This window comes from Hemitrygon akajei, unplaced genomic scaffold, assembly GCF_048418815.1.
Source record: "Hemitrygon akajei unplaced genomic scaffold, sHemAka1.3 Scf000162, whole genome shotgun sequence".
Taxonomy (NCBI): domain Eukaryota; kingdom Metazoa; phylum Chordata; class Chondrichthyes; order Myliobatiformes; family Dasyatidae; genus Hemitrygon; species Hemitrygon akajei.
In genome coordinates, this window is record NW_027332048.1 from 531510 (window position 1) to 601692 (window position 70183).

Here is a 70183-nt window from a genome sequence, read left to right on the forward strand (position 1 = left end):
AGGACTCCAAATCCAGACAAAGGGTTTAGTGAACTCTGGGAGGGCCTGTGTCTGGTAGTGGACTCGAGCTCCAGACTAAGGGTTTAGTGAACTCTGGGAGGGCCAGTGTCGGGTACAGGACTCGAGCTCCAGACAATGGGTTTTGTGAACTCTGGGAGGGCCTGTGTCGGGTAGTGGTCTCCAGCTCCAGACAATGGGTTTAGTGAACTCTGGGAGGGCCTGTGTCGGGTAGTGGACTCGAGCTCCAGACAATGGGTTTAGTGAACCCTGGAAGGGCCTGTGTCGTGTAGTGGACTCGAGCACAGGACCCATATTCCAGACAATGCGTTTAGTGAACTCTGGGAGGGCCTGTGTGTGGTAGTGGACTCAAGCACAGGACTCGAGCTCCAGACAATGGGTTTAGAGAACTCTGGGAGGGCCTGTGTCGTGTTGTGGACTCGAGCACAGGACTCCAGCTCCAGACAAAGGGTTTAGTAAACTCTGGGAGGACCTGTGTCGTGTAGTGGACTCGAGCACAGGACTCCAGCTCCAGACAATGGGTTTAGTGAACTCTGGGAGGGCCTGTGTCGGGTAGTGGACTCGAGCTCCAGACAATGGGTTTAGTGAACTCTGGGAGGGCCTGTGTGTGGTAGTGGACTCAAGCACAGGACTCGAGCTCCAGACAATGGGTTTAGTGAACCCTGGAAGGGCCTGTGTCGTGTAGTGGACTCGAGCACAGGACCCATATTCCAGACAATGCGTTTAGTGAACTCTGGGAGGGCCTGTGTGTGGTAGTGGACTCAAGCACAGGACTCGAGCTCCAGACAATGGGTTTAGAGAACTCTGGGAGGGCCTGTGTCGTGTTGTGGACTCGAGCACAGGACTCCAGCTCCAGACAAAGGGTTTAGTGAACTCTGGGAGGACCTGTGTCGTGTAGTGGACTCGAGCACAGGACTCCAGCTCCAGACAATGGGTTTAGTGAACTCTGGGAGGGCCTGTGTCGGGTAGTGGACTCGAGCTCCAGACAATGGGTTTAGTGAACTCTGGGAGGGCCTGTGTGTGGTAGTGGACTCGAGCACAGGACTCCAGCTCCAGACAAAGGGTTTAGTGAACTCTGGGAGGACCTGTGTCGTGTAGTGGACTCGAGCACAGGACTCCAGCTCCAGACAATGGGTTTAGTGAACTCTGGGAGGGCCTGTGTCGGGTAGTGGACTCGAGCTCCAGACAATGGGTTTAGTGAACTCTGGGAGGGCCTGTGTGTGGTAGTGGACTCAAGCACAGGACTCGAGCTCCAGACAATGGGTTTAGAGAACTCTGGGAGGGCCTGTGTCGTGTAGTGGACTCGAGCACAGGACTCCAGCTCCAGACAAAGGGTTTAGTGAACTCTGGGAGGACCTGTGTCGTGTAGTGGACTCGAGCACAGGACTCCAGCTCCAGACAATGGGTTTAGTGAACTCTGGGAGGGCCTGTGTCGGGTAGTGGACTCGAGCTCCAGACAATGGGTTTAGTGAACTCTGGGAGGGCCTGTGTCGGGTAGTGGACTCGAGCTCCAGACAATGGGTTTAGTGAACTCTGGGAGGGCCTGTGTGGGGTAGTGGACTCAAGCACAGGACTCCAGCTCCAGACATTGGGTTTAGGGAACTCTGGGAGGGCCTGTGTCGGGTAGTGGACTCGAGCGCAGGACTCCAGCTCCAGACAATGGGTTTAGTGAACTCAATGAGGGCCTGTGTCGTGTAGTGGCCTCGAGCATTGGACTCCAGCTCCAGACAATGGGTTTAGTGAACTCAATGAGGCCCTGTGTCGTGTAGTGGACTCGAGCACAGGACTCCAACTCGAGACAATGGGTTTAGTGAACTCTGGGAGGCCCTGTGTCGGGTAGTGGACTCCAGCTCCAGAGAATGGGTTTAGTGAACTCTGGGAGGGCCTGTGTTGGGTAGTGGACTCGAGCTCCAGACAATGGGTTTAGTGAACTCTGGGAGGGCCTGTGTCGGGTAGTGGACTCCAGCTCCAGACAATGGGTTTAGTAAACTCTGGGAGGGCCTGTGTGGGGTAGTGCACTCGAGCACAGGACTCGAGCTCCAGACAATGGGTTTAGTGAACTCTGGGAGGGCCTGTGTCGGGTAGTGGACTCCAGCTCCAGAGAATGGGTTTAGTGAACTCTGGGAGGGCCTGTGTTGGGTAGTGGACTCGAGCTCCAGACAATGGGTTTAGTGAACTCTGGGAGGGCCTGTGTCGGGTAGTGGACTCCAGCTCCAGACAATGGGTTTAGTAAACTCTGGGAGGGCCTGTGTGGGGTAGTGCACTCGAGCACAGGACTCCAGCTCCAGACAGTGGGTTTAGTGAACTCTCGGAGGGCCTGTGTGGGCTAGTGGCCTCGAGCACAGGACTCCTGCTCTAGACAATGGGTTTAGTGAACTCTGGGAGGGCCTGTGTCGGGTAGTGGACTCCAGCTCCAGACAGTGGGTTTAGTGAACTCTGGGAGGGCCTGTGTGGGGTAGTGGTCTCGAGCACAGGACTCCAGCTCTAGACAATGGGTTTAGTGAACTCTGGGAGGGCCTGTGTCGGGTAGTGGTCTCCAGCTCCAGACAATGGGTTTAGTGAACTCTGGGAGGGCCTGTGTCGGGTAGTGGACTCGAGCTCCAGACAATGGGTTTAGTGAACTCTGGAAGGGCCTGTGTCGGGTAGTGGACTCGAGCTCCAGACAATGGGTTTAGTGAACTCTGGGAGGGCCTGTGTGTGGTAGTGGACTCAAGCACAGGACTCGAGCTCCAGACAATGGGTTTAGAGAACTCTGGGAGGGCCTGTGTCGCGTAGTGGACTCGAGCACAGGACTCCAGCTCCAGACCAAGGGTTTAGTGAACTCTGGGAGGACCTGTGTCGTGTAGTGGACTCGAGCACAGGACTCCAGCTCCAGACAATGGGTTTAGTGAACTCTGGGAGGGCCTGTGTCGGGTAGTGGACTCGAGCTCCAGACAATGGGTTTAGTGAACTCTGGGAGGGCCTGTGTGTGGTAGTGGACTCAAGCACAGGACTCGAGCTCCAGACAATGGGTTTAGAGAACTCTGGGAGGGCCTGTGTCGTGTAGTGGACTCGAGCACAGGACTCCAGCTCCAGACAAAGGGGTTAGTGAACTCTGGGAGGACCTGTGTCGTGTAGTGGACTCGAGCACAGGACTCCAGCTCCAGACAATAGGTTTAGTGAACTCTGGGAGGGCCTGTGTCGGGTAGTGGACTCGAGCTCCAGACAATGGGTTTAGTGAACTCTGGGAGGGCCTGTGTCGGGCAATGGACTCGAGCACAGGACTCCAGCTCCAGACAATGGGTTTAGTGAACTCTGGGAGGACCTCTGTCGGGTAGTGGACTCGAGCACTGGACTCGAGCTCCAGACAATGGGTTTAGTGAACTCTGGGAGGGCCTGTGTCGTGTAGTGGACTCGAGCACAGGACTCGAGCTCCAGACAATGGGTTTGGTGAACTCTGGGAGGACCTGTTTCGGGTAGTGGACTCGAGCACTGGTCTTGAGCTCCAGACAATGGGTTTAGTGAACTCTGGGAGGGCCTGTGTCGTGTAGTGGACTCGAGCACAGGATTCGAGCTCCAGACTATGGGTTTAGTGAACTCTGGGAGGGCCTGTGTCGGGCAATGGACTCGAGCACAGGACTCCAGCTCCAGACAATGGGTTTAGTGAACTCTGGGAGGACCTCTGTCGTGTAGTGGACTCGAGCACAGGACCCGTATTCCAGACAATGGGTTTAGTGAACTCTGGGAGGGCCTGTGTGTGGTAGTGGACTCAAGCACAGGACTCGAGCTCCAGACAATGGGTTTAGAGAACTCTGGGAGGGCCTGTGTCGTGTTGTGGACTCGAGCACAGGACTCCAGCTCCAGACAAAGGGTTTAGTGAACTCTGGGAGGACCTGTGTCGTGTAGTGGACTCGAGCACAGGACTCCAGCTCCAGACAATGGGTTTAGTGAACTCTGGGAGGGCCTGTGTCGGGTAGTGGACTCGAGCTCCAGACAATGGGTTTAGTGAACTCTGGGAGGGCCTGTGTGTGGTAGTGGACTCAAGCACAGGACTCGAGCTCCAGACAATGGGTTTAGAGAACTCTGGGAGGGCCTGTGTCGTGTAGTGGACTCGAGCACAGGACTCCAGCTCCAGACAAAGGGTTTAGTGAACACTGGGAGGACCTGTGTCGTGTAGTGGACTCGAGCACAGGACTCCAGCTCCAGACAATGGGTTTAGTGAACTCTGGGAGGGCCTGTGTCGGGTAGTGGACTCGAGCTCCAGACAATGGGTTTAGTGAACTCTGGGAGGGCCTGTGTCGGGTAGTGGACTCGAGCTCCAGACAATGGGTTTAGTGAACTCTGGGAGGGCCTGTGTGGGGTAGTGGACTCAAGCACAGGACTCCAGCTCCAGACATTGGGTTTAGGGAACTCTGGGAGGGCCTGTGTCGGGTAGTGGACTCGAGCGCAGGACTCCAGCTCCAGACAATGGGTTTAGTGAACTCAATGAGGGCCTGTGTCGTGTAGTGGCCTCGAGCACAGGACTCCAGCTCCAGACAATGGGTTTAGTGAACTCAATGAGGCCCTGTGTCGTGTAGTGGACTCGAGCACAGGACTCCAGCTCGAGACAATGGGTTTAGTGAACTCTGGGAGGCCCTGTGTCGGGTAGTGGACTCCAGCTCCAGAGAATGGGTTTAGTGAACTCTGGGAGGGCCTGTGTTGGGTAGTGGACTCGAGCTCCAGACAATGGGTTTAGTGAACTCTGGGAGGGCCTGTGTCGTGTAGTGGACTCGAGCACAGGACTCCAGCTCCAGACAAAGGGTTTAGTGAACTCTGGGAGGACCTGTGTCGTGTAGTGGAATCGAGCACAGGACTCCAAATCCAGACAAAGGGTTTAGTGAACTCTGGGAGGGCCTGTGTCTGGTAGTGGACTCGAGCTCCAGACTAAGGGTTTAGTGAACTCTGGGAGGGCCAGTGTCGGGTACAGGACTCGAGCTCCAGACAATGGGTTTTGTGAACTCTGGGAGGGCCTGTGTCGGGTAGTGGTCTCCAGCTCCAGACAATGGGTTTAGTGAACTCTGGGAGGGCCTGTGTCGGGTAGTGGACTCGAGCTCCAGACAATGGGTTTAGTGAACTCTGGGAGGGCCTGTGTGTGGTAGTGGACTCAAGCACAGGACTCGAGCTCCAGACAATGGGTTTAGAGAACTCTGGGAGGGCCTGTGTCGTGTAGTGGACTCGAGCACAGGACTCCAGCTCCAGACAAAGGGTTTAGTGAACACTGGGAGGACCTGTGTCGTGTAGTGGACTCGAGCACAGGACTCCAGCTCCAGACAATGGGTTTAGTGAACTCTGGGAGGGCCTGTGTCGGGTAGTGGACTCGAGCTCCAGACAATGGGTTTAGTGAACTCTGGGAGGGCCTGTGTCGGGTAGTGGACTCGAGCTCCAGACAATGGGTTTAGTGAACTCTGGGAGGGCCTGTGTGGGGTAGTGGACTCAAGCACAGGACTCCAGCTCCAGACATTGGGTTTAGGGAACTCTGGGAGGGCCTGTGTCGGGTAGTGGACTCGAGCGCAGGACTCCAGCTCCAGACAATGGGTTTAGTGAACTCAATGAGGGCCTGTGTCGTGTAGTGGCCTCGAGCACAGGACTCCAGCTCCAGACAATGGGTTTAGTGAACTCAATGAGGCCCTGTGTCGTGTAGTGGACTCGAGCACAGGACTCCAGCTCGAGACAATGGGTTTAGTGAACTCTGGGAGGCCCTGTGTCGGGTAGTGGACTCCAGCTCCAGAGAATGGGTTTAGTGAACTCTGGGAGGGCCTGTGTTGGGTAGTGGACTCGAGCTCCAGACAATGGGTTTAGTGAACTCTGGGAGGGCCTGTGTCGGGTAGTGGACTCCAGCTCCAGACAATGGGTTTAGTAAACTCTGGGAGGGCCTGTGTGGGGTAGTGCACTCGAGCACAGGACTCGAGCTCCAGACAATGGGTTTAGTGAACTCTGGGAGGGCCTGTGTCGGGTAGTGGACTCCAGCTCCAGACAATGGGTTTAGTGAACTCTGGGAGGGCCTGTGTGGGGTAGTGGACTCCAGCTCCAGACAGTGGGTTTAGTGAACTCTCGGAGGGCCTGTGTGGGCTAGTGGCCTCGAGCACAGGACTCCTGCTCTAGACAATGGGTTTAGTGAACTCTGGGAGGGCCTGTGTCGGGTAGTGGACTCCAGCTCCAGACAGTGGGTTTAGTGAACTCTGGGAGGGCCTGTGTGGGGTAGTGGTCTCGAGCACAGGACTCCAGCTCTAGACAATGGGTTTAGTGAACTCTGGGAGGGCCTGTGTCGGGTAGTGGTCTCCAGCTCCAGACAATGGGTTTAGTGAACTCTGGAAGGGCCTGTGTCGGGTAGTGGACTCGAGCTCCAGACAATGGGTTTAGTGAACTCTGGGAGGGCCTGTGTGTGGTAGTGGACTCAAGCACAGGACTCGAGCTCCAGACAATGGGTTTAGAGAACTCTGGGAGGGCCTGTGTCGCGTAGTGGACTCGAGCACAGGACTCCAGCTCCAGACCAAGGGTTTAGTGAACTCTGGGAGGACCTGTGTCGTGTAGTGGACTCGAGCACAGGACTCCAGCTCCAGACAATGGGTTTAGTGAACTCTGGGAGGGCCTGTGTCGGGTAGTGGACTCGAGCTCCAGACAATGGGTTTAGTGAACTCTGGGAGGGCCTGTGTGTGGTAGTGGACTCAAGCACAGGACTCGAGCTCCAGACAATGGGTTTAGAGAACTCTGGGAGGGCCTGTGTCGTGTAGTGGACTCGAGCACAGGACTCCAGCTCCAGACAAAGGGGTTAGTGAACTCTGGGAGGACCTGTGTCGTGTAGTGGACTCGAGCACAGGACTCCAGCTCCAGACAATAGGTTTAGTGAACTCTGGGAGGGCCTGTGTCGGGTAGTGGACTCGAGCTCCAGACAATGGGTTTAGTGAACTCTGGGAGGGCCTGTGTCGGGCAATGGACTCGAGCACAGGACTCCAGCTCCAGACAATGGGTTTAGTGAACTCTGGGAGGACCTCTGTCGGGTAGTGGACTCGAGCACTGGACTCGAGCTCCAGACAATGGGTTTAGTGAACTCTGGGAGGGCCTGTGTCGTGTAGTGGACTCGAGCACAGGACTCGAGCTCCAGACAATGGGTTTGGTGAACTCTGGGAGGACCTGTTTCGGGTAGTGGACTCGAGCACTGGTCTTGAGCTCCAGACAATGGGTTTAGTGAACTCTGGGAGGGCCTGTGTCGTGTAGTGGACTCGAGCACAGGATTCGAGCTCCAGACTATGGGTTTAGTGAACTCTGGGAGGGCCAGTGTCGGGTAGTGGACTCGAGCTCGAGACAATGGGTTTAGTGAACTCTGGGAGGGCCTGTGTCGGGCAATGGACTCGAGCACAGGACTCCAGCTCCAGACAATGGGTTTAGTGAACTCTGGGAGGACCTGTGTCGGGTAGTGGACTCTAGCACTGGACTCGAGCTCCAGACAATGGGTTTAGTGAACTCTGGGAGGGCCTGTGTCGTGTAGTGGACTCGAGCACAGGAATCCATCTCCAGACAATCGGTTTAGTGAACTCTGGGAGGGCCTGTGTCGTGTAGTGCATTCGAGCACAGGACTCGAGCTCCAGACAATGGGTTTAGTGAACTCTGGGAGGGCCTGTGTCGGGTAGTGGACTCGAGCACAGGACTCCAGCTCCAGACAATGGGTTTAGTGAACTCTGGGAGGGCCTGTGTCGGGTAGTGGACTCGAGCACATGACTACAGCTCCAGACAATGGGTTTAGTGATCTCTGGGAGGACCTGTGTCGGGTAGTGGACTCGAGCTCCAGACAATGGGTTTAGTGAACTCTGGGAGGGCCTGTGTCGGGTAGTGCACTCGAGCACAGGACTCGAGCTCCAGACAATGGGTTTAGTGAACTCTGGGAGGGCCTGTGTCGTGTAGTGGACTCGAGCACAGGACTCCAGCTCCAGACAAAGGGTTTAGTGAACTCTGGGAGGACCTGTGTCGTGTAGTGGAATCGAGCACAGGACTCCAAATCCAGACAAAGGGTTTAGTGAACTCTGGGAGGGCCTGTGTCTGGTAGTGGACTCGAGCTCCAGACTAAGGGTTTAGTGAACTCTGGGAGGGCCAGTGTCGGGTACAGGACTCGAGCTCCAGACAATGGGTTTTGTGAACTCTGGGAGGGCCTGTGTCGGGTAGTGGTCTCCAGCTCCAGACAATGGGTTTAGTGAACTCTGGGAGGGCCTGTGTCGGGTAGTGGACTCGAGCTCCAGACAATGGGTTTAGTGAACCCTGGAAGGGCCTGTGTCGCGTAGTGGACTCGAGCACAGGACCCATATTCCAGACAATGCGTTTAGTGAACTCTGGGAGGGCCTGTGTGTGGTAGTGGACTCAAGCACAGGACTCGAGCTCCAGACAATGGGTTTAGAGAACTCTGGGAGGGCCTGTGTCGTGTTGTGGACTCGAGCACAGGACTCCAGCTCCAGACAAAGGGTTTAGTGAACTCTGGGAGGACCTGTGTCGTGTAGTGGACTCGAGCACAGGACTCCAGCTCCAGACAATGGGTTTAGTGAACTCTGGGAGGGCCTGTGTCGGGTAGTGGACTCGAGCTCCAGACAATGGGTTTAGTGAACTCTGGGAGGGCCTGTGTGTGGTAGTGGACTCAAGCACAGGACTCGAGCTCCAGACAATGGGTTTAGAGAACTCTGGGAGGGCCTGTGTCGTGTAGTGGACTCGAGCACAGGACTCCAGCTCCAGACAAAGGGTTTAGTGAACTCTGGGAGGACCTGTGTCGTGTAGTGGACTCGAGCACAGGACTCCAGCTCCAGACAATGGGTTTAGTGAACTCTGGGAGGGCCTGTGTCGGGTAGTGGACTCGAGCTCCAGACAATGGGTTTAGTGAACTCTGGGAGGGCCTGTGTCGGGTAGTGGACTCGAGCTCCAGACAATGGGTTTAGTGAACTCTGGGAGGGCCTGTGTGGGGTAGTGGACTCAAGCACAGGACTCCAGCTCCAGACATTGGGTTTAGGGAACTCTGGGAGGGCCTGTGTCGGGTAGTGGACTCGAGCGCAGGACTCCAGCTCCAGACAATGGGTTTAGTGAACTCAATGAGGGCCTGTGTCGTGTAGTGGCCTCGAGCACAGGACTCCAGCTCCAGACAATGGGTTTAGTGAACTCAATGAGGCCCTGTGTCGTGTAGTGGACTCGAGCACAGGACTCCAGCTCGAGACAATGGGTTTAGTGAACTCTGGGAGGCCCTGTGTCGGGTAGTGGACTCCAGCTCCAGAGAATGGGTTTAGTGAACTCTGGGAGGGCCTGTGTTGGGTAGTGGACTCGAGCTCCAGACAATGGGTTTAGTGAACTCTGGGAGGGCCTGTGTCGGGTAGTGGACTCCAGCTCCAGACAATGGGTTTAGTAAACTCTGGGAGGGCCTGTGTGGGGTAGTGCACTCGAGCACAGGACTCGAGCTCCAGACAATGGGTTTAGTGAACTCTGGGAGGGCCTGTGTCGGGTAGTGGACTCCAGCTCCAGACAATGGGTTTAGTGAACTCTGGGAGGGCCTGTGTGGGGTAGTGGCCTCGAGCACAGGACTCCTGCTCTAGACAATGGGTTTAGTGAACTCTGGGAGGGCCTGTGTCGGGTAGTGGACTCCAGCTCCAGACAGTGGGTTTAGTGAACTCTGGGAGGGCCTGTGTGGGGTAGTGGTCTCGAGCACAGGACTCCAGCTCTAGACAATGGGTTTAGTGAACTCTGGGAGGGCCTGTGTCGGGTAGTGGTCTCCAGCTCCAGACAATGGGTTTAGTGAACTCTGGGAGGGCCTGTGTCGGGTAGTGGACTCGAGCTCCAGACAATGGGTTTAGTGAACTCTGGAAGGGCCTGTGTCGGGTAGTGGACTCGAGCTCCAGACAATGGGTTTAGTGAACTCTGGGAGGGCCTGTGTGTGGTAGTGGACTCAAGCACAGGACTCGAGCTCCAGACAATGGGTTTAGAGAACTCTGGGAGGGCCTGTGTCGCGTAGTGGACTCGAGCACAGGACTCCAGCTCCAGACAAAGGGTTTAGTGAACTCTGGGAGGACCTGTGTCGTGTAGTGGACTCGAGCACAGGACTCCAGCTCCAGACAATGGGTTTAGTGAACTCTGGGAGGGCCTGTGTCGGGTAGTGGACTCGAGCTCCAGACAATGGGTTTAGTGAACTCTGGGAGGGCCTGTGTGTGGTAGTGGACTCAAGCACAGGACTCGAGCTCCAGACAATGGGTTTAGAGAACTCTGGGAGGGCCTGTGTCGTGTAGTGGACTCGAGCACAGGACTCCAGCTCCAGACAAAGGGGTTAGTGAACTCTGGGAGGACCTGTGTCGTGTAGTGGACTCGAGCACAGGACTCCAGCTCCAGACAATGGGTTTAGTGAACTCTGGGAGGGCCTGTGTCGGGTAGTGGACTCGAGCTCCAGACAATGGGTTTAGTGAACTCTGGGAGGGCCTGTGTCGGGCAATGGACTCGAGCACAGGACTCCAGCTCCAGACAATGGGTTTAGTGAACTCTGGGAGGACCTCTGTCGGGTAGTGGACTCGAGCACTGGACTCGAGCTCCAGACAATGGGTTTAGTGAACTCTGGGAGGGCCTGTGTCGTGTAGTGGATTCGAGCACAGGAATCCATCTCCAGACAATCGGTTTAGTGAACTCTGGGAGGGCCTGTGTCGTGTAGTGCATTCGAGCACAGGACTCGAGCTCCAGACAATGGGTTTAGTGAACTCTGGGAGGGCCTGTGTCGGGTAGTGGACTCGAGCACAGGACTCCAGCTCCAGACAATGGGTTTAGTGAACTCTGGGAGGGCCTGTGTCGGGTAGTGGACTCGAGCACATGACTACAGCTCCAGACAATGGGTTTAGTGATCTCTGGGAGGACCTGTGTCGGGTAGTGTACTCGAGCTCCAGACAATGGGTTTAGTGAACTCTGGGAGGGCCTGTGTCGGGTAGTGCACTCGAGCACAGGACTCGAGCTCCAGACAATGGGTTTAGTGAACTCTGGGAGGGCCTGTGTCGTGTAGTGGACTCGAGCACAGGACTCCAGCTCCAGACAAAGGGTTTAGTGAACTCTGGGAGGACCTGTATCGTGTAGTGGAATCGAGCACAGGACTCCAAATCCAGACAAAGGGTTTAGTGAACTCTGGGAGGGCCTGTGTCTGGTAGTGGACTCGAGCTCCAGACAAAGGGTTTAGTGAACTCTGGGAGGGCCAGTGTCGGGTACAGGACTCGAGCTCCAGACAATGGGTTTAGTGAACTCTGGGAGGGCCTGTGTCGGGCAATGGACTCGAGCACAGGACTCCAGCTCCAGACAATGGGTTTAGTGAACTCTGGGAGGACCTCTGTCGGGTAGTGGACTCGAGCACTGGACTCGAGCTCCAGACAATGGGTTTAGTAAACTCTGGGAGGGCCTGTGTCGTGTAGTGGACTCGAGCACAGGACTCGAGCTCCAGACAATGGGTTTAGTGAACTCTGGGAGGACCTGTGTCGGGTAGTGGACTCGAGCACTGGACTCGAGCTCCAGACAATGGGTTTACTGAACTCTGGTAGGGCCTGTGTCGTTTAGTGGACTCGAGCACAGGACTCGAGCTCCAGACAATGGGTTTAGTGAACTCTGTGAGGGCCAGTGTCGGGTAGTGGACTCGAGCTCCAGACAATGGGTTTAGTGAACTCTGGGAGGGCCTGTGTCGGGCAATGGACTCGAGCACAGGACTCCAGCTCCAGACAATGGGTTTAGTTAACTCTGGGAGGACCAGGGTCGGGTAGTGGACTCGAGCACTGGACTCGAGCTCCAGACAATGGGTTTAGTGAACTCTGGGAGGGCCTGTGTCGTGTTGTGGACTCGAGCACTGGACTCGAGCTCAAGACAATGGGTTTAGTGAACTCTGGGAGGGCCTGTGTCGTGTTGTGGACTCCAGCTCCAGACAATGGGTTTAGTGAACTCTGGGAGGGCCTGTGTCGGGTAGTGGACTCGAGCTCCAGACAATGGTTTTAGTGAACTCTGGGAGGGCCTGTGTGGGGTAGTGGACTCAAGCACAGGACTCCAGTTCCAGACATTGGGTTTAGGGAACTCTGGGAGGGCCTGTGTCGGGTAGTGGACTCGAGCACAGGACTCCAGCTCCAGACAATGGGTTTAGTGAACTCAATGAGGGCCTGTGTCGTGTAGTGGCCTCGAGCACAGGACTCCAGCTCCAGACAATGGGTTTAGTGAACTCAATGAGGCCCTGTGTCGTGTAGTGGACTCGAGCACAGGACTCCAGCTCGAGACAATGGGTTTAGTGAACTCTGGGAGGCCCTGTGTCGGGTAGTGGACTCCAGCTCCAGAGAATGGGTTTAGTGAACTCTGGGAGGGCCTGTGTTGGGTAGTGGACTCGAGCTCCAGACAATGGGTTTAGTGAACTCTGGGAGGGCCTGTGTCGGGTAGTGGACTCCAGCTCCAGACAATGGGTTTAGTAAACTCTGGGAGGGCCTGTGTGGGGTAGTGCACTCGAGCACAGGACTCGAGCTCCAGACAATGGGTTTAGTGAACTCTGGGAGGGCCTGTGTCGGGTAGTGGACTCCAGCTCCAGACAATGGGTTTAGTGAACTCTGGGAGGGCCTGTGTGGGGTAGTGGACTCCAGCTCCAGACAGTGGGTTTAGTGAACTCTCGGAGGGCCTGTGTGGGGTAGTGGCCTCGAGCACAGGACTCCTGCTCTAGACAATGGGTTTAGTGAACTCTGGGAGGGCCTGTGTCGGGTAGTGGACTCCAGCTCCAGACAGTGGGTTTAGTGAACTCTGGGAGGGCCTGTGTGGGGTAGTGGTCTCGAGCACAGGACTCCAGCTCTAGACAATGGGTTTAGTGAACTCTGGGAGGTCCTGTGTCGGGTAGTGGTCTCCAGCTCCAGACAATGGGTTTAGTGAACTCTGGGAGGGCCTGTGTCGGGTAGTGGACTCGAGCTCCAGACAATGGGTTTAGTGAACTCTGGAAGGGCCTGTGTCGGGTAGTGGACTCGAGCTCCAGACAATGGGTTTAGTGAACTCTGGGAGGGCCTGTGTGTGGTAGTGGACTCAAGCACAGGACTCGAGCTCCAGACAATGGGTTTAGAGAACTCTGGGAGGACCTGTGTCGTGTAGTGGACTCGAGCACAGGACTCCAGCTCCAGACAATGGGTTTAGTGAACTCTGGGAGGGCCTGTGTCGGGTAGTGGACTCGAGCTCCAGACAATGGGTTTAGTGAACTCTGGGAGGGCCTGTGTGTGGTAGTGGACTCAAGCACAGGACTCGAGCTCCAGACAATGGGTTTAGAGAACTCTGGGAGGGCCTGTGTCGTGTAGTGGACTCGAGCACAGGACTCCAGCTCCAGACAAAGGGTTTAGTGAACTCTGGGAGGACCTGTGTCGTGTAGTGGACTCGAGCACAGGACTCCAGCTCCAGACAATGGGTTTAGTGAACTCTGGGAGGGCCTGTGTCGGGTAGTGGACTCGAGCTCCAGACAATGGGTTTAGTGAACTCTGGGAGGGCCTGTGTCGGGCAATGGACTCGAGCACAGGACTCCAGCTCCAGACAATGGGTTTAGTGAACTCTGGGAGGACCTCTGTCGGGTAGTGGACTCGAGCACTGGACTCGAGCTCCAGACAATGGGTTTAGTGAACTCTGGGAGGGCCTGTGTCGTGTAGTGGACTCGAGCACAGGACTCGAGCTCCAGACAATGGGTTTGGTGAACTCTGGGAGGACCTGTTTCGGGTAGTGGACTCGAGCACTGGTCTTGAGCTCCAGACAATGGGTTTAGTGAACTCTGGGAGGGCCTGTGTCGTGTAGTGGACTCGAGCACAGGATTCGAGCTCCAGACTATGGGTTTAGTGAACTCTGGGAGGGCCAGTGTCGGGTAGTGGACTCGAGCTCGAGACAATGGGTTTAGTGAACTCTGGGAGGGCCTGTGTCGGGCAATGGACTCGAGCACAGGACTCCAGCTCCAGACAATGGGTTTAGTGAACTCTGGGAGGACCTGTGTCGGGTAGTGGACTCTAGCACTGGACTCGAGCTCCAGACAATGGGTTTAGTGAACTCTGGGAGGGCCTGTGTCGTGTAGTGGACTCGAGCACAGGAATCCATCTCCAGACAATCGGTTTAGTGAACTCTGGGAGGGCCTGTGTCGTGTAGTGCATTCGAGCACAGGACTCGAGCTCCAGACAATGGGTTTAGTGAACTCTGGGAGGGCCTGTGTCGGGTAGTGGACTCGAGCACAGGACTCCAGCTCCAGACAATGGGTTTAGTGAACTCTGGGAGGGCCTGTGTCGGGTAGTGGACTCGAGCACATGACTACAGCTCCAGACAATGGGTTTAGTGATCTCTGGGAGGACCTGTGTCGGGTAGTGGACTCGAGCTCCAGACAATGGGTTTAGTGAACTCTGGGAGGGCCTGTGTCGGGTAGTGCACTCGAGCACAGGACTCGAGCTCCAGATAATGGGTTTAGTGAACTCTGGGAGGGCCTGTGTCGTGTAGTGGACTCGAGCACAGGACTCCAGCTCCAGACAAAGGGTTTAGTGAACTCTGGGAGGACCTGTGTCGTGTAGTGGAATCGAGCACAGGACTCCAAATCCAGACAAAGGGTTTAGTGAACTCTGGGAGGGCCTGTGTCTGGTAGTGGACTCGAGCTCCAGACAAAGGGTTTAGTGAACTCTGGGAGGGCCAGTGTCGGGTACTGGACTCGAGCTCCAGACAATGGGTTTAGTGAACTCTGGGAGGGCCTGTGTCGGGCAATGGACTCGAGCACAGGACTCCAGCTCCAGACAATGGGTTTAGTGAACTCTGGGAGGACCTCTGTCGGGTAGTGGACTCGAGCACTGGACTCGAGCTCCAGACAATGGGTTTAGTGAACTCTGGGAGGGCCTGTGTCGTGTAGTGGACTCGAGCACAGGACTCGAGCTCCAGACAATGGGTTTAGTGAACTCTGGGAGGACCTGTGTCGGGTAGTGGACTCGAGCACTGGACTCGAGCTCCAGACAATGGGTTTACTGAACTCTGGTAGGGCCTGTGTCGTGTAGTGGACTCGAGCACAGGACTCGAGCTCCAGACAATGGGTTTAGTGAACTCTGGGAGGGCCAGTGTCGGGTAGTGGACTCGAGCTCCAGACAATGGGTTTAGTGAACTCTGGGAGGGCCTGTGTCGGGCAATGGACTCGAGCACAGGACTCCAGCTCCAGACAATGGGTTTAGTTAACTCTGGGAGGACCAGGGTCGGGTAGTGGACTCGAGCACTGGACTCGAGCTCCAGACAATGGGTTTAGTGAACTCTGGGAGGGCCTGTGTCGTGTTGTGGACTCGAGCACTGGACTCGAGCTCAAGACAATGGGTTTAGTGAACTCTGGGAGGGCCTGTGTCGTGTTGTGGACTCCAGCTCCAGACAATGGGTTTAGTGAACTCTTGGAGGGCCTGTGTCGGGGAGTGGACTCCAGCACAGGACTCCAGGTCCAGACAATGGGTTTAGTGAACTCTGGGAGGGCTTGTGTCGGGTAGTGGACTCCAGCTCCAGACAATGGGTTTAGTGAACTCTGGGAGGGCCTGTGTCGGGTAGTGGTCTCCAGCTCCAGACAATGGGTTTAGTGGGAGGGCCTGTGTCGGGTAGTGGACTCGAGCTCCAGACAATGGGTTTAGTGAACTCTGGGAGGGCCTGTGTCGGGTAGTGGACTCGAGCTCCAGACAATGGGTTTAGTGAACTCTGGGAGGGCCTGTGTGGGGTAGTGGACTCAAGCACAGGACTCCAGCTCCAGACATTGTGTTTAGGGAACTCTGGGAGGGCCTGTGTCGGGTAGTGGACTCGAGCACAGGACTCCAGCTCCAGACAATGGGTTTAGTGAACTCAATGAGGGCCTGTGTCGTGTAGTGGCCTCGAGCACAGGACTCCAGCTCCAGACAATGGGTTTAGTGAACTCAATGAGGCCCTGTGTCGTGTAGTGGACTCGAGCACAGGACTCCAGCTCGAGACAATGGGTTTAGTGAACTCTGGGAGGCCCTTTGTCGGGTAGTGGACTCCAGCTCCAGAGAATGGGTTTAGTGAACTCTGGGAGGGCCTGTGTTGGGTAGTGGACTCGAGCTCCAGACAATGGGTTTAGTGAACTCTGGGAGGGCCTGTGTCGGGTAGTGGACTCCAGCTCCAGACAATGGGTTTAGTAAACTCTCGGAGGGCCTGTGTGGGGTAGTGCACTCGAGCACAGGACTCGAGCTCCAGACAATGGGTTTAGTGAACTCTGGGAGGGCCAGTGTCGGGTACTGGACTCGAGCTCCAGACAATGGGTTTAGTGAACTCAGGGAGGGCCTGTGTCGGGCAATGGACTCGAGCACAGGACTCCAGCTCCAGACAATGGGTTTAGTGAACTCTGGGAGGACCTCTGTCGGGTAGTGGACTCGAGCACTGGACTCGAGCTCCAGACAATGGGTTTAGTGAACTCTGGGAGGGCCTGTGTCGTGTAGTGGACTCGAGCACAGGACTCGAGCTCCAGACAATGGGTTTAGTGAACTCTGGGAGGGCCAATGTCGGGTAGTGGACTCGAGCTCCAGACAATGGGTTTAGTGAACTCTGGGAGGGCCTGTGTCGGGCAATGGACTCGAGCACAGGACTCCAGCTCCAGACAATGGGTTTAGTGAAGTCTGGGAGGACCTGTGTCGGGTAGTGGACTCGAGCACTGGACCCGAGCTCCAGACAATGGGTTTAGTGAACTCTGGGAGGGCCTGTGTCGTGTTGTGGACTCCAGCTCCAGACAATGGGTTTAGTGAACTCTTGGAGGGCCTGTGTCGGGGAGTGGACTCCAGCACAGGACTCCAGGTCCAGACAATGGGTTTAGTGAACTCTGGGAGGGCTTGTGTCGGGTAGTGGACTCCAGCTCCAGACAATGGGTTTAGTGAACTCTGGGAGGGCCTGTGTCGGGTAGTGGACTCGAGCTCCAGACAATGGGTTTAGTGAACTCTGGGAGGGCCTGTGTCGGGTAGTGGACTCGAGCTCCAGACAATGGGTTTAGTGAACTCTGGGAGGGCCTGTGTGGGGTAGTGGACTCAAGCACAGGACTCCAGCTCCAGACATTGGGTTTTGGGAACTCTGGGAGGGCCTGTGTTGGGTAGTGGACTCGAGCACAGGACTCCAGCTCCAGACAATGGGTTTAGTGAACTCAATGAGGGCCTGTGTCGTGTAGTGGCCTCGAGCACAGGACTCCAGCTCCAGACAATGGGTTTAGTGAACTCAATGAGGCCCTGTGTCGTGTAGTGGACTCGAGCACAGGACTCCAGCTCCAGACAATGGGATTAGTGAACTCTGGGAGGCCCTGTGTCGGGTAGTGGACTCCAGCTCCAGAGAATGGGTTTAGTGAACTCTGGGAGGGCCTGTGTTGGATAGTGGACTCGAGCTCCAGACAATGGGTTTAGTGAACTCTGGGAGGGCCTGTGTCGGGTAGTGGACTCCAGCTCCAGACAATGGGTTTAGTAAACTCTGGGAGGGCCTGTGTGGGGTAGTGCACTCGAGCACAGGACTCGAGCTCCAGACAATGGGTTTAGTGAACTCTGGGAGGGCCTGTGTGGGGTAGTGGACTCCAGCTCCAGACAGTGGGTTTAGTGAACTCTGGGAGGGCCTGTGTGGGGTAGTGGCCTCGAGCACAGGACTCCTGCTCTTGACAATGGGTTTAGTGAACTCTGGGAGGGCCTGTGTCGGGTAGTGGACTCCAGCTCCAGACAGTGGGTTTAGTGAACTCTGGGAGGGCCTGTGTGGGGTAGTGGCCTCGAGCACAGGACTCCAGCTCTAGACAATGGGTTTAGTGAACTCTGGGAGGGCCTGTGTCGGGTAGTGGACTCCTGCTCCAGACAATGGTTTTAGGGAACTCTGGGAGGGCCTGAGTCGGGTAGTGGCCTCGAGCACAGGACTCCAGCTCCAGACAATGGGTTTAGTGAACTCAATGAGGGCCTGTGTCGTGTAGTGGACTCGAGCACAGGACTCCAGCTCCAGACAATGGGTTTAGTGAACTCTGTGAGGGCCTGTGTCGGGTAGTGGACTCCAGCTCCAGACAGTGGGTTTAGTGAACTCTGGGAGGGCCTGTGTGGGGTAGTGGCCTCGAGCACAGGACTCCAGCTCTAGACAATGGGTTTAGAGAACTCTGGGAGGGCCTGTGTCGGGTAGTGGACTCCAGCTCCAGACAATGGGTTTAGTGAACTCTGGGAGGGCCTGTGTCGGGTAGTGGACTCCAGCGCCAGACAATGGGTTTAGTAAACTCTGGGAGGGCCTGTGTGGGGTAGTGCACTCGAGCACAGGACTCGAGCTCCAGACAATGGGTTTAGTGAACTCTGGGAGGGCCTGTGTCGGGTAGTGGACTCCAGCTCCAGACAATGGGTTTAGTCAACTCTGGGAGGGCCTGTGTGGGGTAGTGGATTAGAGCTCCAGACAATGGGTTTAGTGAACTCTGGGAGGGCCTGTGTTGGGTAGTGGTCTCAAGCACAGGACTCGAGCTCCAGACAATGGGTTTAGTGAACTCTGGGAGGCCCTGTGTCGGGTAGTGGACTCGAGCACCAGAAAACAGGTTTAGTGAACTCTGGGAGGGCCTGTGTCGTGTAGTGCACTCGAGCACAGGACTCGAGCTCCAGACAATGGGTTTAGTAAACTCTGGGAGGTCCTGTGTCGGGTAGTGGACTCGAGCACAGGACTCCAGCTCCAGACAATGGGTTTAGTGAACTCTGGGAGGGCCTGTGTCGGGTAGTGGCCTCGAGCACAGGACTACAGCTCCAGACAATGGGTTTAGTGATCTCTGGGAGGACCTGTGTCGGGTAGTGGACTCAAGCTCCAGAAAATGGGTTTAGTGAACTCTGGGAGGGCCTGTGTCGGGTAGTGGACTCGAGCTCCAGACAATGGGTTTAGAGAACTCTGGGAGGGCCTGTGTCGTGTAGTGGACTCGAGCACAGGACTCCAGCTCCAGACAAAGGGTTTAGTGAACTCTGGGAGGACCTGTGTCGTGTAGTGGACTCGAGCACAGGACTCCAGCTCCAGACAATGGGTTTAGTGAACTCTGGGAGGGCCTGTGTCGGGTAGTGGACTCGAGCTCCAGACAATGGGTTTAGTGAACTCTGGGAGGGCCTGTGTGTGGTAGTGGACTCAAGCACAGGACTCGAGCTCCAGACAATGGGTTTAGAGAACTCTGGGAGGGCCTGTGTCGTGTAGTGGACTCGAGCACAGGACTCCAGCTCCAGACAAAGGGTTTAGTGAACTCTGGGAGGACCTGTGTCGTGTAGTGGACTCGAGCACAGGACTCCAGCTCCAGACAATGGGTTTAGTGAACTCTGGGAGGGCCTGTGTCGGGTAGTGGACTCGAGCTCCAGACAATGGGTTTAGTGAACTCTGGGAGGGCCTGTGTCGGGCAATGGACTCGAGCACAGGACTCCAGCTCCAGACAATGGGTTTAGTGAACTCTGGGAGGACCTCTGTCGGGTAGTGGACTCGAGTACTGGACTCAAGCTCCAGACAATGGGTTTAGTGAACTCTGGGAGGGCCTGTGTCGTGTAGTGGACTCGAGCACAGGACTCGAGCTCCAGACAATGGGTTTGGTGAACTCTGGGAGGACCTGTTTCGGGTAGTGGACTCGAGCACCGGTCTTGAGCTCCAGACAATGGGTTTAGTGAACTCTGGGAGGGCCTGTGTCGTGTAGTGGACTCGAGCACAGGATTCGAGCTCCAGACTATGGGTTTAGTGAACTCTGGGAGGGCCAGTGTCGGGTAGTGGACTCGAGCTCCAGACAATGGGTTTAGTGAACTCTGGGAGGGCCTGTGTCGGGCAATGGACTCGAGCACAGGACTCCAGCTCCAGACAATGGGTTTAGTGAACTCTGGGAGGACCTGTGTCGGGTAGTGGACTCTAGCACTGGACTCGAGCTCCAGACAATGGGTTTAGTGAACTCTGGGAGGGCCTGTGTCGTGTAGTGGACTCGAGCACAGGACTCGAGCTCCAGACAATGGGTTTAGTGAACTCTGGGATGTCCTGTGTGGGGTAGTGGACTCGATCACTGGACTCGAGCTCAAGACAATGGGTTTAGTGAACTCTTGGAGGGCCTGTGTCGGGGAGTGGACTCCAGCACAGGACTCCAGGTCCAGACAATGGGTTTAGTGAACTCTGGGAGGGCCTGTGTCGGGTAGTGGTCTCCAGCTCCAGACAATGGGTTTAGTGAACTCTGGGAGGGCCTGAGTCGGGTAGTGGACTCGAGCTCCAGACAATGGTTTTAGTGAACTCTGTGAGGGCCTGTGTGTGGTAGTGGACTCAAGCACAGGACTCCAGCTCCAGACATTGGGTTTAGGGAACTCTGGGAGGGCCTGTGTCGGGTAGTGGACTCGAGCACAGGACTCCAGCTCCAGACAATGGGTTTAGTGAACTCTGGGAGGGCCTGTGTCGGGTAGTGGACTCCAGCTCCAGACAGTGGGTTTAGTGAACTCTGGGATGCCCTGTCTCGGGTAGTGGACTCCAGCTCCAGAGAGTGGGTTTAGTGAACTCTGGGAGGGCCTGTGTCGGGTAGTGGACTCGATCTCCAGACAATGGGTTTAGTGAACTCTGGGAGGGCCTATGTCGAACAATGGACTCGAGCACAGGACTCCAGCTCCAGACAATGGGTTTAGTGAACTCTGGGAGGACCTCTGTCGGGTAGTGGACTCGAGCACTGGACTCCAGCTGCAGACAATGGGTTTAGTGAACTCTGGGAGGGCCTGTGTGGGGTAGTGGTCTCAAGCACAGGACTCGAGCTCCAGACAATGGGTTTAGTGAACTCTGGGAGGCCCTGTGTCGTGTAGTGGACTCGAGCACAGGACTCCAGCACCAGACAATGGGTTTAGTGAACTCTGGGAGGGCCTGTGTCGGGTAGTGGACTCGAGCACCAGAAAATGGGTTTAGTGAACTCTGGGAGGGCCTGTGTCGTGTAGTGCACTCGAGCACAGGACTCGAGCTCCAGACAATGGGTTTAGTAAACTCTGGGAGGTCCTGTGTAGGGTAGTGGACTCGAGCACAGGACTCCAGCTCCAGACAGTGGGTTTAGTGAACTCTGGGAGGGCCTTTGTCGGGTAGTGGACTCGAGCTCCAGACAATGGGTTTAGTGAACTCTAGGAGGGCCTGTGTGGGGTAGTGGCCTCGAGCACAGGACTCGAGCTCCAGACAATGGGTTTAGTGAACTCTGGGAGGGCCTGTGTCGGGTAGTGGACTCCAGCTCCAGACAATGGGTTCAGTGGTCTCTGGGAGGGCCTGTGTCGGGTAGTGGACTCCAGCTCCAGACAATGGGTTTTGTGAACTCTGGTAGGGCCTGTGTTGGGAGTGGACTCGAGCACAGGACTCCAGCTCCAGACAATGGGTTTAGTGAACTCTGGGAGGGCCTGTGTCGGGTAGTGGCCTCGAGCACAGGACTACAGCTCCAGACAATGGGTTTAGTGATCTCTGGGAGGACCTGTGTCGGGTAGTGGACTCGAGCTCCAGAAAATGGGTTTAGTGAACTCTGGGAGGGCCTGTGTCGGGTAGTGGACTCGAGCTCCAGACATGGGTTTAGTGAACTCTGGGAGGGCCTGTGTCGTGTAGTGGACTCGAGCACAGGACTCCAGCTCCAGACAAAGGGTTTAGTGAACTCTGGGAGGACCTGTGTCGTGTAGTGGACTCGAGCACAGGACTCCAGCTCCAGACAAAGGGTTTAGTGAACTCTGGGAGGTCCTGTGTCGGGTAGCGGACTCGAGCTCCAGACAATGGGTTTAGTGAACTCTGGGAGGGCCAGTGTCGGGTACTGGACTCGAGCTCCAGACAATGGGTTTAGTGAACTCTGGGAGGGCCTATGTCGGGCAATGGACTCGAGCACAGGACTCCAGCTCCAGACAATGAGTTTAGTGAACTCTGGGAGGGCCTGTGTCGTGTAGTGGACTCGAGCACAGGACTCCAGCTCCAGACAAAGGGTTTAGTGAACTCTGGGAGGACCTGTGTCGTGTAGTGGACTCGAGCACAGGACTCCAGCTCCAGACAATGGGTTTAGTGAACTCTGGGAGGGCCTGTGTCGGGTAGTGGACTCGAGCTCCAGACAATGGGTTTAGTGAACTCTGGGAGGGCCTGTGTGTGGTAGTGGACTCAAGCACAGGACTCGAGCTCCAGACAATGGGTTTAGAGAACTCTGGGAGGGCCTGTGTCATGTAGTGGACTCGAGCACAGGACTCCAGCTCCAGACAAAGGGTTTAGTGAACTCTGGGAGGACCTGTGTCGTGTAGTGGACTCGAGCACAGGACTCCAGCTCCAGACAATGGGTTTAGTGAACTCTGGGAGGGCCTGTGTCGGGTAGTGGACTCGAGCTCCAGACAATGGGTTTAGTGAACTCTGGGAGGGCCTATGTCGGGCAATGGACTCGAGCACAGGACTCCAGCTCCAGACAATGGGTTTAGTGAACTCTGGGAGGACCTCTGTCGGGTAGTGGACTCGAGCACTGGACTCCAGCTCCAGACAATGGGTTTAGTGAACTCTGGGAGGGCCTGTGTGGGGTAGTGGTCTCAAGCACAGGACTCGAGCTCCAGACAATGGGTTTAGTGAACTCTGGGAGGCCCTGTGTCGTGTAGTGGACTCGAGCACAGGACTCCAGCACCAGACAATGGGTTTAGTGATCTCTGGGAGGGCCTGTGCGGGTAGTGGACTCGAGCACCAGAAAATGGGTTTAGTGAACTCTGGGAGGGCCTGTGTCGTGTAGTGCACTCGAGCACAGAACTCGAGCTCCAGACAATGGGTTTAGTAAACTCTGGGAGGTCCTGTGTCGGGTAGTGGACTCGAGCACAGGACTCCAGCTCCAGGCAATGGTTTTAGTGAACTCCGGGAGGGCCTGTGTCGGGTAGTGGACTCGAGCACAGGACTGCAGCTCCAGACAGTGGGTTTAGTGAACTCTGGGAGGGCCTTTGTCGGGTAGTGGACTCGAGCTCCAGACAATGGGTTTAGTGAACTCTAGGAGGGCCTGTGTGGGGTAGTGGCCTCGAGCACAGGTCTCGAGCTCCAGACAATGGGTTTAGTGAACTCTGGGAGGGCATGTGTCGGGTAGTGGACTCTAGCTCCAGACAATGGGTTCAGTGGTCTCTGGGAGGGCCTGTGACGGATAGTGGACTCCAGCTCCAGACAATGGGTTTTGTGAACTCTGGTAGGGCCTGTGTCGGGAGTGGACTCGAGCACAGGACTCCAGCTCCATACAATGGGTTTAGTGAACTCTGGGAGGACCTGTGTCGTGTAGTGGACTCGAGCACAGGACTCCAGCTCCAGACAATGGGTTTAGTGAACTCTGGGAGGGCCTGTGTCGGGTAGTGGACTCGAGCTCCAGACAATGGTTTAGTGAACTCTGGGAGGGCCTGTGTGTGGTAGTGGACTCAAGCACAGGACTCGAGCTCCAGACAATGGGTTTAGAGAACTCTGGGAGGGCCTGTGACGTGTAGTGGACTCGAGCACAGGACTCCAGCTCCAGACAAAGGGTTTAGTGAACTCTGGGAGGACCTGTGTCGTGTAGTGGACTCGAGCACAGGACTCCAGCTCCAGACAATGGGTTTAGTGAACTCTGGGAGGGCCTGTGTCGGGTAGTGGACTCGAGCTCCAGACAATGGGTTTAGTGAACTCTGGGAGGGCCTGTGTCGGGCAATGGACTCGAGCACAGGACTCCAGCTCCAGACAATGGGTTTAGTGAACTCTGGGAGGACCTCTGTCGGGTAGTGGACTCGAGTACTGGACTCGAGCTCCAGACAATGGGTTTAGTGAACTCTGGGAGGGCCTGTGTCGTGTAGTGGACTCGAGCACAGGACTCGAGCTCCAGACAATGGGTTTGGTGAACTCTGGGAGGACCTGTTTCGGGTAGTGGACTCGAGCACCGGTCTTGAGCTCCAGACAATGGGTTTAGTGAACTCTGGGAGGGCCTGTGTCGTGTAGTGGACTCGAGCACAGGATTCGAGCTCCAGTCTATGGGTTTAGTGAACTCTGGGAGGGCCAGTGTCGGGTAGTGGACTCGAGCTCCAGACAATGGGTTTAGTGAACTCTGGGAGGGCCTGTGTCGGGCAATGGACTCGAGCACAGGACTCCAGCTCCAGACAATGGGTTTAGTGAACTCTGGGAGGACCTGTGTCGGGTAGTGGACTCTAGCACTGGACTCGAGCTCCAGACAATGGGTTTAGTGAACTCTGGGAGGGCCTGTGTCGTGTAGTGGACTCGAGCACAGGACTCGAGCTCAAGACAATGGGTTTAGTGAACTCTTGGAGGGCCTGTGTCGGGGAGTGGACTCCAGCACAGGACTCCAGGTCCAGACAATGGGTTTAGTGAACTCTGGGAGGGCCTGTGTCGGGTAGTGGTCTCCAGCTCCAGACAATGGGTTTAGTGAACTCTGGGAGGGCCTGAGTCGGGTAGTGGACTCGAGCTGCAGACAATGGTTTTAGTGAACTCTGTGAGGGCCTGTGTCTGGTAGTGGACTCAAGCACAGGACTCCAGCTCCAGACATTGGGTTTAGGGAACTCTGGGAGGGCCTGTGTCGGGTAGTGGACTCGAGCACAGGACTCCAGCTCCAGACAATGGGTTTAGTGAACTCTGGGAGGGCCTGTGTCGGGTAGTGGACTCCAGCTCCAGACAGTGGGTTTAGTGAACTCTGGGATGCCCTGTCTCGGGTAGTGGACTCCAGCTCCAGAGAGTGGGTTTAGTGAACTCTGGGAGGGCCTGTGTCGGGTAGTGGTCTCCAGCTCCAGACAATGGGTTTAGTGAACTCTGGGAGGGCCTGAGTCGGGTAGTGGACTCGAGCTCCAGACAATGGTTTTAGTGAACTCTGTGAGGGCCTGTGTCTGGTAGTGGACTCAAGCACAGGACTCCAGCTCCAGACATTGGGTTTAGGGAACTCTGGGAGGGCCTGTGTCGGGTAGTGGACTCGAGCACAGGATTCCAGCTCCAGACAATGGGTTTAGTGAACTCTGGGAGGGCCTGTGTCGGGTAGTGGACTCCAGCTCCAGACAGTGGGTTTAGTGAACTCTGGGAGGGCCTGTGTCGGGTAGTGGACTCGATCTCCAGACAATGGGTTTAGTGAACTCTGGGAGGGCCTATGTCGGGCAATGGACTCGAGCACAGGACTCCAGCTCCAGACAATGGGTTTAGTGAACTCTGGGAGGACCTCTGTCGGGTAGTGGACTCGAGCACTGGACTCCAGCTCCAGACAATGGGTTTAGTGAACTCTGGGAGGGCCTGTGTGGGGTAGTGGACTCAAGCACAGGACTCGAGCTCCAGACAATGGGTTTAGTGAACTCTGGGAGGCCCTGTGTCGTGTAGTGGACTCGAGCACAGGACTCCAGCACCAGACAATGGGTTTAGTGAACTCTGGGAGGGCCTGTGTCGGGTAGTGGACTCGAGCACCAGAAAATGGGTTTAGTGAACTCTGGGAGGGCCTGTGTCGTGTAGTGCACTCGAGCACAGGACTCGAGCTCCAGACAATGGGTTTTGTGAACTCTGGTAGGGCCTGTGTCGGGAGTGGACTCGAGCACAGGACTCCAGCTCCATACAATGGGTTTAGTGAACTCTGGGAGGACCTGTGTCGTGTAGTGGACTCGAGCACAGGACTCCAGCTCCAGACAATGGGTTTAGTGAACTCTGGGAGGGCCTGTGTCGGGTAGTGGACTCGAGCTCCAGACAATGGGTTTAGTGAACTCTGGGAGGGCCTGTGTGTGGTAGTGGACTCAAGCACAGGACTCGAGCTCCAGACAATGGGTTTAGAGAACTCTGGGAGGACCTGTGTCGTGTAGTGGACTCGAGCACAGGACTCCAGCTCCAGACAAAGGGTTTAGTGAACTCTGGGAGGACCTGTGTCGTGTAGTGGACTCGAGCACAGGACTCCAGCTCCAGACAATGGGTTTAGTGAACTCTGGGAGGGCCTGTGTCGGGAAGTGGACTCGAGCTCCAGACAATGGGTTTAGTGAACTCTGGGAGGGCCTGTGTCGGGCAATGGACTCGAGCACAGGACTCCAGCTCCAGACAATGGGTTTAGTGAACTCTGGGAGGACCTCTGTCGTGTAGTGGACTCGAGCACAGGACTCGAGCTCCAGACAATGGGTTTGGTGAACTCTGGGAGGACCTGTTTCGGGTAGTGGACTCGAGCACCGGTCTTGAGCTCCAGACAATGGGTTTAGTGAACTCTGGGAGGGCCTGTGTCGTGTAGTGGACTCGAGCACAGGATTCGAGCTCCAGTCTATGGGTTTAGTGAACTCTGGGAGGGCCAGTGTCGGGTAGTGGACTCGAGCTCCAGACAATGGGTTTAGTGAACTCTGGGAGGGCCTGTGTCGGGCAATGGAATCGAGCACAGGACTCCAGCTCCAGACAATGGGTTTAGTGAACTCTGGGAGGACCTGTGTCGGGTAGTGGACTCTAGCACTGGACTCGAGCTCCAGACAATGGGTTTAGTGAACTCTGGGAGGGCCTGTGTCGTGTAGTGGACTCGAGCACAGGACTCGAGCTCAAGACAATGGGTTTAGTGAACTCTTGGAGGGCCTGTGTCGGGGAGTGGACTCCAGCACAGGACTCCAGGTCCAGACAATGGGTTTAGTGAACTCTGGGAGGGCCTGTGTCGGGTAGTGGTCTCCAGCTCCAGACAATGGGTTTAGTGAACTCTGGGAGGGCCTGAGTCGGGTAGTGGACTCGAGCTCCAGACAATGGTTTTAGTGAACTCTGTGAGGGCCTGTGTCTGGTAGTGGACTCAAGCACAGGACTCCAGCTCCAGACATTGGGTTTAGGGAACTCTGGGAGGGCCTGTGTCGGGTAGTGGACTCGAGCACAGGACTCCAGCTCCAGACAATGGGTTTAGTGAACTCTGGGAGGGCCTGTGTCGGGTAGTGGACTCCAGCTCCAGACAGTGGGTTTAGTGAACTCTGGGATGCCCTGTCTCGGGTAGTGGACTCCAGCTCCAGAGAGTGGGTTTAGTGAACTCTGGGAGGGCCTGTGTCGGGTAGTGGACTCGATCTCCAGACAATGGGTTTAGTGAACTCTGGGAGGGCCTATGTCGGGCAATGGACTCGAGCACAGGACTCCAGCTCCAGACAATGGGTTTAGTAAACTCTGGGAGGACCTCTGTCGGGTAGTGGACTCGAGCACTGGACTCCAGCTCCAGACAATGGGTTTAGTGAACTCTGGGAGGGCCTGTGTGGGGTAGTGGTCTCAAGCACAGGACTCGAGCTCCAGACAAAGGGTTTAGTGAACTCTGGTAGGGCCTGTGTTGGGAGTGGACTCCAGCTCCAGACAATGGGTTCAGTGGTCTCTGGGAGGGCCTGTGTCGGGTAGTGGACTCCAGCTCCAGACAATGGGTTTTGTGAACTCTGGTAGGGCCTGTGTTGGGAGTGGACTCGAGCACAGTACTCCAGCTCCAGACAATGGGTTTAGTGAACTCTGGGAGGGCCTGTGTCGGGTAGTGGCCTCGAGCACAGGACTACAGCTCCAGACAATGGGTTTAGTGATCTCTGGGAGGACCTGTGTCGGGTAGTGGACTCGAGCTCCAGAAAATGGGTTTAGTGAACTCTGGGAGGGCCTGTGTCGGGTAGTGGACTCGAGCTCCAGACATGGGTTTAGTGAACTCTGGGAGGGCCTGTGTCGTGTAGTGGACTCGAGCACAGGACTCCAGCTCCAGACAAAGGGTTTAGTGAACTCTGGGAGGACCTGTGTCGTGTAGTGGACTCGAGCACAGGACTCCAGCTCCAGACAAAGGGTTTAGTGAACTCTGGGAGGTCCTGTGTCGGGTAGCGGACTCGAGCTCCAGACAATGGGTTTAGTGAACTCTGGGAGGGCCAGTGTCGGGTACTGGACTCGAGCTCCAGACAATGGGTTTAGTGAACTCTGGGACGACCTCTGTCGGGTAGTGGACTCGAGCACTGGACTCGAGCTCCAGACAATGGGTTTAGTGAACTCTGGGATGGCCTGTGTCGTGTAGTGGACTCGAGCACTGGACTCCAGCTGCAGACAATGGGTTTAGTGAACTCTGGGAGGGCCTGTGTGGGGTAGTGGTCTCAAGCACAGGACTCGAGCTCCAGACAATGGGTTTAGTGAACTCTGGGAGGCCCTGTGTCGTGTAGTGGACTCGAGCACAGGACTCCAGCACCAGACAATGGGTTTAGTGAACTCTGGGAGGGCCTGTGTCGGGTAGTGGACTCGAGCACCAGAAAATGGGTTTAGTGAACTCTGGGAGGGCCTGTGTCGTGTAGTGCACTCGAGCACAGGACTCGAGCTCCAGACAATGGGTTTAGTAAACTCTGGGAGGTCCTGTGTAGGGTAGTGGACTCGAGCACAGGACTCCAGCTCCAGACAGTGGGTTTAGTGAACTCTGGGAGGGCCTTTGTCGGGTAGTGGACTCGAGCTCCAGACAATGGGTTTAGTGAACTCTAGGAGGGCCTGTGTGGGGTAGTGGCCTCGAGCACAGGACTCGAGCTCCAGACAATGGGTTTAGTGAACTCTGGGAGGGCCTGTGTCGGGTAGTGGACTCCAGCTCCAGACAATGGGTTCAGTGGTCTCTGGGAGGGCCTGTGTCGGGTAGTGGACTCCAGCTCCAGACAATGGGTTTTGTGAACTCTGGTAGGGCCTGTGTTGGGAGTGGACTCGAGCACAGGACTCCAGCTCCAGACAATGGGTTTAGTGAACTCTGGGAGGGCCTGTGTCGGGTAGTGGCCTCGAGCACAGGACTACAGCTCCAGACAATGGGTTTAGTGATCTCTGGGAGGACCTGTGTCGGGTAGTGGACTCGAGCTCCAGAAAATGGGTTTAGTGAACTCTGGGAGGGCCTGTGTCGGGTAGTGGACTCGAGCTCCAGACATGGGTTTAGTGAACTCTGGGAGGGCCTGTGTCGTGTAGTGGACTCGAGCACAGGACTCCAGCTCCAGACAAAGGGTTTAGTGAACTCTGGGAGGACCTGTGTCGTGTAGTGGACTCGAGCACAGGACTCCAGCTCCAGACAAAGGGTTTAGTGAACTCTGGGAGGTCCTGTGTCGGGTAGCGGACTCGAGCTCCAGACAATGGGTTTAGTGAACTCTGGGAGGGCCAGTGTCGGGTACTGGACTCGAGCTCCAGACAATGGGTTTAGTGAACTCTGGGAGGGCCTATGTCGGGCAATGGACTCGAGCACAGGACTCCAGCTCCAGACAATGAGTTTAGTGAACTCTGGGAGGGCCTGTGTCGTGTAGTGGACTCGAGCACAGGACTCCAGCTCCAGACAAAGGGTTTAGTGAACTCTGGGAGGACCTGTGTCGTGTAGTGGACTCGAGCACAGGACTCCAGCTCCAGACAATGGGTTTAGTGAACTCTGGGAGGGCCTGTGTCGGGTAGTGGACTCGAGCTCCAGACAATGGGTTTAGTGAACTCTGGGAGGGCCTGTGTGTGGTAGTGGACTCAAGCACAGGACTCGAGCTCCAGACAATGGGTTTAGAGAACTCTGGGAGGGCCTGTGTCATGTAGTGGACTCGAGCACAGGACTCCAGCTCCAGACAAAGGGTTTAGTGAACTCTGGGAGGACCTGTGTCGTGTAGTGGACTCGAGCACAGGACTCCAGCTCCAGACAATGGGTTTAGTGAACTCTGGGAGGGCCTGTGTCGGGTAGTGGACTCGAGCTCCAGACAATGGGTTTAGTGAACTCTGGGAGGGCCTATGTCGGGCAATGGACTCGAGCACAGGACTCCAGCTCCAGACAATGGGTTTAGTGAACTCTGGGAGGACCTCTGTCGGGTAGTGGACTCGAGCACTGGACTCCAGCTCCAGACAATGGGTTTAGTGAACTCTGGGAGGGCCTGTGTGGGGTAGTGGTCTCAAGCACAGGACTCGAGCTCCAGACAATGGGTTTAGTGAACTCTGGGAGGCCCTGTGTCGTGTAGTGGACTCGAGCACAGGACTCCAGCACCAGACAATGGGTTTAGTGATCTCTGGGAGGGCCTGTGCGGGTAGTGGACTCGAGCACCAGAAAATGGGTTTAGTGAACTCTGGGAGGGCCTGTGTCGTGTAGTGCACTCGAGCACAGAACTCGAGCTCCAGACAATGGGTTTAGTAAACTCTGGGAGGTCCTGTGTCGGGTAGTGGACTCGAGCACAGGACTCCAGCTCCAGGCAATGGTTTTAGTGAACTCCGGGAGGGCCTGTGTCGGGTAGTGGACTCGAGCACAGGACTGCAGCTCCAGACAGTGGGTTTAGTGAACTCTGGGAGGGCCTTTGTCGGGTAGTGGACTCGAGCTCCAGACAATGGGTTTAGTGAACTCTAGGAGGGCCTGTGTGGGGTAGTGGCCTCGAGCACAGGTCTCGAGCTCCAGACAATGGGTTTAGTGAACTCTGGGAGGGCATGTGTCGGGTAGTGGACTCTAGCTCCAGACAATGGGTTCAGTGGTCTCTGGGAGGGCCTGTGACGGATAGTGGACTCCAGCTCCAGACAATGGGTTTTGTGAACTCTGGTAGGGCCTGTGTCGGGAGTGGACTCGAGCACAGGACTCCAGCTCCATACAATGGGTTTAGTGAACTCTGGGAGGACCTGTGTCGTGTAGTGGACTCGAGCACAGGACTCCAGCTCCAGACAATGGGTTTAGTGAACTCTGGGAGGGCCTGTGTCGGGTAGTGGACTCGAGCTCCAGACAATGGTTTAGTGAACTCTGGGAGGGCCTGTGTGTGGTAGTGGACTCAAGCACAGGACTCGAGCTCCAGACAATGGGTTTAGAGAACTCTGGGAGGGCCTGTGACGTGTAGTGGACTCGAGCACAGGACTCCAGCTCCAGACAAAGGGTTTAGTGAACTCTGGGAGGACCTGTGTCGTGTAGTGGACTCGAGCACAGGACTCCAGCTCCAGACAATGGGTTTAGTGAACTCTGGGAGGGCCTGTGTCGGGTAGTGGACTCGAGCTCCAGACAATGGGTTTAGTGAACTCTGGGAGGGCCTGTGTCGGGCAATGGACTCGAGCACAGGACTCCAGCTCCAGACAATGGGTTTAGTGAACTCTGGGAGGACCTCTGTCGGGTAGTGGACTCGAGTACTGGACTCGAGCTCCAGACAATGGGTTTAGTGAACTCTGGGAGGGCCTGTGTCGTGTAGTGGACTCGAGCACAGGACTCGAGCTCCAGACAATGGGTTTGGTGAACTCTGGGAGGACCTGTTTCGGGTAGTGGACTCGAGCACCGGTCTTGAGCTCCAGACAATGGGTTTAGTGAACTCTGGGAGGGCCTGTGTCGTGTAGTGGACTCGAGCACAGGATTCGAGCTCCAGTCTATGGGTTTAGTGAACTCTGGGAGGGCCAGTGTCGGGTAGTGGACTCGAGCTCCAGACAATGGGTTTAGTGAACTCTGGGAGGGCCTGTGTCGGGCAATGGACTCGAGCACAGGACTCCAGCTCCAGACAATGGGTTTAGTGAACTCTGGGAGGACCTGTGTCGGGTAGTGGACTCTAGCACTGGACTCGAGCTCCAGACAATGGGTTTAGTGAACTCTGGGAGGGCCTGTGTCGTGTAGTGGACTCGAGCACAGGACTCGAGCTCAAGACAATGGGTTTAGTGAACTCTTGGAGGGCCTGTGTCGGGGAGTGGACTCCAGCACAGGACTCCAGGTCCAGACAATGGGTTTAGTGAACTCTGGGAGGGCCTGTGTCGGGTAGTGGTCTCCAGCTCCAGACAATGGGTTTAGTGAACTCTGGGAGGGCCTGAGTCGGGTAGTGGACTCGAGCTGCAGACAATGGTTTTAGTGAACTCTGTGAGGGCCTGTGTCTGGTAGTGGACTCAAGCACAGGACTCCAGCTCCAGACATTGGGTTTAGGGAACTCTGGGAGGGCCTGTGTCGGGTAGTGGACTCGAGCACAGGACTCCAGCTCCAGACAATGGGTTTAGTGAACTCTGGGAGGGCCTGTGTCGGGTAGTGGACTCCAGCTCCAGACAGTGGGTTTAGTGAACTCTGGGATGCCCTGTCTCGGGTAGTGGACTCCAGCTCCAGAGAGTGGGTTTAGTGAACTCTGGGAGGGCCTGTGTCGGGTAGTGGTCTCCAGCTCCAGACAATGGGTTTAGTGAACTCTGGGAGGGCCTGAGTCGGGTAGTGGACTCGAGCTCCAGACAATGGTTTTAGTGAACTCTGTGAGGGCCTGTGTCTGGTAGTGGACTCAAGCACAGGACTCCAGCTCCAGACATTGGGTTTAGGGAACTCTGGGAGGGCCTGTGTCGGGTAGTGGACTCGAGCACAGGATTCCAGCTCCAGACAATGGGTTTAGTGAACTCTGGGAGGGCCTGTGTCGGGTAGTGGACTCCAGCTCCAGACAGTGGGTTTAGTGAACTCTGGGAGGGCCTGTGTCGGGTAGTGGACTCGATCTCCAGACAATGGGTTTAGTGAACTCTGGGAGGGCCTATGTCGGGCAATGGACTCGAGCACAGGACTCCAGCTCCAGACAATGGGTTTAGTGAACTCTGGGAGGACCTCTGTCGGGTAGTGGACTCGAGCACTGGACTCCAGCTCCAGACAATGGGTTTAGTGAACTCTGGGAGGGCCTGTGTGGGGTAGTGGACTCAAGCACAGGACTCGAGCTCCAGACAATGGGTTTAGTGAACTCTGGGAGGCCCTGTGTCGTGTAGTGGACTCGAGCACAGGACTCCAGCACCAGACAATGGGTTTAGTGAACTCTGGGAGGGCCTGTGTCGGGTAGTGGACTCGAGCACCAGAAAATGGGTTTAGTGAACTCTGGGAGGGCCTGTGTCGTGTAGTGCACTCGAGCACAGGACTCGAGCTCCAGACAATGGGTTTTGTGAACTCTGGTAGGGCCTGTGTCGGGAGTGGACTCGAGCACAGGACTCCAGCTCCATACAATGGGTTTAGTGAACTCTGGGAGGACCTGTGTCGTGTAGTGGACTCGAGCACAGGACTCCAGCTCCAGACAATGGGTTTAGTGAACTCTGGGAGGGCCTGTGTCGGGTAGTGGACTCGAGCTCCAGACAATGGGTTTAGTGAACTCTGGGAGGGCCTGTGTGTGGTAGTGGACTCAAGCACAGGACTCGAGCTCCAGACAATGGGTTTAGAGAACTCTGGGAGGACCTGTGTCGTGTAGTGGACTCGAGCACAGGACTCCAGCTCCAGACAAAGGGTTTAGTGAACTCTGGGAGGACCTGTGTCGTGTAGTGGACTCGAGCACAGGACTCCAGCTCCAGACAATGGGTTTAGTGAACTCTGGGAGGGCCTGTGTCGGGAAGTGGACTCGAGCTCCAGACAATGGGTTTAGTGAACTCTGGGAGGGCCTGTGTCGGGCAATGGACTCGAGCACAGGACTCCAGCTCCAGACAATGGGTTTAGTGAACTCTGGGAGGACCTCTGTCGTGTAGTGGACTCGAGCACAGGACTCGAGCTCCAGACAATGGGTTTGGTGAACTCTGGGAGGACCTGTTTCGGGTAGTGGACTCGAGCACCGGTCTTGAGCTCCAGACAATGGGTTTAGTGAACTCTGGGAGGGCCTGTGTCGTGTAGTGGACTCGAGCACAGGATTCGAGCTCCAGTCTATGGGTTTAGTGAACTCTGGGAGGGCCAGTGTCGGGTAGTGGACTCGAGCTCCAGACAATGGGTTTAGTGAACTCTGGGAGGGCCTGTGTCGGGCAATGGAATCGAGCACAGGACTCCAGCTCCAGACAATGGGTTTAGTGAACTCTGGGAGGACCTGTGTCGGGTAGTGGACTCTAGCACTGGACTCGAGCTCCAGACAATGGGTTTAGTGAACTCTGGGAGGGCCTGTGTCGTGTAGTGGACTCGAGCACAGGACTCGAGCTCAAGACAATGGGTTTAGTGAACTCTTGGAGGGCCTGTGTCGGGGAGTGGACTCCAGCACAGGACTCCAGGTCCAGACAATGGGTTTAGTGAACTCTGGGAGGGCCTGTGTCGGGTAGTGGTCTCCAGCTCCAGACAATGGGTTTAGTGAACTCTGGGAGGGCCTGAGTCGGGTAGTGGACTCGAGCTCCAGACAATGGTTTTAGTGAACTCTGTGAGGGCCTGTGTCTGGTAGTGGACTCAAGCACAGGACTCCAGCTCCAGACATTGGGTTTAGGGAACTCTGGGAGGGCCTGTGTCGGGTAGTGGACTCGAGCACAGGACTCCAGCTCCAGACAATGGGTTTAGTGAACTCTGGGAGGGCCTGTGTCGGGTAGTGGACTCCAGCTCCAGACAGTGGGTTTAGTGAACTCTGGGATGCCCTGTCTCGGGTAGTGGACTCCAGCTCCAGAGAGTGGGTTTAGTGAACTCTGGGAGGGCCTGTGTCGGGTAGTGGACTCGATCTCCAGACAATGGGTTTAGTGAACTCTGGGAGGGCCTATGTCGGGCAATGGACTCGAGCACAGGACTCCAGCTCCAGACAATGGGTTTAGTAAACTCTGGGAGGACCTCTGTCGGGTAGTGGACTCGAGCACTGGACTCCAGCTCCAGACAATGGGTTTAGTGAACTCTGGGAGGGCCTGTGTGGGGTAGTGGTCTCAAGCACAGGACTCGAGCTCCAGACAAAGGGTTTAGTGAACTCTGGTAGGGCCTGTGTTGGGAGTGGACTCCAGCTCCAGACAATGGGTTCAGTGGTCTCTGGGAGGGCCTGTGTCGGGTAGTGGACTCCAGCTCCAGACAATGGGTTTTGTGAACTCTGGTAGGGCCTGTGTTGGGAGTGGACTCGAGCACAGTACTCCAGCTCCAGACAATGGGTTTAGTGAACTCTGGGAGGGCCTGTGTCGGGTAGTGGCCTCGAGCACAGGACTACAGCTCCAGACAATGGGTTTAGTGATCTCTGGGAGGACCTGTGTCGGGTAGTGGACTCGAGCTCCAGAAAATGGGTTTAGTGAACTCTGGGAGGGCCTGTGTCGGGTAGTGGACTCGAGCTCCAGACATGGGTTTAGTGAACTCTGGGAGGGCCTGTGTCGTGTAGTGGACTCGAGCACAGGACTCCAGCTCCAGACAAAGGGTTTAGTGAACTCTGGGAGGACCTGTGTCGTGTAGTGGACTCGAGCACAGGACTCCAGCTCCAGACAAAGGGTTTAGTGAACTCTGGGAGGTCCTGTGTCGGGTAGCGGACTCGAGCTCCAGACAATGGGTTTAGTGAACTCTGGGAGGGCCAGTGTCGGGTACTGGACTCGAGCTCCAGACAATGGGTTTAGTGAACTCTGGGAGGGCCTATGTCGGGCAATGGACTCGAGCACAGGACTCCAGCTCCAGACAATGGGTTTAGTGAACTCTGGGAGGGCCTGTGTCGGGTAGTGGCCTCGAGCACAGGACTACAGCTCCAGACAATGGGTTTAGTGATCTCTGGGAGGACCTGTGTCGGGTAGTGGACTCGAGCTCCAGAAAATGGGTTTAGTGAACTCTGGGAGGGCCTGTGTCGGGTAGTGGACTCGAGCTCCAGACATGGGTTTAGTGAACTCTGGGAGGGCCTGTGTCGTGTAGTGGACTCGAGCACAGGACTCCAGCTCCAGACAAAGGGTTTAGTGAACTCTGGGAGGACCTGTGTCGTGTAGTGGACTCGAGCACAGGACTCCAGCTCCAGACAAAGGGTTTAGTGAACTCTGGGAGGTCCTGTGTCGGGTAGCGGACTCGAGCTCCAGACAATGGGTTTAGTGAACTCTGGGAGGGCCAGTGTCGGGTACTGGACTCGAGCTCCAGACAATGGGTTTAGTGAACTCTGGGAGGGCCTATGTCGGGCAATGGACTCGAGCACAGGACTCCAGCTCCAGACAATGGGTTTAGTGAACTCTGGGAGGGCCTGTGTCGTGTAGTGGACTCGAGCACAGGACTCCAGCTCCAGACAAAGGGTTTAGTGAACTCTGGGAGGACCTGTGTCGTGTAGTGGACTCGAGCACAGGACTCCAGCTCCAGACAATGGGTTTAGTGAACTCTGGGAGGGCCTGTGTCGGGTAGTGGACTCGAGCTCCAGACAATGGGTATAGTGAACTCTGGGAGGGCCTGTGTGTGGTAGTGGACTCAAGCACAGGACTCGAGCTCCAGACAATGGGTTTAGAGAACTCTGGGAGGGCCTGTGTCGTGTAGTGGACTCGAGCACAGGACTCCAGCTCCAGACAAAGGGTTTAGTGAACTCTGGGAGGACCTGTGTCGTGTAGTGGACTCGAGCACAGGACTCCAGCTCCAGACAATTGGTTTAGTGAACTCTGGGAGGGCCTGTGTCGGGTAGTGGACTCGAGCTCCAGACAATGGGTTTAGTGAACTCTGGGAGGGCCTATGTCGGGCAATGGACTCGAGCACAGGACTCCAGCTCCAGACAATGGGTTTAGTGAACTCTGGGAGGACCTCTGTCGGGTAGTGGACTCGAGCACTGGACTCCAGCTCCAGACAATGGGTTTAGTGAACTCTGGGAGGGCCTGTGTGGGGTAGTGGTCTCAAGCACAGGACTCGAGCTCCAGACAATGGGTTTAGTGAACTCTGGGAGGCCCTGTGTCGTGTAGTGGACTCGAGCACAGGACTCCAGCACCAGACAATGGGTTTAGTGAACTCTGGGAGGGCCTGTGTCGGGTAGTGGACTCGAGCACCAGAAAATGGGTTTAGTGAACTCTGGGAGGGACTGTGTCGTGTAGTGCACTCGAGCACAGAACTCGAGCTCCAGACAATGGGTTTAGTAAACTCTGGGAGGTCCTGTGTCGGGTAGTGGACTCGAGCACAGGACTCCAGCTCCAGGCAATGGGTTTAGTGAACTCTGGGAGGGCCTTTGTCGGGTAGTGGACTCGAGCTCCAGACAATGGGTTTAGTGAACTCCAGGAGGGCCTGTGTGGGGTAGTGGCCTCGAGCACAGGACTCGAGCTCCAGACAATGGGTTTAGTGAACTCTGGGAGGGCATGTGTCGGGTAGTGGACTCTAGCTCCAGACAATGGGTTCAGTGGTCTCTGGGAGGGCCTGTGACGGATAGTGGACTCCAGCTCCAGACAATGGGTTTTGTGAACTCTGGTAGGGCCTGTGTCGGGAGTGGACTCGAGCACAGGACTCCAGCTCCATACAATGGGTTTAGTGAACTCTGGGAGGACCTGTGTCGTGTAGTGGACTCGAGCACAGGACTCCAGCTCCAGACAATGGGTTTAGTGAACTCTGGGAGGGCCTGTGTCGGGTAGTGGACTCGAGCTCCAGACAATGGGTTTAGTGAACTCTGGGAGGGCCTGTGTGTGGTAGTGGACTCAAGCACAGGACTCGAGCTCCAGACAATGGGTTTAGTGAACTCTGGGAGGGCCTGTGTCGGGTAGTGGACTCGAGCTCCAGACAATGGGTTTAGTGAACTCTGGGAGGGCCTGTGTCGGGCAATGGACTCGAGCACAGGACTCCAGCTCCAGACAATGGGTTTAGTGAACTCTGGGAGGACCTCTGTCGGGTAGTGGACTCGAGTACTGGACTCGAGCTCCAGACAATGGGTTTAGTGAACTCTGGGAGGGCCTGTGTCGTGTAGTGGACTCGAGCACAGGACTCGAGCTCCAGACAATGGGTTTGGTGAACTCTGGGAGGACCTGTTTCGGGTAGTGGACTCGAGCACCGGTCTTGAGCTCCAGACAATGGGTTTAGTGAACTCTGGGAGGGCCTGTGTCGTGTAGTGGACTCGAGCACAGGATTCGAGCTCCAGTCTATGGGTTTAGTGAACTCTGGGAGGGCCAGTGTCGGGTAGTGGACTCGAGCTCCAGACAATGAGTTTAGTGAACTCTGGGAGGGCCTGTGTCTGGCAATGGACTCGAGCACAGGACTCCAGCTCCAGACAATGGGTTTAGTGAACTCTGGGAGGACCTGTGTCGGGTAGTGGACTCTAGCACTGGACTCGAGCTCCAGACAATGGGTTTAGTGAACTCTGGGAGGGCCTGTGTCGTGTAGTGGACTCGAGCACAGGACTCGAGCTCAAGACAATGGGTTTAGTGAACTCTTGGAGGGCCTGTGTCGGGGAGTGGACTCCAGCACAGGACTCCAGGTCCAGACAATGGGTTTAGTGAACTCTGGGAGTGCCTGTGTCGGGTAGTGGTCTCCAGCTCCAGACAATGGGTTTAGTGAACTCTGGGAGGGCCTGAGTCGGGTAGTGGACTCGAGCTCCAGACAATGGTTTTAGTGAACTCTGTGAGGGCCTGTGTCTGGTAGTGGACTCAAGCACAGGACTCCAGCTCCAGACATTGGGTTTAGGGAACTCTGGGAGGGCCTGTGTCGGGTAGTGGACTCGAGCACAGGACTCCAGCTCCAGACAATGGGTTTAGTGGGAGGGCCTGTGTCGGGTAGTGGACTCCAGCTCCAGACAGTGGGTTTAGTGAACTCTGGGATGCCCTGTCTCGGGTAGTGGACTCCAGCTCCAGAGAGTGGGTTTAGTGAACTCTGGGAGGGCCTGTGTCGGGTAGTGGACTCGATCTCCAGACAATGGGTTTAGTGAACTCTGGGAGGGCCTGTGTCGGGTAGTGGTCCCCAGCTCCAGACAATGGGTTTAGTGAACTCTGGGAGGGCCTGAGTCGGGTAGTGGACTCGAGCTCCAGACAATGGTTTTAGTGAACTCTGTGAGGGCCTGTGTCTGGTAGTGGACTCAAGCACAGGACTCCAGCTCCAGACAATGGGTTTAGTGAACTCTGGGAGGGCCTGTGTCGGGTAGTGGACTCCAGCTCCAGACAGTGGGTTTAGTGAACTCTGGGAGGACCTGTGTCGGGTAGTGGACTCGATCTCCAGACAATGGGTTTAGTGAACTCTGGGAGTGCCTATGTCGGGCAATGGACTCGAGCACAGGACTCCAGCTCCAGACAATGGGTTTAGTGAACTCTGGGAGGACCTCTGTCGGGTAGTGGACTCGAGCACTGGACTCCAGCTCCAGACAATGGGTTTAGTGAACTCTGGGAGGGCCTGTGTCGGGTAGTGGACTCGAGCACCAGAAAATGGGTTTAGTGAACTCTGGGAGGGCCTGTGTCGTGTAGTGCACTCGAGCACAGGACTCGAGCTCCAGACAATGGGTTTAGTAAACTCTGGGAGGTCCTGTGTAGGGTAGTGGACTCGAGCACAGGACTCCAGCTCCAGACAATGGGTTTAGTGAACTCCGGGAGGGCCTGTGTCGGGTAGTGGACTCGAGCACAGGACTCCAACTCCAGACAGTGGGTTTAGTGAACTCTGGGAGGGCCTTTGTCGGGTAGTGGACTCGAGCTCCAGACAATGGGTTTAGTGAACACTAGGAGGGCCTGTGTGGGGTAGTGGACTCGAGCACAGGACTCGAGCTCCAGACAATGGGTTTAGTGAACTCTGGGAGGGCCTGTGTCGGGTAGTGGACTCCAGCTCCAGACAATGGGTTCAGTGGTCTCTGGGAGGGCCTGTGTCGGGTAGTGGACTCCAGCTCCATACAATGGGTTTTGTGAACTCTGGTAGGGCCTGTGTTGGGAGTGGACTCGAGCACAGGACTCCAGCTCCAGACAATGGGTTTAGTGAACTCTGGGAGGGCCTGTGTCGGGTAGTGGCCTCGAGCACAGGACTACAGCTCCAGACAATGGGTTTAGTGATCTCTGGGAGGACCTGTGTCGGGTAGTGGACTCGAGCTCCAGAAAATGGGTTTAGTGAACTCTGGGAGGGCCTGTGTCGGGTAGTGGACTCGAGCTCCAGACATGGGTTTAGTGAACTCTGGGAGGGCCTGTGTCGTGTAGTGGACTCGAGCACAGGACTCCAGCTCCAGACAAAGGGTTTAGTGAACTCTGGGAGGACCTGTGTCGTGTAGTGGACTCGAGCACAGGACTCCAGCTCCAGACAAAGGGTTTAGTGAACTCTGGGAGGTCCTGTGTCGGGTAGCGGACTCGAGCTCCAGACAATGGGTTTAGTGAACTCTGGGAGGGCCAGTGTCGGGTACTGGACTCGAGCTCCAGACAATGGGTTTAGTGAACTCTGGGAGGGCCTATGTCGGGCAATGGACTCGAGCACAGGACTCCAGCTCCAGACAATGGGTTTAGTGAACTCTGGGAGGGCCTGTGTCGTGTAGTGGACTCGAGCACAGGACTCCAGCTCCAGACAAAGGGTTTAGTGAACTCTGGGAGGACCTGTGTCGTGTAGTGGACTCGAGCACAGGACTCCAGCTCCAGACAATGGGTTTAGTGAACTCTGGGAGGGCCTGTGTCGGGTATTGGACTCGAGCTCCAGACAATGGGTTTAGTGAACTCTGGGAGGGCCTGTGTGTGGTAGTGGACTCAAGCACAGGACTCGAGCTCCAGACAATGGGTTTAGAGAACTCTGGGAGGGCCTGTGTCGTGTAGTGGACTCGAGCACAGGACTCCAGCTCCAGACAAAGGGTTTAGTGAACTCTGGGAGGACCTGTGTCGTGTAGTGGACTCGAGCACAGGACTCCAGCTCCAGACAATGGGTTTAGTGAACTCTGGGAGGGCCTGTGTCGGGTAGTGGACTCGAGCTCCAGACAATGGGTTTAGTGAACTCTGGGAGGGCCTATGTCGGGCAATGGACTCGAGCACAGGACTCCAGCTCCAGACAATGGGTTTAGTGAACTCTGGGAGGACCTCTGTCGGGTAGTGGACTCGAGCACTGGACTCCAGCTCCAGACAATGGGTTTAGTGAACTCTGGGAGGGCCTGTGTGGGGTAGTGGTCTCAAGCACAGGACTCGAGCTCCAGACAATGGGTTTAGTGAACTCTGGGAGGCCCTGTGTCGTGTAGTGGACTCGAGCACAGGACTCCAGCACCAGACAATGGGTTTAGTGAACTCTGGGAGGGCCTGTGTCGGGTAGTGGACTCGAGCACCAGAAAATGGGTTTAGTGAACTCTCGGAGGGCCTGTGTCGTGTAGTGCACTCGAGCACAGAACTCGAGCTCCAGACAATGGGTTTAGTAAACTCTGGGAGGTCCTGTGTCGGGTAGTGGACTCGAGCACAGGACTCCAGCTCCAGGCAATGGGTTTAGTGAACTCCGGGAGGGCCTGTGTCGGGTAGTGGACTCGAGCACAGGACTGCAGCTCCAGACAGTGGGTTTAGTGAACTCTGGGAGGGCCTTTGTCGGGTAGTGGACTCGAGCTCCAGACAATGGGTTTAGTGAACTCTAGGAGGGCCTGTGTGGGGTAGTGGCCTCGAGCACAGGACTCGAGCTCCAGACAATGTGTTTAGTGAACTCTGGGAGGGCATGTGTCGGGTAGTGGACTCTAGCTCCAGACAATGGGTTCAGTGGTCTCTGGGAGGGCCTGTGACGGATAGTGGACTCCAGCTCCAGACAATGGGTTTTGTGAACTCTGGTAGGGCCTGTGTCGGGAGTGGACTCGAGCACAGGACTCCAGCTCCATACAATGGGTTTAGTGAACTCTGGGAGGGCCTGTGTCGTGTAGTGGACTCGAGTACAGGACTCGAGCTCCAGACAATGGGTTTGGTGAACTCTGGGAGGACCTGTTTCGGGTAGTGGAATCGAGCACCGGTCTTGAGCTCCAGACAATGGGTTTAGTGAACTCTGGGAGGGCCTGTGTCGTGTAGTGGACTCGAGCACAGGATTCGAGCTCCAGACTATGGGTTTAGTGAACTCTGGGAGGGCCAGTGTCGGGTAGTGGACTCGAGCTCCAGACAATGGGTTTAGTGAACTCTGGGAGGGCCTGTGTCGGGCAATGGACTCGAGCACAGGACTCCAGCTCCAGAGAATGGGTTTAGCGAACTCTGGGAGGACCTGTGTCGGGTAGTGGACTCTAGCACTGGACTCGAGCTCCAGACAATGGTTTTAGTGAACTCTGGGAGGGCCTGTGTCGTGTAGTGGACTCGAGCACAGGACTCGAGCTCCAGACAATGGGTTTAGTGAACTCTGGGATGGCCTGTGTGGGGTAGTGGACTCGAGCACTGGACTCGAGCTCAAGACAATGGGTTTAGTGAACTCTTGGAGGGCCTGTGTCGGGGAGTGGACTCCAGCACAGGACTCCAGGTCCAGACAATGGGTTTAGTGAACTCTGGGAGGCCCTGTGTCGTGTAGTGGACTCGAGCACAGGACTCCAGCACCAGACAATGGGTTTAGTGAACTCTGGGAGGGCCTGTGTCGGGTAGTGGTCTCCAGCTCCAGACAATGGGTTTAGTGAACTCTGGGAGGGCCTGAGTCGGGTAGTGGACTCGAGCTCCAGACAATGGTTTTAGTGAACTCTGTGAGGGCCTGTGTCTGGTAGTGGACTCAAGCACAGGACTCCAGCTCCAGACATTGGGTTTAGGGAACTCTGGGAGGGCCTGTGTCGGGTAGTGGACTCGAGCACCAGAAAATGGGTTTAGTGAACTCTGGGAGGGCCTGTGTCGTGTAGTGCACTCGAGCACAGGACTCGAGCTCCAGACAATGGGTTTAGTAAACTCTGGGAGGTCCTGTGTAGGGTAGTGGACTCGAGCACAGGACTCCAGCTCCAGACAATGGGTTTATTGAACTCCGGGAGGGCCTGTGTCGGGTAGTGGACTCGAGCACAGGACTCCAGCTCCAGACAGTGGGTTTAGTGAACTCTGGGAGGGCCTTTGTCGGGTAGTGGACTCGAGCTCCAGACAATGGGTTTAGTGAACACTAGGAGGGCCTGTGTGGGGTAGTGGACTCGAGCACAGGACTCGAGCTCCAGACAATGGGTTTAGTGAACTCTGGGAGGGCCTGTGTCGGGTAGTGGACTCCAGCTCCAGACAATGGGTTCAGTGGTCTCTGGGAGGGCCTGTGTCGGGTAGTGGACTCCAGCTCCATACAATGGGTTTTGTGAACTCTGGTAGGGCCTGTGTTGGGAGTGGACTCGAGCACAGGACTCCAGCTCCAGACAATGGGTTTAGTGAACTCTGGGAGGGCCTGTGTCGGGTAGTGGCCTCGAGCACAGGACTACAGCTCCAGACAATGGGTTTAGTGATCTCTGGGAGGACCTGTGTCGGGTAGTGGACTCGAGCTCCAGAAAATGGGTTTAGTGAACTCTGGGAGGGCCTGTGTCGGGTAGTGGACTCGAGCTCCAGACATGGGTTTAGTGAACTCTGGGAGGGCCTGTGTCGTGTAGTGGACTCGAGCACAGGACTCCAGCTCCAGACAAAGGGTTTAGTGAACTCTGGGAGGACCTGTGTCGTGTAGTGGACTCGAGCACAGGACTCCAGCTCCAGACAAAGGGTTTAGTGAACTCTGGGAGGTCCTGTGTCGGGTAGCGGACTCGAGCTCCAGACAATGGGTTTAGTGAACTCTGGGAGGGCCAGTGTCGGGTACTGGACTCGAGCTCCAGACAATGGGTTTAGTGAACTCTGGGAGGGCCTATGTCGGGCAATGGACTCGAGCACAGGACTCCAGCTCCAGACAATGGGTTTAGTGAACTCTGGGAGGGCCTGTGTCGTGTAGTGGACTCGAGCACAGGACTCCAGCTCCAGACAAAGGGTTTAGTGAACTCTGGGAGGACCTGTGTCGTGTAGTGGACTCGAGCACAGGACTCCAGCTCCAGACAATGGGTTTAGTGAACTCTGGGAGGGCCTGTGTCGGGTATTGGACTCGAGCTCCAGACAATGGGTTTAGTGAACTCTGGGAGGGCCTGTGTGTGGTAGTGGACTCAAGCACAGGACTCGAGCTCCAGACAATGGGTTTAGAGAACTCTGGGAGGGCCTGTGTCGTGTAGTGGACTCGAGCACAGGACTCCAGCTCCAGACAAAGGGTTTAGTGAACTCTGGGAGGACCTGTGTCGTGTAGTGGACTCGAGCACAGGACTCCAGCTCCAGACAATGGGTTTAGTGAACTCTGGGAGGGCCTGTGTCGGGTAGTGGACTCGAGCTCCAGACAATGGGTTTAGTGAACTCTGGGAGGGCCTATGTCGGGCAATGGACTCGAGCACAGGACTCCAGCTCCAGACAATGGGTTTAGTGAACTCTGGGAGGACCTCTGTCGGGTAGTGGACTCGAGCACTGGACTCCAGCTCCAGACAATGGGTTTAGTGAACTCTGGGAGGGCCTGTGTGGGGTAGTGGTCTCAAGCACAGGACTCGAGCTCCAGACAATGGGTTTAGTGAACTCTGGGAGGCCCTGTGTCGTGTAGTGGACTCGAGCACAGGACTCCAGCACCAGACAATGGGTTTAGTGAACTCTGGGAGGGCCTGTGTCGGGTAGTGGACTCGAGCACCAGAAAATGGGTTTAGTGAACTCTCGGAGGGCCTGTGTCGTGTAGTGCACTCGAGCACAGAACTCGAGCTCCAGACAATGGGTTTAGTAAACTCTGGGAGGTCCTGTGTCGGGTAGTGGACTCGAGCACAGGACTCCAGCTCCAGGCAATGGGTTTAGTGAACTCCGGGAGGGCCTGTGTCGGGTAGTGGACTCGAGCACAGGACTGCAGCTCCAGACAGTGGGTTTAGTGAACTCTGGGAGGGCCTTTGTCGGGTAGTGGACTCGAGCTCCAGACAATGGGTTTAGTGAACTCTAGGAGGGCCTGTGTGGGGTAGTGGCCTCGAGCACAGGACTCGAGCTCCAGACAATGTGTTTAGTGAACTCTGGGAGGGCATGTGTCGGGTAGTGGACTCTAGCTCCAGACAATGGGTTCAGTGGTCTCTGGGAGGGCCTGTGACGGATAGTGGACTCCAGCTCCAGACAATGGGTTTTGTGAACTCTGGTAGGGCCTGTGTCGGGAGTGGACTCGAGCACAGGACTCCAGCTCCATACAATGGGTTTAGTGAACTCTGGGAGGGCCTGTGTCGTGTAGTGGACTCGAGTACAGGACTCGAGCTCCAGACAATGGGTTTGGTGAACTCTGGGAGGACCTGTTTCGGGTAGTGGAATCGAGCACCGGTCTTGAGCTCCAGACAATGGGTTTAGTGAACTCTGGGAGGGCCTGTGTCGTGTAGTGGACTCGAGCACAGGATTCGAGCTCCAGACTATGGGTTTAGTGAACTCTGGGAGGGCCAGTGTCGGGTAGTGGACTCGAGCTCCAGACAATGGGTTTAGTGAACTCTGGGAGGGCCTGTGTCGGGCAATGGACTCGAGCACAGGACTCCAGCTCCAGAGAATGGGTTTAGCGAACTCTGGGAGGACCTGTGTCGGGTAGTGGACTCTAGCACTGGACTCGAGCTCCAGACAATGGTTTTAGTGAACTCTGGGAGGGCCTGTGTCGTGTAGTGGACTCGAGCACAGGACTCGAGCTCCAGACAATGGGTTTAGTGAACTCTGGGATGGCCTGTGTGGGGTAGTGGACTCGAGCACTGGACTCGAGCTCAAGACAATGGGTTTAGTGAACTCTTGGAGGGCCTGTGTCGGGGAGTGGACTCCAGCACAGGACTCCAGGTCCAGACAATGGGTTTAGTGAACTCTGGGAGGGCCTGTGTCGGGTAGTGGTCTCCAGCTCCAGACAATGGGTTTAGTGAACTCTGGGAGGGCCTGAGTCGGGTAGTGGACTCGAGCTCCAGACAATGGTTTTAGTGAACTCTGTGAGGGCCTGTGTGTGGTAGTGGACTCAAGCACAGGACTCCAGCTCCAGACATTGGGTTTAGGGAACTCTGGGAGGGCCTGTGTCGGGTAGTGGACTCGAGCACAGGACTCCAGCTCCAGACAATGGGTTTAGTGAACTCTGGGAGGGCCTGTGTCGGGTAGTGGACTCGAGCACAGGACTCCAGCTCCAGAGAGTGGGTTTAGTGAACTCTGGGAGGGCCTGTGTTGGGTAGTGGTCTCGAGCTCCAGAAAATGGGTTTAGTGAACTCTGGGAGGGCCTGTGTCGGGTAGTGGACTCGATCTCCAGACAATGGGTTTAGTGAACTCTGGGAGGGCCTATGTCGGGCAATGGACTCGAGCACAGGACTCCAGCTGCAGACAATGGGTTTAGTGAACTCTGGGAGGACCTCTGTCGGGTAGTGGACTCGAGCACTGGACTCCAGCTCCAGACAATGGGTTTAGTGAACTCTGGGAGGGCCTGTGTCGTGTAGTGGACTCCATCTCCAGACAATGGGTTTAGTGAACTCTGGGAGGCCCTGTGTCGTGTAGTGGACTCGAGCACAGGACTCCAGCACCAGACAATGGGTTTAGTGAACTCTGGGAGGGCCTGTGTCGGGTAGTGGACTCGAGCACCAGAAAATGGGTTTAGTGAACTCTGGGAGGGCCTGTGTCGTGTAGTGCACTCGAGCACAGGACTCGAGCTCCAGACAATGGGTTTAGTGAACTCTGGGAGGGCCTGTGTGTGGTAGTGGACTCAAGCACAGGACTCGATCTCCAGACAATGGGTTTAGAGAACTCTGGGAGGGCCTGTGTCGTGTAGTGGACTCGAGCACAGGACTCCAGCTCCAGACAAAGGGTTTAGTGAACTCTGGGAGGACCTGTGTCGTGTAGTGGACTCGAGCACAGGACTCCAGCTCCAGACAATGGGTTTAGTGAACTCTGGGAGGGCCTGTGTCGGGTAGTGGACTCGAGCTCCAGACAATGGGTTTAGTGAACTCTGGGAGGGCCTGTGTGTGGTAGTGGACTCAAGCACAGGACTCGAGCTCCAGACAATGGGTTTAGAGAACTCTGGGAGGGCCTGTGTCGTGTAGTGGACTCGAGCACAGGACTCCAGCTCCAGACAAAGGGCTTAGTGAACTCTGGGAGGACCTGTGTCGTGTAGTGGACTCGAGCACAGGACTCCAGCTCCAGACAATGGGTTTAGTGAACTCTGGGAGGGCCTGTGTCGGGTAGTGGACTCGAGCTCCAGACAATGGGTTTAGTGAACTCTGGGAGGGCCTGTGTCGGGCAATGGACTCGAGCACAGGACTCCAGCTCCAGACAATGGGTTTAGTGAACTCTGGGACGACCTCTGTCGGGTAGTGGACTCGAGCACTGGACTCGAGCTCCAGACAATGGGTTTAGTGAACTCTGGGAGGGCCTGTGTCGTGTAGTGGACTCGAGCACAGGACTCGAGCTCCAGACAATGGGTTTGGTGAACTCTGGGAGGACCTGTTTCGGGTAGTGGACTCGAGCACTGGTCTTGAGCTCCAGACAATGGGTTTAGTGAACTCTGGGAGGGCCTGTGTCGTGTAGTGGACTCGAGCACAGGATTCGAGCTCCAGACTATGGGTTTAGTGAACTCTGGGAGGGCCAGTGTCGGGTAGTGGACTCGAGCTCCAGACAACGGGTTTAGTGAACTCTGGGAGGGCCTGTGTCGGGCAATGGACTCGAGCACAGGACTCCAGCTCCAGACAATGGGTTTAGTGAACTCTGGGAGGACCTGTGTCGGGTAGTGGACTCTAGCACTGGACTCGAGCTCCAGACAATGGGTTTAGTGAACTCTGGGAGGGCCTGTGTCGTGTAGTGGATTCGAGCACAGGACTCGAGCTCCAGACAATGGGTTTAGTGAACTCTGGGATGGCCTGTCTGGGGTAGTGGACTCGAGCACTGGACTCGAGCTCAAGACAATGGGTTTAGTGAACTCTTGGAGGGCCTGTGTCGGGGAGTGGACTCCAGCACAGGACTCCAGGTCCAGACAATGGGTTTAGTGAACTCTGGGAGGGCCTGTGTCGGGTAGTGGACTCCAGCTCCAGACAATGGGTTTAGTGAACTCTGGGAGGGCCTGAGTCGGGTAGTGGACTCGAGCTCCAGACAATGGGTTTAGTGAACTCTGGGAGGGCCTGTGTCGTGTAGTGGACTCGAGCACAGGACTCGAGCTCCAGACAATGGGTTTAGTGAACTCTGGGATGGCCTGTGTGGGGTAGTGGACTCGAGCACTGGACTCGAGCTCAAGACAATGGGTTTAGTGAACTCTGGGAGGTCCTGTGTCGGGTAGTGGACTCGAGCACAGGACTCCAGCTCCAGGCAATGGGTTTAGTGAACTGCGGGAGGGCCTGTGTCGGGTAGTGGACTCGAGCACAGGACTGCAGCTCCAGACAGTGGGTTTAGTGAACTCTGGGAGGGCCTTTGTCGGGTAGTGGACTCGAGCTCCAGACAATGGGTTTAGTGAACTCTAGGAGGGCCTGTGTGGGGTAGTGGCCTCGAGCACAGGACTCGAGCTCCAGACAATGTGTTTAGTGAACTCTGGGAGGGCATGTGTCGGGTAGTGGACTCTAGCTCCAGACAATGGGTTCAGTGGTCTCTGGGAGGGCCTGTGACGGATAGTGGACTCCAGCTCCAGACAATGGGTTTTGTGAACTCTGGTAGGGCCTGTGTCGGGAGTGGACTCGAGCACAGGACTCCAGCTCCATACAATGGGTTTAGTGAACTCTGGGAGGGCCTGTGTCGTGTAGTGGACTCGAGTACAGGACTCGAGCTCCAGACAATGGGTTTGGTGAACTCTGGGAGGACCTGTTTCGGGTAGTGGAATCGAGCACCGGTCTTGAGCTCCAGACAATGGGTTTAGTGAACTCTGGGAGGGCCTGTGTCGTGTAGTGGACTCGAGCACAGGATTCGAGCTCCAGACTATGGGTTTAGTGAACTCTGGGAGGGCCAGTGTCGGGTAGTGGACTCGAGCTCCAGACAATGGGTTTAGTGAACTCTGGGAGGGCCTGTGTCGGGCAATGGACTCGAGCACAGGACTCCAGCTCCAGACAATGGGTTTAGCGAACTCTGGGAGGACCTGTGTCGGGTAGTGGACTCTAGCACTGGACTCGAGCTCCAGACAATGGTTTTAGTGAACTCTGGGAGGGCCTGTGTCGTGTAGTGGACTCGAGCACAGGACTCGAGCTCCAGACAATGGGTTTAGTGAACTCTGGGATGGCCTGTGTGGGGTAGTGGACTCGAGCACTGGACTCGAGCTCAAGACAATGGGTTTAGTGAACTCTTGGAGGGCCTGTGTCGGGGAGTGGACTCCAGCACAGGACTCCAGGTCCAGACAATGGGTTTAGTGAACTCTGGGAGGGCCTGTGTCGGGTAGTGGTCTCCAGCTCCAGACAATGGGTTTAGTGAACTCTGGGAGGGCCTGAGTCGGGTAGTGGACTCGAGCTCCAGACAATGGTTTTAGTGAACTCTGTGAGGGCCTGTGTGTGGTAGTGGACTCAAGCACAGGACTCCAGCTCCAGACATTGGGTTTAGGGAACTCTGGGAGGGCCTGTGTCGGGTAGTGGACTCGAGCACAGGACTCCAGCTCCAGACAATGGGTTTAGTGAACTCTGGGAGGGCCTGTGTCGGGTAGTGGACTCCAGCTCCAGACAGAGGGTTTAGTGAACTCTGGGATGCCCTGTCTCGGGTAGTGGACTCCAGCTCCAGAGAGTGGGTTTAGTGAACTCTGGGAGGGCCTGTGTTGGGTAGTGGACTCGAGCTCCAGAAAATGGGTTTAGTGAACTCTGGGAGGGCCTGTGTCGGGTAGTGGACTCGATCTCCAGACAATGGGTTTAGTGAACTCTGGGAGGGCCTATGTCGGGCAATGGACTCGAGCACAGGACTCCAGCTGCAGACAATGGGTTTAGTGAACTCTGGGAGGACCTCTGTCGGGTAGTGGACTCGAGCACTGGACTCCAGCTCCAGACAATGGGTTTAGTGAACTCTGGGAGGGCCTGTGTCGTGTAGTGGACTCCATCTCCAGACAATGGGTTTAGTGAACTCTGGGAGGCCCTGTGTCGTGTAGTGGACTCGAGCACAGGACTCCAGCACCAGACAATGGGTTTAGTGAACTCTGGGAGGGCCTGTGTCGGGTAGTGGACTCGAGCACCAGAAAATGGGTTTAGTGAACTCTGGGAGGGCCTGTGTCGTGTAGTGCACTCGAGCACAGGACTCGAGCTCCAGACAATGGGTTTAGTGAACTCTGGGAGGGCCTGTGTGTGGTAGTGGACTCAAGCACAGGACTCGATCTCCAGACAATGGGTTTAGAGAACTCTGGGAGGGCCTGTGTCGTGTAGTGGACTCGAGCACAGGACTCCAGCTCCAGACAAAGGGTTTAGTGAACTCTGGGAGGACCTGTGTCGTGTAGTGGACTCGAGCACAGGACTCCAGCTCCAGACAATGGGTTTAGTGAACTCTGGGAGGGCCTGTGTCGGGTAGTGGACTCGAGCTCCAGACAATGGGTTTAGTGAACTCTGGGAGGGCCTGTGTGTGGTAGTGGACTCAAGCACAGGACTCGAGCTCCAGACAATGGGTTTAGAGAACTCTGGGAGGGCCTGTGTCGTGTAGTGGACTCGAGCACAGGACTCCAGCTCCAGACAAAGGGCTTAGTGAACTCTGGGAGGACCTGTGTCGTGTAGTGGACTCGAGCACAGGACTCCAGCTCCAGACAATGGGTTTAGTGAACTCTGGGAGGGCCTGTGTCGGGTAGTGGACTCGAGCTCCAGACAATGGGTTTAGTGAACTCTGGGAGGGCCTGTGTCGGGCAATGGACTCGAGCACAGGACTCCAGCTCCAGACAATGGGTTTAGTGAACTCTGGGACGACCTCTGTCGGGTAGTGGACTCGAGCACTGGACTCGAGCTCCAGACAATGGGTTTAGTGAACTCTGGGATGGCCTGTGTCGTGTAGTGGACTCGAGCACAGGACTCGAGCTCCAGACAATGGGTTTGGTGAACTCTGGGAGGACCTGTTTCGGGTAGTGGACTCGAGCACTGGTCTTGAGCTCCAGACAATGGGTTTAGTGAACTCTGGGAGGGCCTGTGTCGTGTAGTGGACTCGAGCACAGGATTCGAGCTCCAGACTATGGGTTTAGTGAACTCTGGGAGGGCCAGTGTCGGGTAGTGGACTCGAGCTCCAGACAACGGGTTTAGTGAACTCAGGGAGGGCCTGTGTCGGGCAATGGACTCGAGCACAGGACTCCAGCTCCAGACAATGGGTTTAGTGAACTCTGGGAGGACCTGTGTCGGGTAGTGGACTCTAGCACTGGACTCGAGCTCCAGACAATGGGTTTAGTGAACTCTGGGAGGGCCTGTGTCGTGTAGTGGATTCGAGCACAGGACTCGAGCTCCAGACAATGGGTTTAGTGAACTCTGGGATGGCCTGTCTGGGGTAGTGGACTCGAGCACTGGACTCGAGCTCAAGACAATGGGTTTAGTGAACTCTTGGAGGGCCTGTGTCGGGGAGTGGACTCCAGCACAGGACTCCAGGTCCAGACAATGGGTTTAGTGAACTCTGGGAGGGCCTGTGTCGGGTAGTGGACTCCAGCTCCAGACAATGGGTTTAGTGAACTCTGGGAGGGCCTGTGTCGGGTAGTGGTCTCCAGCTCCAGTCAATGGGTTTAGTGAACTCTGGGAGGGCCTGAGTCGGGTAGTGGACTCGAGCTCCAGACAATGGGTTTAGTGAACTCTGGGAGGGCCTGTGTCGTGTAGTGGACGCGAGCACAGGACTCGAGCTCCAGACAATGGGTTTAGTGAACTCTGGGATGGCCTGTGTGGGGTAGTGGACTTGAGCACTGGACTCGAGCTCAAGACAATGGGTTTAGTGAACTCTTGGAGGGCCTGTGTCGGGGAGTGGACTCCAGCACAGGACTCCAGGTCCAGACAATGGGTTTAGTGAACTCTGGGAGGGCCTGTGTCGGGTAGTGGACTCCAGCTCCAGACAATGGGTTTAGTGAACTCTGGGAGGGCCTGTGTCGGGTAGTGGTCTCCAGCTCCAGACAATGTGTTTAGTGAACTCTGGGAGGGCCTGAGTCGGGTAGTGGACTCGAGCTCCAGACAATGGGTTTAGTGAACTCTAAGAGGGCCTGTGTCGGGTAGTGGTCTCCAGCTCCAGACAATGGGTTTAGTGAACTCTGGGAGGGCCTGTGTCGGGTAGTGGACTCGAGCTCCAGACAATGGGTTTAGTGAACTCTGGGAGGGCCTGTGTCGGGTAGTGGACTCGAGCTCCAGACAATGGGTTTAGTGAACTCTGGGAGGGCCTGTGTGTGGTAGTGGACTCAAGCACAGGACTCGAGCTCCAGACAATGGGTTTAGAGAACTCTGGGAGGGCCTGTGTCGTGTAGTGGACTCGAGCACAGGACTCCAGCTCCAGACAAAGGGTTTAGTGAACTCTGGGAGGACCTGTGTCGTGTAGTGGACTCGAGCAAAGGACTCCAGCTCCAGACAATGGGTTTAGTGAACTCTGGGAGGGCCTGTGTCGGGTAGTGGACTCGAGCACAGGACTGCAGCTCCAGACAGTGGGTTTAGTGAACTCTGGGAGGGCCTTTGTCGTGTAGTGGACTCGAGCACAGGACTCCAGCTCCAGACAAAGGGTTTAGTAAACTCTGGGAGGACCTGTGTCGTGTAGTGGACTCGAGCACAGGACACCAGCTCCAGACAATGGGTTTAGTGAACTCTGTGAGGGCCTGTGTCGGGTAGTGGACTCCAGCTCCAGACAGTGGGTTTAGTGAACTCTGGGATGCCCTGTCTCGGGTAGTGGACTCCAGCTCCAGAGAGTGGGTTTAGTGAACTCTGGGAGGGCCTGTGTTGGGTTGTGGACTCGAGCTCCAGAAAATGGGTTTAGTGAACTCTGGGAGGGCCTGTGTCGGGTAGTGGACTCGAGCTCCAGACAATGGGTTTAGTGAACTCTGGGAGGGCCTATGTCGGGCAATGCACTCGAGCACAGGACTCCAGCTCCAGACAATGGGTTTAGTGAACTCTGGGAGGACCTCTGTCGGGTAGTGGACTCGAGCACTGGACTCGAGCTCCAGACGATGGGTTTAGTGAACTCTGGGAGGGCCTGTGTCGTGTAGTGGACTCGAGCACAGGACTCGAGCTCCAGACAATGGGTTTAGTGAACTCTGGGAGGGCCTGTGTCGGGTAGTGGTCTCCAGCTCCAGACAATGGGTTTAGTGAACTCTGGGAGGGCCTGTGTCGGGTAGTGGTCTCCAGCTCCAGACAATGGGTTTAGTGAACTCTGGGAGGGCCTGTGTCGGGTAGTGGACTCGAGCTCCAGACAATGGGTTTAGTGAACTCTGGGAGGGCCTGTGTCGGGTAGTGGACTCGAGCTCCAGACAATGGGTTTAGTGAACTCTGGGAGGGCCTGTGTGTGGTAGTGGACTCAAGCACAGGACTCGAGCTCCAGACAATGGGTTTAGAGAACTCTGGGAGGGCCTGTGTCGTGTAGTGGACTCGAGCACAGGACTCCAGCTCCAGACAAAGGGTTTAGTGAACTCTGGGAGGACCTGTGTCGTGTAGTGGACTCGAGCACAGGACTCCAGCTCCAGACAATGGGTTTAGTGATCTCTGGGAGGGCCTGTGTCGGGTAGTGGACTCGAGCACAGGACTGCAGCTCCAGACAGTGGGTTTAGTGAACTCTGGGAGGGCCTTTGTCGTGTAGTGGACTCGAGCACAGGACTCCAGCTCCAGACAAAGGGTTTAGTAAACTCTGGGAGGACCTGTGTCGTGTAGTGGACTCGAGCACAGGACACCAGCTCCAGACAATGGGTTTAGTGAACTCTAGGAGGGCCTGTGTGGGGTAGTGGCCTCGAGCACAGGACTCGAGCTCCAGACAATGGGTTTAGTGAACTCTGGGAGGGCCTGTGTCGGGTAGTGGACTCGAGCTCCAGACAATGGGTTTAGTGAACTCTGGGAGGGCCTGTGTCGGGTAGTGGACTCGAGCTCCAGACAATGGGTTTAGTGAACTCTGGGAGGGCCTGTGTGTGGTAGTGAACTCAAGCACAGGACTCGAGCTCCAGACAATGGGTTTAGAGAACTCTGGGAGGGCCTGTGTCGTGTAGTGGACTCGAGCACAGGACTCCAGCTCCAGACAAAGGGTTTAGTGAACTCTGGGAGGACCTGTGTCGTGTAGTGGACTCGAGCACAGGACTCCAGCTCCAGAAAATGGGTTTAGTGAACTCTGGGAGGGCCTGTGTCGGGTAGTGGACTCGAGCTCCAGACAATGGGTTTAGTGAACTCTGGGAGGGCCTGTGTCGGGCAATGGACTCGAGCACAGGACTCCAGCTCCAGACAATGGGTTTAGTGAACTCTGGGAGGACCTCTGTCGGGTAGTGGACTCGAGCACTGGACTCGAGCTCCAGACAATGGGTTTAGTGAACTCTGGCAGGGCCTGTGTCGTGTAGTGGACTCGAGCACAGGACTCGAGCTCCAGACAATGGGTTTGGTGAACTCTGGGACGACCTGTTTCGGGTAGTGGACTCGAGCACTGGTCTTGAGCTCCAGACAATGGGTTTAGTGAACTCTGGGAGGGCCTGTGTCGTGTAGTGGACTCGAGCACAGGATTCGAGCTCCAGACTATGGGTTTATTGAACTCTGGGAGGGCCAGTGTCGGGTAGTGGACTCGAGCTCCAGACAACGGGTTTAGTGAACTCTGGGAGTGCCTGTGTCGGGCAATGGACTCGAGCACAGGACTCCAGCTCCAGACAATGGGTTTAGTGAACTCTGGGAGGACCTGTGTCGGGTAGTGGACTCTAGCACAGGACTCGAGCTCCAGACAATGGGTTTAGTGAACTCTGGGATGGCCTGTGTGGGGTAGTGGACTCGAGCACTGGACTCGAGCTCAAGACAATGGGTTTAGTGAACTCTTGGAGGGCCTGTGTCGGGGAGTGGACTCCAGCACAGGACTCCAGGTCCAGACAATGGGTTTAGTGAACTCTGGGAGGGCCTGTGTCGGGTAGTGGACTCCAGCTCCAGACAATGGGTTTAGTGAACTCTGGGAGGGCCTGTGTCGGGTAGTGGTCTCCAGCTCCAGACAATGAGTTTAGTGAACTCTGGGAGGGCCTGAGTCGGGTAGTGGACTCGAGCTCCAGACAATGGTTTTAGTGAACTCTGGGAGGGCCTGTGTGTGGTAGTGGACTCAAGCACAGGACTCCAGCTCCAGACATTGGGTTTAGGGAACTCTGGGAGGGCCTGTGTCGGGTAGTGGACTCGAGCACAGGACTCCAGCTCCAGACAATGGGTTTAGTGAAATCTGTGAGGGCCTGTGTCGGGTAGTGGACTCCAGCTCCAGACAGTGGGTTTAGTGAACTCTGGGATGCCCTGTCTCGGGTAGTGGACTCCAGCTCCAGAGAGTGGGTTTAGTGAACTCTGGGAGGGCCTGTGTTGGGTAGTGGACTCGAGCTCCAGAAAATGGGTTTAGTGAACTCTGGGAGGGCCTGTGTCGGGTAGTGGACTCGAGCTCCAGACAATGGGTTTAGTGAACTCTGGGAGGGCCTATGTCGGGCAATGCACTCGAGCACAGGACTCCAGCTCCAGACAATGGGTTTAGTGAACTCTGGGAGGACCTCTGTCGGGTAGTGGACTCGAGCACTGGACTCGAGCTCCAGACAATGGGTTTAGTGAACTCTGGGAGGGCCTGTGTCGTGTAGTGGACTCGAGCACAGGACTCGAGCTCCAGACAATGGGTTTAGTGAACTCTGGGAGGGCCTGTGTCGGGTAGTGGTCTCCAGCTCCAGACAATGGGTTTAGTGAACTCTGGGAGGGCCTGTGTCGGGTAGTGGTCTCCAGCTCCAGACAATGGGTTTAGTGAACTCTGGGAGGGCCTGTGTCGGGTAGTGGACTCGAGCTCCAGACAATGGGTTTAGTGAACTCTGGGAGGGCCTGTGTCGGGTAGTGGACTCGAGCTCCAGACAATGGGTTTAGTGAACTCTGGGAGGGCCTGTGTGTGGTAGTGGACTCAAGCACAGGACTCGAGCTCCAGACAATGGGTTTAGAGAACTCTGGGAGGGCCTGTGTCGTGTAGTGGACTCGAGCACAGGACTCCAGCTCCAGACAAAGGGTTTAGTGAACTCTGGGAGGACCTGTGTCGTGTAGTGGACTCGAGCACAGGACTCCAGCTCCAGACAATGGGTTTAGTGAACTCTGGGAGGACCTGTGTCGTGTAGTGGATCGAGCACAGGACACCAGCTCCAGACAATGGGTTTAGTGAACTCTGGGAGGGCCTGTGTCGGGTAGTGGACTCGAGCTCCAGACAATGGGTTTAGTGAACTCTGGGAGGGCCTGTGTGTGGTAGTGGACTCAAGCACAGGACTCGAGCTCCAGACAATGGGTTTAGAGAACTCTGGGAGGGCCTGTGTCGTGTAGTGGACTCGAGCACAGGACTCCAGCTCCAGACAAAGGGTTTAGTGAACTCTGGGAGGACCTGTGTCGTGTAGTGGACTCGAGCACAGGACTCGAGCTCCAGACAATGGGTTTAGTGAACTCTGGGAGGGCCTGTGTCGGGCAATGGACTCGAGCACAGGACTCCAGCTCCAGACAATGGGTTTAGTGAACTCTGGGAGGACCTCTGTCGGGTAGTGGACTCGAGCACTGGACTCGAGCTCCAGACAATGGGTTTAGTGAACTCTGGCAGGGCCTGTGTCGTGTAGTGGACTCGTGCACAGGACTCGAGCTCCAGACAATGGGTTTGGTGAACTCTGGGACGACCTGTTTCGGGTAGTGGACTCGAGCACTGGTCTTGAGCTCCAGACAATGGGTTTAGTGAACTCTGGGAGGGCCTGTGTCGTGTAGTGGACTCGAGCACAGGATTCGAGTTCCAGACTATGGGTTTAGTGAACTCTGGGAGGGCCAGTGTCGGGTAGTGGACTGGAGCTCCAGACAACGGGTTTAATGAACTCTGGGAGGGCCTGTGTCGGGCAATGGACTCGAGCACAGGACTCCAGCTCCAGACAATGGGTTTAGTGAACTCTGGGAGGACCTGTGTCGGGTAGTGGACTCTAGCACTGGACTCGAGCTCCAGACAATGGGTTTAGTGAACTCTGGGAGGGCCTGTGTCGTGTAGTGGACTCGAGCACAGGACTCGAGCTCCAGACAATGGGTTTAGTGAACTCTGGGATGGCCTGTGTGGGGTAGTGGACTCGAGCACTGGACTCGAGCTCAAGACAATGGGTTTAGTGAACTCTTGGAGGGCCTGTGTCGGGGAGTGGACTCCAGCACAGGACTCCAGGTCCAGACAATGGGTTTAGTGAACTCTGGGAGGGCCTGTGTCGGGTAGTGGACTCCAGCTCCAGACAATGGGTTTAGTGAACTCTGGGAGGGCCTGTGTCGGGTAGTGGTCTCCAGCTCCAGACAATGTGTTTAGTGAACTCTGGGAGGGCCTGAGTCGGGTAGTGGACTCGAGCTCCAGACAATGGTTTTAGTGAACTCTGGGAGGGCCTGTGTGTGGTAGTGGACTCAAGCACAGGACTCCAGCTCCAGACATTGGGTTTAGGGAACTCTAGGAGGGCCTGTGTCGTGTAGTGGACTCGAGCACAGGACTCCAGCTCCAGACAAAGGGTTTAGTGAACTCTGGGAGGACCTGTGTCGTGTAGTGGACTCGAGCACAGGACTCCAGCTCCAGACAATGGGTTTAGTGAACTCTGGGAGGGCCTGTGTCGGGTAGTGGACTCGAGCTCCAGACAATGGGTTTAGTGAACTCTGGGAGGGCCTGTGTCGGGCAATGGACTCGAGCACAGGACTCCAGCTCCAGACAATGGGTTTAGTGAACTCTGGGAGGACCTCTGTCGGGTAGTGGACTCGAGCACTGGACTCGAGCTCCAGACAATGGGTTTAGTGAACTCTGGCAGGGCCTGTGTCGTGTAGTGGACTCGAGCACAGGACTCGAGCTCCAGACAATGGGTTTGGTGAACTCTGGGACGACCTGTTTCGGGTAGTGGACTCGAGCACTGGTCTTGAGCTCCAGACAATGGGTTTAGTGAACTCTGGGAGGGCCTGTGTCGTGTAGTGGACTCGAGCACAGGATTCGAGCTCCAGACTATGGGTTTATTGAACTCTGGGAGGGCCAGTGTCGGGTAGTGGACTCGAGCTCCAGACAACGGGTTTAGTGAACTCTGGGAGGGCCTGTGTCGGGCAATGGACTCGAGCACAGGACTCCAGCTCCAGACAATGGGTTTAGTGAACTCTGGGAGGACCTGTGTCGGGTAGTGGACTCTAGCACTGGACTCGAGCTCCAGACAATGGGTTTAGTGAACTCTGGGAGGGCCTGTGTCGTGTAGTGGACTCGAGCACAGGACTCGAGCTCCAGACAATGGGTTTAGTAAACTCTGGGATGGCCTGTGTGGGGTAGTGGACTCGAGCACTGGACTCGAGCTCAAGACAATGGGTTTAGTGAACTCTTGGAGGGCCTGTGTCGGGTAGTGGACTCCAGCTCCAGACAGTGGGTTTAGTGAACTCTGGGATGCCCTGTCTCGGGTAGTGGACTCCAGCTCCAGAGAGTGGGTTTAGTGAACTCTGGGAGGGCCTGTGTTGGGTAGTGGACTCGAGCTCCAGAAAATGGGTTTAGTGAACTCTGGGAGGGCCTGTGTCGGGTAGTGGACTCGAGCTCCAGACAATGGGTTTAGTGAACTCTGGGAGGGCCTATGTCGGGCAATGCACTCGAGCACAGGACTCCAGCTCCAAACAATGGCTTTAGTGAACTCTGGGAGGACCTCTGTCGGGTAGTGGACTCGAGCACTGGACTCGAGCTCCAGACAATGGGTTTCGTGAACTCTGGGAGGGCCTGTGTCGTGTAGTGGACTCGAGCACAGGACTCGAGCTCCAGACAATGGGTTTAGTGAACTCTGGGAGGGCCTGTGTCGGGTAGTGGTCTCCAGCTCCAGACAATGGGTTTAGTGAACTCTGGGAGGGCCTGTGTCGGGTAGTGGTCTCCAGCTCCAGACAATGGGTTTAGTGAACTCTGGGAGGGCCTGTGTCGGGTAGTGGACTCGAGCTCCAGACAATGGGTTTAGTGAACTCTGGGAGGGCCTGTGTCGGGTAGTGGACTCGAGCTCCAGACAATGGGTTTAGTGAACTCTGGGAGGGCCTGTGTGTGGTAGTGGACTCAAGCACAGGACTCGAGCTCCAGACAATGGGTTTAGAGAACTCTGGGAGGGCCTGTGTCGTGTAGTGGACTCGAGCACAGGACTCCAGCTCCAGACAAAGGGTTTAGTGAACTCTGGGAGGACCTGTGTCGTGTAGTGGACTCGAGCACAGGACTCCAGCTCCAGACAATGGGTTTAGTGAACTCTGGGAGGACCTGTGTCGTGTAGTGGATCGAGCACAGGACACCAGCTCCAGACAATGGGTTTAGTGAACTCTGGGAGGGCCTGTGTCGGGTAGTGGACTCGAGCTCCAGACAATGGGTTTAGTGAACTCTGGGAGGGCCTGTGTGTGGTAGTGGACTCAAGCACAGGACTCGAGCTCCAGACAATGGGTTTAGAGAACTCTGGGAGGGCCTGTGTCGTGTAGTGGACTCGAGCACAGGACTCCAGCTCCAGACAAAGGGTTTAGTGAACTCTGGGAGGACCTGTGTCGTGTAGTGGACTCGAGCACAGGACTCCAGCTCCAGACAACGGGTTTAGTGAACTCTGGGAGGGCCTGTGTCGGGCAATGGACTCGAGCACAGGACTCCAGCTCCAGACAATGGGTTTAGTGAACTCTGGGAGGACCTGTGTCGGGTAGTGGACTCTAGCACTGGACTCGAGCTCCAGACAATGGGTTTAGTGAACTCTGGGAGGGCCTGTGTCGTGTAGTGGACTCGAGCACAGGACTCGAGCTCCAGACAATGGGTTTAGTGAACTCTGGGATGGCCTGTGTGGGGTAGTGGACTCGAGCACTGGACTCGAGCTCAAGACAATGGGTTTAGTGAACTCTTGGAGGGCCTGTGTCGGGTAGTGGACTCCAGCTCCAGACAGTGGGTTTAGTGAACTCTGGGATGCCCTGTCTCGGGTAGTGGACTCCAGCTCCAGAGAGTGGGTTTAGTGAACTCTGGGAGGGCCTGTGTTGGGTAGTGGACTCGAGCTCCAGAAAATGGGTTTAGTGAACTCTGGGAGGGCCTGTGTCGGGTAGTGGACTCGAGCTCCAGACAATGGGTTTAGTGAACTCTGGGAGGGCCTATGTCGGGCAATGCACTCGAGCACAGGACTCCAGCTCCAGACAATGGGTTTAGTGAACTCTGGGAGGACCTCTGTCGGGTAGTGGACTCGAGCACTGGACTCGAGCTCCAGACAATGGGTTTCGTGAACTCTGGGAGGGCCTGTGTCGTGTAGTGGACTCGAGCACAGGACTCGAGCTCCAGACAATGGGTTTAGTGAACTCTGGGAGGGCCTGTGTCGGGTAGTGGTCTCCAGCTCCAGACAATGGGTTTAGTGAACTCTGGGAGGGCCTGTGTCGGGTAGTGGTCTCCAGCTCCAGACAATGGGTTTAGTGAACTCTGGGAGGGCCTGTGTCGGGTAGTGGACTCGAGCTCCAGACAATGGGTTTAGTGAACTCTGGGAGGGCCTGTGTCGGGTAGTGGACTCGAGCTCCAGACAATGGGTTTAGTGAACTCTGGGAGGGCCTGTGTGTGGTAGTGGACTCAAGCACAGGACTCGAGCTCCAGACAATGGGTTTAGAGAACTCTGGGAGGGCCTGTGTCGTGTAGTGGACTCGAGCACAGGACTCCAGCTCCAGACAAAGGGTTTAGTGAACTCTGGGAGGACCTGTGTCGTGTAGTGGACTCGAGCACAGGACTCCAGCTCCAGACAATGGGTTTAGTGAACTCTGGGAGGACCTGTGTCGTGTAGTGGATCGAGCACAGGACACCAGCTCCAGACAATGGGTTTAGTGAACTCTGGGAGGGCCTGTGTCGGGTAGTGGACTCGAGCTCCAGACAATGGGTTTAGTGAACTCTGGGAGGGCCTGTGTGTGGTAGTGGACTCAAGCACAGGACTCGAGCTCCAGACAATGGGTTTAGAGAACTCTGGGAGGGCCTGTGTCGTGTAGTGGACTCGAGCACAGGACTCGAGCTCCAGACAATGGGTTTCGTGAACTCTGGGAGGGCCTGTGTCGTGTAGTGGACTCGAGCACAGGACTCGAGCTCCAGACAATGGGTTTAGTGAACTCTGGGAGGGCCTGTGTCGGGTAGTGGTCTCCAGCTCCAGACAATGGGTTTAGTGAACTCTGGGAGGGCCTGTGTCGGGTAGTGGTCTCCAGCTCCAGACAATGGGTTTAGTGAACTCTGGGAGGGCCTGTGTCGGGTAGTGGACTCGAGCTCCAGACAATGGGTTTAGTGAACTCTGGGAGGGCCTGTGTCGGGTAGTGGACTCGAGCTCCAGACAATGGGTTTAGTGAATTCTGGGAGGGCCTGTGTGTGGTAGTGGACTCAAGCACAGGACTCGAGCTCCAGACAATGGGTTTAGAGAACTCTGGGAGGGCCTGTGTCGTGTAGTGGACTCGAGCACAGGACTCCAGCTCCAGACAAAGGGTTTAGTGAACTCTGGGAGGACCTGTGTCGTGTAGTGGACTCGAGCACAGGACTCCAGCTCCAGACAATGGGTTTAGTGAACTCTGGGAGGACCTGTGTCGTGTAGTGGATCGAGCACAGGACACCAGCTCCAGACAATGGGTTTAGTGAACTCTGGGAGGGCCTGTGTCGGGTAGTGGACTCGAGCTCCAGACAATGGGTTTAGTGAACTCTGGGAGGGCCTGTGTGTGGTAGTGGACTCAAGCACAGGACTCGAGCTCCAGACAATGGGTTTAGAGAACTCTGGGAGGGCCTGTGTCGTGTAGTGGACTCGAGCACAGGACTCCAGCTCCAGACAAAGGGTTTAGTGAACTCTGGGAGGACCTGTGTCGTGTAGTGGACTCGAGCACAGGACTCCAGCTCCAGACAATGGGTTTAGTGAACTCTGGGAGGGCCTGTGTCGGGTAGTGGACTCGAGCTCCAGACAATGGGTTTAGTGAACTCTGGGAGGGCCTGTGTCGGGCAATGGACTCGAGCACAGGACTCCAGCTCCAGACAATGGGTTTAGTGAACTCTGGGAGGACCTCTGTCGGGTAGTGGACTCGAGCACTGGACTCGAGCTCCAGACAATGGGTTTAGTGAACTCTGGCAGGGCCTGTGTCGTGTAGTGGACTCGTGCACAGGACTCGAGCTCCAGACAATGGGTTTGGTGAACTCTGGGACGACCTGTTTCGGGTAGTGGACTCGAGCACTGGTCTTGAGCTCCAGACAATGGGTTTAGTGAACTCTGGGAGGGCCTGTGTCGTGTAGTGGACTCGAGCACAGGATTCGAGCTCCAGACTATGGGTTTAGTGAACTCTGGGAGGGCCAGTGTCGGGTAGTGGACTGGAGCTCCAGACAACGGGTTTAGTGAACTCTGGGAGGGCCTGTGTCGGGCAATGGACTCGAGCACAGGACTCCAGCTCCAGACAATGGGTTTAGTGAACTCTGGGAGGACCTGTGTCGGGTAGTGGACTCTAGCACTGGACTCGAGCTCCAGACAATGGGTTTAGTGAACTCTGGGAGGGCCTGTGTCGTGTAGTGGACTCGAGCACTGGACTCGAGCTCAAGACAATGGGTTTAGTGAACTCTTGGAGGGCCTGTGTCGGGGAGTGGACTCCAGCACAGGACTCCAGGTCCAGACAATGGGTTTAGTGAACTCTGGGAGGGCCTGTGTCGGGTAGTGGACTCCAGCTCCAGACAATGGGTTTAGTGAACTCTGGGAGGGCCTGTGTCGGGTAGTGGTCTCCAGCTCCAGACAATGTGTTTAGTGAACTCTGGGAGGGCCTGAGTCGGGTAGTGGACTCGAGCTCCAGACAATGGTTTTAGTGAACTCTGGGAGGGCCTGTGTGTGGTAGTGGACTCAAGCACAGGACTCCAGCTCCAGACATTGGGTTTAGGGAACTCTGGGAGGGCCTGTGTCGTGTAGTGGACTCGAGCACAGGACTCCAGCTCCAGACAAAGGGTTTAGTGAACTCTGGGAGGACCTGTGTCGTGTAGTGGACTCGAGCACAGGACTCCAGCTCCAGACAATGGGTTTAGTGAACTCTGGGAGGGCCTGTGTCGGGTAGTGGACTCGAGCTCCAGACAATGGGTTTAGTGAACTCTGGGAGGGCCTGTGTCGGGCAATGGACTCGAGCACAGGACTCCAGCTCCAGACAATGGGTTTAGTGAACTCTGGGAGGACCTCTGTCGGGTAGTGGACTCGAGCACTGGACTCGAGCTCCAGACAATGGGTTTAGTGAACTCTGGCAGGGCCTGTGTCGTGTAGTGGACTCGAGCACAGGACTCGAGCTCCAGACAATGGGTTTGGTGAACTCTGGGACGACCTGTTTCGGGTAGTGGACTCGAGCACTGGTCTTGAGCTCCAGACAATGGGTTTAGTGAACTCTGGGAGGGCCTGTGTCGTGTAGTGGACTCGAGCACAGGATTCGAGCTCCAGACTATGGGTTTATTGAACTCTGGGAGGGCCAGTGTCGGGTAGTGGACTCGAGCTCCAGACAACGGGTTTAGTGAACTCTGGGAGGGCCTGTGTCGGGCAATGGACTCGAGCACAGGACTCCAGCTCCAGACAATGGGTTTAGTGAACTCTGGGAGGACCTGTGTCGGGTAGTGGACTCTAGCACTGGACTCGAGCTCCAGACAATGGGTTTAGTGAACTCTGGGAGGGCCTGTGTCGTGTAGTGGACTCGAGCACAGGACTCGAGCTCCAGACAATGGGTTTAGTGAACTCTGGGATGGCCTGTGTGGGGTAGTGGACTCGAGCACTGGACTCGAGCTCAAGACAATGGGTTTAGTGAACTCTTGGAGGGCCTGTGTCGGGGAGTGGACTCCAGCACAGGACTCCAGGTCCAGACAATGGGTTTAGTGAACTCTGGGAGGGCCTGTGTCGGGTAGTGGACTCCAGCTCCAGACAATGGGTTTAGTGAACTCTGGGAGGGCCTGTGTCGGGTAGTGGTCTCCAGCTCCAGACAATGTGTTTAGTGAACTCTGGGAGGGCCTGAGTCGGGTAGTGGACTCGAGCTCCAGACAATGGTTTTAGTGAACTCTGGGAGGGCCTGTGTGTGGTAGTGGACTCGAGCACAGGACTCCAGCTCCAGACAATGGGTTTAGTGAACTCTGGGAGGGCCTGTGTCGGGTAGTGGACTCCAGCTCCAGACAGTGGGTTTAGTGAACTCTGGGATGCCCTGTATCGGGTAGTGGACTCCAGCTCCAGAGAGTGGGTTTAGTGAACTCTGGGAGGGCCTGTGTTGGGTAGTGGACTCGAGCTCCAGAAAATGGGTTTAGTTAACTCTGGGAGGGCCTGTGTCGGGTAGTGGACTCGAGCTCCAGACAATGGGTTTAGTGAACTCTGGGAGGACCTCTGTCGGGTAGTGGACTCGAGCACTGGACTCGAGCTCCAGACAATGGGTTTAGTGAACTCTGGGAGGGCCTGTGTCGTGTAGTGGACTCGAGCACAGGACTCGAGCTCCAGACAATGGGTTTAGTGAACTCTGGGAGGGCCTGTGTCGGGTAGTGGTCTCCAGCTCCAGACAATGGGTTTAGTGAACTCTGGGAGGGCCTGTGTCGGGTAGTGGTCTCCAGCTCCAGACAATGGGTTTAGTGAACTCTGGGAGGTCCTGTGTCGGGTAGTGGACTCGAGCTCCAGACAATGGGTTTAGTGAACTCTGGGAGGGCCTGTGTCGGGTAGTGGACTCGAGCACTGGACTCGAGCTCCAGACAATGGGTTTAGTGAACTCTGGGAGGGCCTGTGTCGGGTAGTGGTCTCCAGCTCCAGACAATGGGTTTAGTGAACTCTGGGAGGGCCTGTGTCGGGTAGTGGTCTCCAGCTCCAGACAATGGGTTTAGTGAACTCTGGGAGGGCCTGTGTCGGGTAGTGGACTCGAGCTCCAGACAATGGGTTTAGTGAACTCTGGGAGGGCCTGTGTCGGGTAGTGGACTCGAGCTCCAGACAATGGGTTTAGTGAACTCTGGGAGGGCCTGTGTGTGGTAGTGGACTCAAGCACAGGACTCGAGCTCCAGACAATGGGTTTAGTGAACTCTGGGAGGGCCTGTGTCGTGTAGTGGACTCGAGCACAGGACTCCAGCTCCAGACAAAGGGTTTAGTGAACTCTGGGAGGACCTGTGTCGTGTAGTGGACTCGAGCACAGGACTCCAGCTCCAGACAATGGGTTTAGTGAACTCTGGGAGGACCTGTGTCGTGTAGTGGATCGAGCACAGGACACCAGCTCCAGACAATGGGTTTAGTGAACTCTGGGAGGGCCTGTGTCGGGTAGTGGACTCGAGCTCCAGACAATGGGTTTAGTGAACTCTGGGAGGGCCTGTGTGTGGTAGTGGACTCAAGCACAGGACTCGAGCTCCAGACAATGGGTTTAGAGAACTCTGGGAGGGCCTGTGTCGTGTAGTGGACTCGAGCACAGGACTCCAGCTCCAGACAAAGGGTTTAGTGAACTCTGGGAGGACCTGTGTCGTGTAGTGGACTCGAGCACAGGACTCCAGCTCCAGACAATGGGTTTAGTGAACTCTGGGAGGGCCTGTGTCGGGTAGTGGACTCGAGCTCCAGACAATGGGTTTAGTGAACTCTGGGAGGGCCTGTGTCGGGCAATGGACTCGAGCACAGGACTCCAGCTCCAGACAATGGGTTTAGTGAACTCTGGGAGGACCTCTGTCGGGTAGTGGACTCGAGCACTGGACTCGAGCTCCAGACAATGGGTTTAGTGAACTCTGGCAGGGCCTGTGTCGTGTAGTGGACTCGAGCACAGGACTCGAGCTCCAGACAATGGGTTTGGTGAACTCTGGGACGACCTGTTTCGGGTAGTGGACTCGAGCACTGGTCTTGAGCTCCAGGCAATGGGTTTAGTGAACTCTGGGAGGGCCTGTGTCGTGTAGTGGACTCGAGCACAGGATTCGAGCTCCAGACTATGGGTTTAGTGAACTCTGGGAGGGCCAGTGTCGGGTAGTGGACTCGAGCTCCAGACAACGGGTTTAGTGAACTCTGGGAGGGCCTGTGTCGGGCAATGGACTCGAGCACAGGACTCCAGCTCCAGACAATGGGTTTAGTGAACTCTGGGAGGACCTGTGTCGGGTAGTGGACTCTAGCACTGGACTCGAGCTCCAGACAATGGGTTTAGTGAACTCTGGGAGGGCCTGTGTCGTGTAGTGGACTCGAGCACAGGACTCGAGCTCCAGACAATGGGTTTAGTGAACTCTGGGATGGCCTGTGTGGGGTAGTGGACTCGAGCACTGGACTCGAGCTCAAGACAATGGGTTTAGTGAACTCTTGGAGGGCCTGTGTCGGGGAGTGGACTCCAGCACAGGACTCCAGGTCCAGACAATGGGTTTAGTGAACTCTGGGAGGGCCTGTGTCGGGTAGTGGACTCCAGCTCCAGACAATGGGTTTAGTGAACTCTGGGAGGGCCTGTGTCGGGTAGTGGTCTCCAGCTCCAGACAATGTGTTTAGTGAACTCTGGGAGGGCCTGAGTCGGGTAGTGGACTCGAGCTCCAGAGAATGGTTTTAGTGAACTCTGGGAGGGCCTGTGTGTGGTAGTGGACTCAAGCACAGGACTCCAGCTCCAGACATTGGGTTTAGGGAACTCTGGGAGGGCCTGTGTCGTGTAGTGGACTCGAGCACAGGACTCCAGCTCCAGACAAAGGGTTTAGTGAACTCTGGGAGGACCTGTGTCGTGTAGTGGACTCGAGCACAGGACTCCAGCTCCAGACAATGGGTTTAGTGAACTCTGGGAGGGCCTGTGTCGGGTAGTGGACTCGAGCTCCAGACAATGGGTTTAGTGAACTCTGGGAGGGCCTGTGTCGGGCAATGGACTCGAGCACAGGACTCCAGCTCCAGACAATGGGTTTAGTGAACTCTGGGAGGACCTCTGTCGGGTAGTGGACTCGAGCACTGGACTCGAGCTCCAGACAATGGGTTTAGTGAACTCTGGCAGGGCCTGTGTCGTGTAGTGGACTCGAGCACAGGACTCGAGCTCCAGACAATGGGTTTGGTGAACTCTGGGACGACCTGTTTCGGGTAGTGGACTCGAGCACTGGTCTTGAGCTCCAGACAATGGGTTTAGTGAACTCTGGGAGGGCCTGTGTCGTGTAGTGGACTCGAGCACAGGATTCGAGCTCCAGACTATGGGTTTATTGAACTCTGGGAGGGCCAGTGTCGGGTAGTGGACTCGAGCTCCAGACAACGGGTTTAGTGAACTCTGGGAGGGCCTGTGTCGGGCAATGGACTCGAGCACAGGACTCCAGCTCCAGACAATGGGTTTAGTGAACTCTGGGAGGACCTGTGTCGGGTAGTGGACTCTAACACTGGACTCGAGCTCCAGACAATGGGTTTAGTGAACTCTGGGAGGGCCTGTGTCGTGTAGTGGACTCGAGCACAGGACTCGAGCTCCAGACAATGGGTTTAGTGGACTCTGGGATGGCCTGTGTGGGGTAGTGGACTCGAGCACTGGACTCGAGCTCAAGACAATGGGTTTAGTGAACTCTTGGAGGGCCTGTGTCGGGGAGTGTACTCCAGCACAGGACTCCAGGTCCAGACAATGGGTTTAGTGAACTCTGGGAGGGCCTGTGTCGGGTAGTGGACTCCAGCTCCAGACAATGGGTTTAGTGAACTCTGGGAGGGCCTGTGTCGGGTAGTGGTCTCCAGCTCCAGACAATGTGTTTAGTGAACTCTGGGAGGGCCTGAGTCGGGTAGTGGACTCGAGCTCCAGACAATGGTTTTAGTGAACTCTGGGAGGGCCTGTGTGTGGTAGTGGACTCAAGCACAGGACTCCAGCTCCAGACATTGGGTTTAGGGAACTCTGGGAGGGCCTGTGTCGGGTAGTGGACTCGAGCACAGGACTCCAGCTCCAGACAATGGGTTTAGTGAACTCTGGGAGGGCCTGTATCGGGTAGTGGACTCCAGCTCCAGAGAGTGGGTTTAGTGAACTCTGGGAGGGCCTGTGTTGGGTAGTGGACTCGAGCTCCAGAAAATGGGTTTAGTGAACTCTGGGAGGACCTCTGTCGGGTAGTGGACTCGAGCACTGGACTCGAGCTCCAGACAATGGGTTTAGTGAACTCTGGGAGGGCCTGTGTCGTGTAGTGGACTCGAGCACAGGACTCGAGCTCCAGACAATGGGTTTAGTGAACTCTGGGAGGGCCTGTGTCGGGTAGTGGTCTCCAGCTCCAGACAATGGGTTTAGTGAACTCTGGGAGGGCCTGTGTCGGGTAGTGGTCTCCAGCTCCAGACAATGGGTTTAGTGAACTCTGGGAGGGCCTGTGTCGGGTAGTGGACTCGAGCTCCAGACAATGGGTTTAGTGAACTCTGGGAGGGCCTGTGTCGGGTAGTGGACTCGAGCACTGGACTCGAGCTCCAGACAATGGGTTTAGTGAACTCTGGGAGGGCCTGTGTCGTGTAGTGGACTCGAGCACAGGACTCGAGCTCCAGACAATGGGTTTAGTGAACTCTGGGATGGCCTGTGTCGGGTAGTGGTCTCCAGCTCCAGACAATGGGTTTAGTGAACTCTGGGAGGGCCTGTGTCGGGTAGTGGACTCGAGCTCCAGACAATGGGTTTAGTGAACTCTGGGAGGGCCTGTGTGTGGTAGTGGACTCAAGCACAGGACTCGAGCTCCAGACAATGGGTTTAGTGAACTCTGGGAGGGCCTGTGTCGTGTAGTGGACTCGAGCACAGGACTCCAGCTCCAGACAAAGGGTTTAGTGAACTCTGGGAGGACCTGTGTCGTGTAGTGGACTCGAGCACAGGACTCCAGCTCCAGACAATGGGTTTAGTGAACTCTGGGAGGGCCTGTGTCGGGTAGTGGACTCGAGCTCCAGACAATGGGTTTAGTGAACTCTGGGAGGGCCTGTGTCGGGCAATGGACTCGAGCACAGGACTCCAGCTCCAGACAATGGGTTTAGTGAACTCTGGGAGGACCTCTGTCGGGTAGTGGACTCGAGCACTGGACTCGAGCTGCAGACAATGGGTTTAGTGAACTCTGGGAGGGCCTGTGTCGTGTAGTGGACTCGAGCACAGGACTCGAGCTCCAGACAATGGGTTTGGTGAACTCTGGGAGGACCTGTTTCGGGTAGTGGACTCGAGCACTGGACTTGAGCTCCAGACAATGGGTTTAGTGAACTCTGGGGGGGCCTGTGTGGGGCAGTGGACTCGAGCACAGGACTCCAGCACCAGACAATGGGTTTAGTGAACTCTGGGAGGGCCTGTGTCGGGTAGTGGACTCGAGCATGGGACTCCAGCTCGAGACAATGGGTTTAGTGAACTCTGGGAGGGCCTGTGTCGGGTAGTGGCCTCGAGCACAGGACTCCAGCTCCAGACAATGGGTTTAGTGAACTCTGGGAGGCCCTGTGTCGTGTAGTGGACTCGAGCACTGGACTTGAGCTCCAGACAATGGGTTTAGTGAACTCTGGGAGGGCCTGTGTCGTGTAGTGGACTCGAGCACAGGATTGGAGCTCCAGACTATGGGTTTAGTGAACTCTGGGAGGGCCAGTGTCGGGTAGTGGACTCGAGCTCCAGACAATGGGTTTAGTGAACTCTGGGAGGGCCTGTGTCGGGCAATGGACTCGAGCACAGGACTCCAGCTCCAGACAAAGGGTTTAGTGAACTCTGGGAGGACCTGTGTCGTGTAGTGGACTTGAGCACAGGACTCCAGCTCCAGACAATGGGTTTAGTGAACTCTGGGAGGGCCTGTGTCGGGTAGTGGACTCGAGCTCCAGACAATGGGTTTAGTGAACTCTGGGAGGGCCTGTGTCGGGCAATGGACTCGAGCACAGGACTCCAGCTCCAGACAATGGGTTTAGTGAACTCTGGGAGGACCTCTGTCGGGTAGTGGACTCTAGCACTGGACTCGAGCTGCAGACAATGGGTTTAGTGAACTCTGGGAGGGCCTGTGTCGTGTAGTGTACTCGAGCACAGGACTCGAGCTCCAGACAATGGGTTTGGTGAACTCTGGGAGGACCTGTTTCGGGTAGTGGACTCGAGCACTGGACTTGAGCTCCAGACAATGGGTTTAGTGAACTCTGGGAGGGCCTGTGTCGTGTAGTGGACTCGAGCACAGGATTCGAGCTGCAGACTATGGGTTTAGTGAACTCTGGGAGGGCCAGTGTCGGGTAGTGGACTCGAGCTCCAGACAATGGGTTTAGTGAACTCTGGGAGGGCCTGTGTCGGGCAATGGACTCGAGCACAGGACTCCAGCTCCAGACAATGGGTTTAGTGAACTCTGGGAGGACCTGTGTCGGGTAGTGGACTCTAGCACTGGACTCGAGCTCCAGACAATGGGTTTAGTGAACTCTGGGAGGGCCTGTGTGTGGTAGTGGACTCAAGCACAGGACTCGAGCTCCAGACAATGGGTTTAGTGAACTCTGGGAGGGCCTGTGTCGTGTAGTGGACTCGAGCACAGGACTCCAGCTCCAGACAAAGGGTTTAGTGAACTCTGGGAGGACCTGTGTCGTGTAGTGGACTCGAGCACAGGACTCCAGCTCCAGACAATGGGTTTAGTGAACTCTGGGAGGGCCTGTGTCGGGTAGTGGACTCGAGCTCCAGACAATGGGTTTAGTGAACTCTGGGAGGGCCTGTGTCGGGCAATGGACTCGAGCACAGGACTCCAGCTCCAGACAATGGGTTTAGTGAACTCTGGGAGGACCTCTGTCGGGTAGTGGACTCGAGCACTGGACTCGAGCTGCAGACAATGGGTTTAGTGAACTCTGGGAGGGCCTGTGTCGTGTAGTGGACTCGAGCACAGGACTCGAGCTCCAGACAATGGGTTTGGTGAACTCTGGGAGGAC